Raw genomic sequence first — 55,867 nt, forward strand, 5'->3', positions numbered from 1 at the left:
ACACCTAATTGGAAACAGGTGAGTGTCATGATTGGGTATAAAAGGAGCATCCAAAAAGGCTCAGCCGTTCACAAGCCACGATGGGGCGAGGATCACCACTTTGTGAACAACTGCATGAACAAATAGTCCAACAGTTTAACAACAATGTTTCTCAATGTTCAATTGCAAGGAACTTAGGGATTCCATCATCTACAGTCCATAATATAATCAGAAGATTCAGAGAATCTGGAGAAGTTTCTGCACGTAAGCGCCAAAGCCGAAACCAACATTGAATGCCCGTGACTTTTGATTCCTCAGGCGGCACTGCATTAAAATCCGACATTGTGTAAAGCTCAGGAACACTTCAGAAAACCAGTCAGTTAATACAGTTTGTCACTACATCTACAAGTGCAAGTTAAAACTCGACCATGCAAAGTGAAAGCCATACATCAACATCCAGAAACACCGCTGCCTTCTCTGGGTCCAAGCTCATTTGAAATGGACAGATGCAAAGTGGAAAAGTGTGCTGTGGTCTGATGAGTCCACATTTAAAATTGTTTTTGGAAATCCAGGGATGAGATTTTTCCGCAGATTTCCGCGGATTTGACAGTCCCGGGGGTCGATTTTGTGAAAATGCTGCAGCATTTTGAACCAACTGGAGACTCCTTATGCTGGACTGCGGTAAACCAGAAAATAGAACATTGCAGTAGTCCAATCTAGAAGAGATAAATGCATGGATCAGGGTCTCAGCATCAGCCATAGACAGGATGGGACGAATCTTCGCTATATTTCGCAGGTGGAAGAAAGCAGTCCTAGTAATATTTCTAATGTGGAGGCTAAAGGACAACGAAGGATCAAAAATTACCCCAAGGTTCCTCACTTTGTCAGTGTGATGTATGACACACGAGCTGAGGCTGAGCGTTAACTGGTCAAATTGATGCCGATGTCTCACTGGACCAAGAACCATCATTTCAGTCTTATCAGAGTTTAAAAGTAGGAAGTTTCTAGACATCCAACTTCTCACTGCTGCAAGGCAATCGTCTAAGGATTTTATATGAACGAGATTACCAGCAGTTATTGGCATATATAACTGAGTATCATCTGCATAGCAGTGAAAGGTAATCCCAAAATGCCGCAATATGTGCCCAAGGGAGAAAAGCAGGGGGCCTAAGACAGACCCCTGTGGAACCCCAAATTTCATGTCACTAAGGTTAGAGGTAGTGTTACTGTAAAAAACACAGTGAGAACGACTGGTCAAGTACGACGTCAGCCAAGCAAGGGCACTCCCAGTAATCCCAAAATGATTTTCCAGCCTATCAAGTAGAATATGATGATCCACTGTATCAAATGCAGCACTGAGATCTAACAGCAACAGAACTGTAGTGGCGTCCGAATCCATTGTAAGCAGAAGATCATTCACCACTTTAGTGAGAGCCGTCTCTGTGGAATGATATTTTCTAAAAGCAGACTGCAACCTACTATGATTATCCAAGTCTTGTCACTGAGTTGTAAAATGGCTGCATTAATGATGTTATGAGGGACTGATCCATATGTATTGGTCAAGTTAAGCCAGACTACTGTTAGGTTACTTTTATGGGATAAAATATTTTCAGGATCTCCATTTTAATATATGGGAAGTTCACAGTGTTGGTGATTTAGTAAATAAGTTTATACCAGCTTGATTTATGTGCCAAATAAATACATGGCCAGATGGTGGTAGCATTGTTAAACTACATGCTGTTTCCTGTCCACTGTTCTGTATCTGCAGCATAAACCAGCAAACTACACCAATTCTAGCTGAATATACTTTATTTCATCTTTTTTATTATTATTAACTTAGGTGAAGTTGTTGATAGGACTACTCTAGTCGGTTTAATTAGACCCCCCTCCCACCTGCCACATTAACTCATTAATTTTCTATACCTTCTTACTACAATCAAAGGTAACAGGGGAGACTTTAGCCTATCCCAGCAGTCATGAGGACCCCATCACACCCTTTCCTAATTATAACTTTGATCACTATATCATTCTCTTTGCATTTTTGCATACACAGCAAATATCACCAGTATTAAATTAACACGGTCAGTGAACATATGGTCCTACACTGACCCAGTGTGCGACCATATGTACATTTAACCCTGGTGGGTTTGCTGTGTATTTCCCATTCACAAATATGGAAACAATCAATTAATAGTTCATTCCTGGACTCTGGTGTCTAGCCAGGGTCATGGTGACTGCTAAAATAATGGAAAAACGAGCTTGCGGGTCAGGGGATGATGCGGGGGTTGGGTGTGGGGGGGGGGGGGGTGTGCATGCAGGATTTACTGCTGTGATAGTGGTTTTATAGTAACACTGTTGGACTCGCATCTGGAATACAGGATGCTACGAGCATGAGAAGGTATTATGAGATGTGAATCTCCACCCACAGTCCCTGCCCTAGCAGGAAAAAATCTGCTCCTCTACAGAGGAGCAGATGACCATCCTGAGATAAAACCACAGAGAATTCTCACATGTAAGAACGGGAAGCTGTTTTATTTTTCACAATGGGGAAAGAGGCATTTCCTGAAGGTTAATTCATTTCAACATGTTACACCTTCTATGAAAACAGTCAACTTTGTGAAGCAGAAATGTGTGGAGACAATTACTGGATTGAAACCTGCAGTTCACTGTAATCGCACGATGGAATAATTTTTGTGTGGCTGTTTGTTTGCGGCGCCTTCTGACCTACCATGCCTTACCATGATGCGGAGTATCCAGGTCAGCCTCTGTGGCAGTCTGTGCTGCTCTTCTGCTGTAAGGGGATGATCGAGGGCATCATGGTCATACTGTTCTTCTGGCTTCTGGTGCAGGTCCTTTTCACCAAACAGTTAGAAGGTATAGTCTCAAGTGGTATAGAATTGCACTTTGTTTTTAAAACTGCTCTCTGAATGGTCCAATTAATTTTTCTTTCTGCTTCCAGTTCACCTCCAAATTCTACTGTTGGTGGGGCTGATCATTTTTTGCCTGAGTTTGGTCCTGGGGTGTGTCTTCTGTTGGTGGAAGATTCATTACACGAAGGACACTGAGCCTGTGATGTCGACACCAGGTCATGCTGGACCCGTGACCCTTGCTCAGAAGCCTCCTCCCTCAGTATCGACGATGGTCTTGAGACAGCAGTATGAGGAGCTAGATGGAGATATTCTGACCAACCCGTCCATGTGCACCAGTTCTGCCTCTTCAAAGGGTGAATTTGCCTCTCGGTCACTCACTTCTAATTCTGGCACTGCTTCTGAGATGAAGGAGCACCGGCTCAGCATGCCGCTGTTTGCTTTGCCACTTTATAAACCAACAGATCCCAGCCAAGATGCCTTGCCTACACGTCCCAAATTGGGAGCGGTGTCCAAAACATGCAAAGGTCTGCAGAGGCGCTGCACTGTGACTGGTGATGGCGTGTCTTACGATAAACATAGCAGGGCTGCCAGCCTAACTGCTGCTTCTCCTTTGCCTGAGGAACTAATCCCTCTGGCTCCTCTGTGCAAGCAGCCAGCATTACCAAAACCCTGTCTCCATTTCACGATGGCCTTCTCTTTGGAGCAGCAAACCCTGACTCTCATTGTTCTCAGTCTCACAGAGACCTCCCTCACCCTGGAGGAAGTGTCTGTATTTTGCAGCCTGCCTCCTCTGCATCCATGTCCCAGACAAGCTTCTGTCCCAAGCAGCCTCAGATCTGAACTTCACAACCTGCTGCTGGATTTGAAGGTCAGCTCTGTGAAAGAGCTCCAAAGGTGCATTCTCAGATTAGCTGTCCACATGCGGGAACCTACCACCCTGAGAGGCTCCTTAGTGGGAGAACTGGAGATGGAGTGTGGTGGAAGAGACTGGAAAAGAGAGCAGACACTTCACTTCTGTAAAGAGCTCAACCCAAGCAAGTGCAGGCTAAATATGGTACAAATTAATGCCATGTAAGAGTCTCATACTACTTTTTCTCCTTGCTGCAGTGTAACCTTTGCACTTTGTCTGCAGAGTCTTATCCCCCAGGAGGAACTGGTGTGTAAGGGGCCTAGGTGTCATCCTCAGATCTTCATTTTGCTTCAGTATCAGACTCTAGCACATCGCATCAAAGTCACGATCCTCAGAGCTGATAACTTAGATCACCTCACTCACACGTTGGCGAAATCAGGGAAAACGGACAGCATTATCGGTAAATGTTTGAATTGTTTACAATCTTCAGGGATCCATAAAGGACATGCACCAAGGGGTTACGTAACCTCAGTTACACTAACCTTTGTTTTTCAGGGGCAGAGGTAAAGTAATTCCCTATGTTGCTTTTACTGTGTAAAGGATTAAAAGGTGTCTTGCAGGATGTGAATGGGGAAGATCATCCTTTTTTTTTAGATGACATTGTGATTTAATCCTTCCATATTCACAGTCCTCTGCCAAATGTTCCATTCTCCCACATATCTGATCTGACAGATCTCATCTTTGTTTGCATTCTGCTGTCTAGGCCAGATGTGCTACACAGTAATCTGCATAAACGTCACCTAGACATGAAATTCATTCTCATTTTGTTTCAGATTTAAATAGGTGATATGGAATGGATATACAGTACAGTGCATCCAGAAATTATTAACAGTGCTTCACTTTTTCCACATTTTTTTATGTTGCAGCCTTATTCCAAAATGGATGATATTCTTTTTTTTTTTCATCAAAATTCTACACACAATACCCCATAATGACGATGTGAAAAAAATTTATTAAAAATATAAAACTAAGTAATCACGTACATATTTACAGCCTTGGCCATGAAGCTCAAAATTGAGCTTCCCAGACTCAGCCATCAGAAGCGCATTATTATGTGGTGAAAGTGTTGAACTTGTAGAGATATTCACATATCTTGGCAGTGACATTCATGTCTGTGGGTCCTCAGCCTTTGAGATGGAGAGGCACCTGGGAAAAACTTATGGCGTCAAGTGGTCACTGGACAGAGGTGTTTTATGATGCCCATATCGTTGGAGAAGAAGGACAGTCCAAGTTGTAGGATCCTGATGCTTCCAGTCTTGCTGTATGGTTGATACTGAAGACCTGGAAACTATCCAGTGACCTAATGTGACGACTGGATGTCTTTGGTACTAGGTCTTTTCAGAGAATCCTTGAGTACTGCTTGAATGACCTTGTATCAAACAAACTGTTACTTAGTGAGACTAAGATAAAGAGTATTACTTGCATTGTGAGGTAGCGCCAGCTTTGACATTTTGGCCATGTAGCACATTTCTTTATGCATAAAGAAATGTGCTACATGGCCAGCTTTGACATTTTGGCCATGTAGCACATTTCTTTATGCATAATCCAGCACATAGGTGCCTAAGTGTTAAGGACACCAGGGGAGGGAGAAGGGCAGCGGGATGCCCACGCTTCACCTGTGGCAGATAGATGGTTACTTCTGATGGTGGAGATGGACCTTTTTTTAATTATTATTTTTGCCTTAGAGGTTGCCATCTAGGATCAAAGGCTGTCTGGGGGCTATCCTAGATACGGCAAAGTGTGACACCAGTGCATGCTCCCAGACATGACTTGACTTAATCGTAATGTTGTCAAAGGTCAGTGTTCAGAATCAAAATCAGTGTTCAGGTTCAAGGGTCATTGAGCAAAAAGAAAACTCAGCTGTTAGGGTACTCTCTCACTGGGCCGTGACTGTTGGAGAGTAGTTGGAGATGCAAATTTGTGACAAAACATGCGAATCAGTGACAACTTTTCAGTTGGCATCTCATTGAATTATCACTAACACATCAACACATATCATCAGGATGTGGGCAAAATGTTGCATGGTCTTGTGCTGAAAATGGCTGCATACATATCGCATGAGTGCCGCTCAAATGCCAAGTGGCACTCCCACAAATGTTGAATGCAGCCTTCGCAGGTGCAAGGATCTGCTGATTTGCGTGCAAATGCCACATGGCGTTCTCACAGATTTCAAATACCACTCCCGGCTGAAATAATGACACGTTTGTGAACAAAGTGCTCACGACATATGTGGGTTGGTATTATCTTGCTGTTATCCTGCTATTATGTGAAAAGAGGCTGTGGAAATTCCCCTGACTGTAGCCAGTAAGGCACAGCTGTGTAAATAATAATAAAATAAAATAAATAATTACATAATAATAAATAAATAATAAATATTAATTTAAGAAAAGCCTAGCATGGCTCCACGGAGGAGAAAAAATAGGAACAAAAGTGTGATCAGCGCATTCACCCACTTGCAGAATGATGTCCCCACAGGATCAACACAGGTCCTTGTCTCCTGGGGATCCAATCAAAGCTCTCATGGATGCGTTGGAACAGCCTGTTCTCCATGATGTGGTGATGTCCAATTCAGCGAAACCACAGGAAAGACAACTGCATCTAAAAAATATTATTGTCCACACGGGATGCTTTTCTCCTCAGTTTGAGATCCACGCTCAGCGCTCCTTCACATGCTGGAACAACCTCTTCTCCATGATGTGGTGTGCTGATTAGACACCATGATTAGTGCACAGGTGTGCCTTAGACTGCCCACAATAAAAGGCACCTCTGAAAGGTGCAGTTTTGTTTTATTTGGTGGGGGTGGGGTGGGGGGGGTTCCAGTCAGTATCTGGTGTGACCACCATTTGCCTCATGCAGTGCAACACATCTCCTTCGCATAGAGTTGATCAGGTTGTCAATTGTGGCCTGTGGAATGTTGGTCCACTCCTCTTCAATGGCTGTGCGAAGTTGCTGGATATTGGCAGGAACTGGTACACGCTGTCGTATACGCCGGTCCAGAGCATCCCAAACATGCTCAATGGGTGACATGTCCGGTGAGTATGCCGGCCATGCAAGAACTGGGACATTTTCAGCTTCCAAGAACTGTGTACAGATCCTTGCAACATGGGGCCGTGCATTATCCTGCTGCAACATGAGGTGATGTTCTTGGATGTATGGCACAACAATGGGCCTCAGGATCTTGTCACGGTATCTCTGTGCATTCAAAATGCCATCAATAAAATACACCTGTGTTCTTCGTCCATAACAGATGCCTGCCCATACCATAACCCCACCGCCACCATTGGCCACTCGATCCACAACACTGACATCAGAAAACCGCTCACCCACATGACGCCACACACGCTGTCTGCCATCTGCCCTGAACAGTGTGAACCGGGATTCATCCGTGAAGAGAACACCTCTCCAACGTGCCAAACGCCAGCGAATGTGAGCATTTGCCCACTCAAGTCGGTTACGACGACGAACTGGAGTCAGGTCGAGACCCCGATGAGGACGACGAGCATGCAGATGAGCTTCCCTGAGAAGGTTTCTGACAGTTTGTGCAGAAATTCTTTGGTTATGCAAACTGATTGTTTCAGCAGCTGTCTGAGTGGCTGGTCTCAGACGATCTTGGAGGTGAACATGCTGGATGTGGAGGTCCTGGGCTGGTGTGGTTACACGTGGTCTGCGGTTGTGAGGCTGGTTGGATGTACTGCCAAATTCTCTGAAACGCCTTTGGAGACGGCTTATGGCAGAGAAATGAACATTCAATACACGAGCAACAGCTCTGGTTGACATTCCTGCTGTCAGCATGCCAATTGCACGCTCCCTCAAATCTTGCGACATCTGTGGCATTGTGCTGTGTGATAAAACTGCACCTTTCAGAGTGGCCTTTTATTGTGGGCAGTCTAAGGCACACCTGTGCACTAATCATGGTGTCTAATCAGCATCTTGATATGGCACACCTGTGAGGTGGGATGGATTATCTCAGCAAAGGAGAAGTGCTCACTCTTACAGATTTAGACTGGTTTGTGAACAATATATGAGGGAAATGGTGATATTGTGTATGTGGAAAAAGTTTTAGATTTTTGAGTTCATCTCATACAAAATGGGAGCAAAACCAAAAGTGTTGCGTTTATATTTTTGTTGAGTGTACTTTCATCCACTGTCAACCCCTCACAAAGTTCTCTCATGATTCTTGCACATTATAAGTCATGGAGACTACATTCAGAGGGCTTTGTGACACTTTTGACCACTCTGTGAGTATGTGGCAAGGACCTATGTCTCCTTGCCAACTTTGAATTGTTCAAAATTCAGGCGTGACGTGTGTGACGCCCTGTGACTCAAGCAAGGGGATAGTAACACTCAGCAAATGTTGCGCAAAGGCTCATGAATTCCCTCACAAATACTATTCGCAAGCTGTCACAGCCCACTAAGATGGTACCCTCAGGATCTAAATTCAAAAACTGGGATCAAACGTGACTGATCAGGAACACAGATCAGGATCAGGCTTAGAAGTAAAGTAGAGTAATTAGGTTCAACATCATGATCAGGATCAAAATCGAGTGTCTGGGAAGCCATGATGTTCTGTCCATAGGTGTAATTTGGTCCATGTCCAAATAATGATTCAGATCTGATGAACAAAAATGTGTTTTTAGACAGAAGGGACTCACTACTGTTGTAATTTGATTTGGAGCTTAATTTAAATTAAAAGGAACTGAAAGGTCTTGGTGGAGAGATGTATTCTCAGAGTATCCATCTAGCTATACCTGTGGTGAGTGTGTCGCAGTGTAAAATTCATATCATTAGTATGACATGTGGTCAACAAGAGTGTTGATACATTTGTGTAAATTTGCAAATCATGATGCAAATCTTGGCAGGACTTTATGCATCCCAGGCGTCTCTTGTTACAGAACTTTCTATTCTTAGTCCTGTGTGATTTTCCACATTTTATATTTGTGTTTTAGATTGATATAACACGTTTATAGTCACTGGCAAATTAAAAAGTGTATTTGAATGTTATGGTGGCACAGGAAGCACAGGAAATTGGTGCCTTTTATGATTTGTCAGCTTCTTTTGCATTTTGTAATATTGGGACAGTTAAGTTCCCCTGTCACTTTTCACATGTGACAGGTACTCATGCAAAAGACTTCCCAGAGTGATAAATATGTAATGTGCACCTACGTACAGATTACCAGCTGGTGATCAATCTGCATCATGATGGAGCTGTGATCAGCAGCAGTGAAACAGGAGGGGCAAATAATACGTGGAGTACTCCTTTCCTTTTCGACTTGCCTCCAGGAAACATCAGTCAGCTGCCTGTCATGCTGGAATTCATAATCATGCAGGTGAGACATTTGGTAAATAGACCTGAAGTAATATGTGATGTAAATTGGGTCAGATTTCACATTCGTGCCTCTTTCTTTCTTTGTTTTTAATGATAGAATCAGGTGTTTTCAAAAAGCAGAGTTCTTGGGCGAGTCCTAATTGGTGCAGAGGCTCCAGATACGGGACGTGCTCATTGGAGGGACATGTGCAGCCTGCAGGTGAAGCAGGCTCGTTGGCATCGTGTACAACTAGAGCCACTATAGAGCTCTGCTCGAGGCAGATGCAGGTATTTTGTACCCATCTGACTAGACACGCTTTATGAGCAAATTCAATTGCATCTGGAAATAGGCTTTTAGTGGTGACATGTACTGTGAAGTACACACAATATACTTCCTGGAAACTATGACAGTTAATGTTCTGGTGCTGTGCTTTACCACATCCACACTACAGTATTGCCCTGTGTTCTGATTGCCAATCAATCAGGCAGACTACTGGTCCAACCTCATCTCCTGATAGTCATCTGTATGCTTCAGAAATATGGACGATCCCATGACCTTTTCCAGTTGCTGGAGCCCTCATCGACTATGGAGTGGGTTGTGCTCAGGGAAGCACACCACATGGTCACAGTGTCGCAGCTGACAATTCCCTCACAATGCAAGTAGTACACCTCAGCTGGGTCTCCCTAAGTAACTACTCATTTGATATAAAATCATTCCAGTGGTACCCAAGGAGAGGGAGACCTAGGAATAAAGAGAACCAATCATTGCCTTAGGCCACTGGTTAGATTCCAGATGTCTCAACCATACAGTAAGACTGGATCCTGGACCTTTGTTCTCCTAAAGAGATATCAACATCATCATATACCCCTGTCCAGAACCCTCATAAATCCATTAGTTCTTCTCAGATATCTTAACATTATGGGCTAAACTCCAAGACAAATGAATGTTATTACTGAGATAAGTGAGTCTCTCAAACACATTCAATACTTTAATTGCATATACACAACCTGCTGATGGCTGAGCCCATGAACTCATTAAAAACCTGGATCTTAGTCTTGATCCAGGACAGTCATAAACCCAGGCACTCTGGCTCCTCACTCAGCTTCACATGTCCTGCAATCAGGAAATCCATTGATTGAAGAAAGGTAACAACATCATCTGCAAAGTCTACATCAGTAGACTTTATCTCATCCACAAAGGCAACCAAGTCACTTGACTCAGTGACTTTACCCTGTAACCAATCCATGTAAGCATTGAACAGACAAGGGGCAAGAACACATTCCTGACAAATGCGAGAATTCACTGGGTAAAGTTAATGACTCTCCATTCTGCACAGCACATATGTATTGGTCAGCTATGATGTCCACCAACTTAGTAGTAGAAGTCTCAGGATGTTAGACAGGGTCACCTAGTCAACTTAAACAATACTCTGACTAAATTAATTAAATTAAGGTTGCAAAGAAGCCCCATTGATATTCAAGCTTGCAATCATTGAGTACTTGCAGAGTTGGAATTCGCTGATGTCTAACTTATTGGTTATGAAACCAGATTGCTCCGGCCTTACACTGAGCACCAAGTAGCTGGTGCTGAATCCTTTTGAGAATGAATCGTGCAAGTAACTTGCCCCATACAGAGATCACATGGGTGAAATCCCCATGTGATCACCTTTTCCTTTCAGGTAAGGGACAAGTGGAGGTAAAAATCATTTGCAATGGCAATGCAATTAGTTGGACCAGAAGGACAGTCAACAGAATCATTTGCCAGGACTATACCATAACTTGTCAAGGCTACATTTGTGAGGTTTGGAGGAATGCAGTGCTTCAATTCCTCTGTGTGTTGAAGATTACTAGACCACAAATGGCGCATTGCCTGCTCAGATTCCTCAAACAAATGCTACCTTGTGTATGCTCAATGCCACTGCAGCCTGCTTTCTCAGTATATAGCCTGTTGTAACAGCTCAAGATATACCCCCTTACCCAGGCAGTACATGTAGTTAAAATGGTCTAGCCTGTTTTATGTACTGGGTATGTTCTGGGCTCTAAACCAAAGCATTATTGCCCAAAGTGAGTACAACTCCTCTGGATAAGATTCAATGTTCCATTTCAGATGAAACATATATTTTCTTTTGTGAACACTGGCAAAACCAATGCAATCCCCAGCAGGTGTCAGGGTCTTGTAGCCGAACTGTGCTATGTTGTATTTGGGCCATTTGTTGTGTCCATCCTTGCAAGTCCTCTATCCAGATTGCAAAGCAAACGTCTGCTAAACAGTCTGATCCTGAAGTGTAGCCAGACCAAATCCCAGACCCCAAGTAAATGCTGCATAATTTCATCTGATTCCTTAGAGAAGCTACAAAACATCTGTGGTCAGAGTTCACAAACTGGATATAAACAAACACTTTAAAATGTTCCCCCACCCCGTGTATGTTAATTTTAACTGCCCTGGAAGGTACTGTTCATGCTTAAAATTTATTTATTAAATAAATAAATTCATTCATTCATTCATTCAAAATATTTTAAAAAAATATAAGTAATTGGTGAAATCTGGATGTGAACTTGTTTGAGGATCCACGCTGAAATGTAATGATTTCTTTTCAAGTACAGTCTCAACATTTTCAGAGGTTTTGAAAAAAAATGTCAAAATTGGTCCATTTTTCATTTTCCTATGTTTGTCTGGGATTGATGTACCCAAAGACTGAAAACTTTTGGTGTTGTGTGTCTTGTCCAGTGTCAGCCGCCAACCCATCTGTTAATCAGTAAACCACCCCACCAACCGAGATCCTGTGCAGCTGACATCATTAGATCTCATGATTACTGCTTGTCATCATCTTGATTAGAAATGTTGGCTCTGGATAGGACTGTTTCATGTCATGCTGTTCCTTGTACTTTAAATATGCACTTTGATTGGATAGGAACTATACCGGTCAATTTCAGCTCAGTTCCAAACTTTGATTTGTCATCACGTGTTGACAAGTGGAATCAGTTTTACTTGATCAGTGCAGTTTGTGAAAGAAAAGCCAACCATTGTGACTGTGGAGGCAATGATGGTCACATATGGGGTTTCTTTAGCTGCCCTGTCTGATGCATCAAAAAATTTAGAGTTCAGCACAATATTCTTCTGTGTCCTGTTTTGTCATGCACGTGGTGTGTATTTCATGTAATACGCAAATGTACTTCATACTCATGTATGTGTGTAATTTAACATTTCTTTCAAAAGATAATATGGAATTATTTTACTGGAAGTCTTTCTGAAGAAGGTTGTGAAGAACTGTGGTATGTCATGACAAATAAACAGACTTTTGACTGAGGTAACACTTTATTTAACATGGTTAGTTGAATTGTTTAAACTGTTGTTGTTGTATTTTACTTCAGTCACTGTGATTTTTGTATGGTGTATCTATGTAGGTGAGAATATAAAACGGCTGTCCTGTTTGGTGATCGCTGAGAATTAGTTCTAAATGCTCATTGGAGTTTTGAAAAATTCTGCAAAAAGCCATTAGCTGCCTGTGAATATATTTAAGTGAAGAAGAGGCCACCATTATTCTGATGAGTTCTAAGTCTTTGATGAATTCATCATTTATCCTCTTCATCATCTTTACCAGGGCTGCAGATATCAACTACCTATCTGATACTTTGTTTTCATCACTTGAAAGTCCTGGATTGGGCGTTTGAACATTCACATGACTGAAAGGAAGTGTATGATTAGGAGTACACCTTTTAATTTGTGATCTAGGCAAATTAAACATGCCTAAAATTATACATGTATAATTAAATTATATATATATATATATATATATATATATATATATATATATATATATATATATATATATATATACACTCAATAAAAATATAAACGCAACACTTTTGGTTTTGCTCCCATTTTGTATGAGATGAACTCAAAGATCTAAAACTTTTTCCACATACACAATATCACCATTTCCCTCAAATATTGTTCACAAACCAGTCTAAATCTGTGATAGTGAGCACTTCTCCTTTGCTGAGATAATCCATCCCACCTCACAGGTGTGCCATATCAAGATGCTGATTAGACACCATGATTAGTGCACAGGTGTGCCTTAGACTGTCCACAATAAAAGGCCACTCTGAAAGGTGCAGTTTTATCACACAGCACAATGCCACAGATGTCGCAAGATTTGAGGGAGCGTGCAATTGGCATGCTGACAGCAGGAATGTCAACCAGAGCTGTTGCTCGTGTATTGAATGTTCATTTCTCTACCATAAGCCGTCTCCAAAGGCGTTTCAGAGAATTTGGCAGTACATCCAACCAGCCTCACAACCGCAGACCACGTGTAACCACACCAGCCCAGGACCTCAACATCCAGCATGTTCACCTCCAAGATCGTCTGAGACCAGCCACTCGGACAGCTGCTGAAACAATCGGTTTGCATAACCAAAGAATTTCTGCACAAACTGTCAGAAACCATCTCAGGGAAGCTCATCTGCATGCTCGTCGTCCTCATCGGGGTCTCGACCTGACTCCAGTTCGTCGTCGTAACCGACTTGAGTGGGCAAATGCTCACATTCGCTGGCGTTTGGCACGTTGGAGAGGTGTTCTCTTCACGGATGAATCCCGGTTTACACTGTTCAGGGCAGATGGCAGACAGCGTGTGTGGCGTCGTGTGGGTGAGCGGTTTTCTGATGTCAATGTTGTGGATCGAGTAGCCCATGGTGGCGGTGGGGTTATGGTATGGGCAGGCGTCTGTTATGGACGAAGAACACAGGTGCATTTTATTGATGGCATTTTGAATGCACAGAGATACTGTGACGAGATCCTGAGGCCCATTGTTGTGCCATACATCCAAGAACATCACCTCATGTTGCAGCAGGATAATGCACGGCCCCATGTTGCAAGGATCTGTACACAATTCTTGGAAGCTGAAAATGTCCCAGTTCTTGCAATGGCCGGCATACTCACCGGACATGTCACCCATTGAGCATGTTTGGGATGCTCTGGACCGGCGTATACGACAGTGTGTACCAGTTCTTGCCAAAATCCAGCAACTTCGCACAGCCATTGAAGAGGAGTGGACCAACATTCCACAGGCCACAATTGACAACCTGATCAACTCTATGCGAAGGAGATGTCTTGCACTGCATGAGGCAAATGGTGGTCACACCAGATACTGACTGGTATCCCCCCCAATAAAACAAAACTCCACCTTTCAGAGTGGCCTTTTATTGTGGGCAGTCTAAGGCACACCTGTGCACTAATCATGGTGTCTAATCAGCATCTTGATATCGCACACCTGTGAGGTGGGATGGATTATCTCAGCAAAGGAGAAGTGCTCACTATCACAGATTTAGACTGGTTTGTGAACAATATTTGAGGGAAATGTTGATATTGTGTATGTGGAAAAAGTTTTAGATCTTTGAGTTCATCTCATACAAAATGGGAGCAAAACCAAAAGTGTTGCATTTATATTTTTGTTGAGTGTATATATATATATATACACACAACCCCTGGCAAAAATTATGGAATCACCGGCCTCTGAGGATGTTCATTCAGTTGTTTAATTTTGTAGAAAAAAAGCAGATCACAGACATGACACAAAACTAAAGTCGTTTCAAATGGCAACTTTCTGGCTTTAAGAAACACTATAAGAAATCAAGAAAAAAAGATTGTGGCAGTCAGTAACGGTTACTTTTTTAGACCAAGCAGAGGAAAAAATATGGAATCACTCAATTCTGAGGAAAAAATTATGGAATCACCCTGTAAATTTTCATCCCCAAAACTAACACCTGCATCATATCAGATCTGCTCATTAGTCTGCATCTAAAAAGGAGTGAACACACCTTGGAGAGCTGTTGCACCAAGTGGACTGACATGAATCATGGCTCCAACACGAGAGATGTCAATTGAAACAAAGGAGAGGATTATCAAACTCTTAAAAGAGAGTAAATCATCACGCAATGTTGCAAAAGATGTTGGTTGTTCACAGTCAGCTGTGTCTAAACTCTGGACCAAATACAAACAACATGGGAAGGTTGTTAAAGGCAAACATACTGGTAGACCAAGGAAGACAAAGCGTCAAGACAGAAAACTTAAAGCAATATGTCTCAAAAATCGAAAAATGTACAACAAAACAAATGAGGAATGAATGGGAGGAAACTGGAGTCAACGTCTGTGACCGAACTGTAAGAAACCGCCTAAAGGAAATGGGATTTACATACAGAAAAGCTAAACGAAAGGCATCATTAACACCTAAACAGAAAAAAACAAGGTTACAATGGGCTAAGGAAAAACAATTGTGGACTGTGGATGACTGGATGAAAGTCATATTCAGTGATGAATCTCGAATCTGCATTGGGCAAGGTGATGATGCTGGAACTTTTGTTTGGTGCCTTTCCAATGAGATTGATAAAGATGACTGCCTGAAGAGAACATGTAAATTTCCACAGTCATTGATGATATGGGGCTGCATGTCAGGTAAAGGCACTGGGGAGATGGCTGTCATTACATCATCAATAAATGCACAAGTTTATGTTGATATTTTGGACAATTGAAAGGATGTTTGGGGATGATGAAATCATTTTTCAAGATGATAATGCATCTTGCCATAGAGCAAAAACTGCAAAAACATTCCTTGCAAAAAGACACATAGGGTCAATGTCATGGCATAGGGTCAATGTCAATGAGCAGATCTGATTTGATGCAGGTGTTAATTTGGGGGATGAAAATTTACAGGGTGATTCCATAATTTTTTCCTCAGAATTGAGTGATTCCATATTTTTTCCTCTGCTTGGTCTAAAAAAGTAACCGTTACTGACTGCCACAATCTTTTTTTTCTTGATTTCTTATAGTGTTTCTTAAAGCCAGAAAGTTGCCATTTGAAATGACTTTAGTTTTGTGTCATGTCTGTGATCTGCTTTTTTTCTACAAAATTAAACAACTGAATGAACATCCTCTGAGGCCGGTGATTCCATAATTTTTGCCAGGGGTTGTATATATATATATATATATATGTGTGTGTGTGTGTGTGTGAATACTAAATTATAGGTGCATCACCTGCGCCTATCACCTGCAATTTATAATGAAACTGAATTGAATTAGTTTTCATTTCATCACTGAATGAGCCACATCCATCTTTATGTTATTACCTCCGCCAAGGAGGTTATGTTTTCGGTCGCGTTTGTTTGTTTGTTTGTCTGTCTGTCAGCAGGATAACTCAAAAAGTTTTGAATGGATTTTGATGAAATTTTGTGGAGTGGTTGGAAATGACAAGAGGAACAAGTGATTAAATTTTAGTGGTGATCCGGATTACGATCTGGATCTGGATGCTAACGCGTTAGCATGTCTATGGCATTTTCAATGTTAAAAGTTAGCATTAAGCAGTTGCAGCTGTCATCACGTTCGGGTGCATTAGTTTTCAAATTGTAATATTTCTTAAATTTATTTTTGTTTATATATTAATAATCTAATGATTATTATATAAAATTTTAGAGAAAGAGACAAAAAGAAATAGATCACTGTGCCAAGGAGGGAATCTCTTTAGGGTCAGTGACCCTATGGCCTTGTTTAGAGAAGTGTTTCATAAATGTTAAAAAATTAATATATTTGCAGTTTAGTTGAATAATAAATTGAATTTTGTCTCTTATTTGTTTTTGTCTATAAGCACATGCAATATCAATATCAGTGCTCAGATGACAGTAGCTTCTGGGAAAGGTGCAAGTTGCAGTAAACTGTGATGCCAAGCGCTAAGGATACATGCTATCAGTCACAGCAGATGAAACGTTTTTTACTACTGAGCAAACATCATTGTTAGACTTTTTTAGGTTCAATGATTCCACGGCGTGTAGATGTTATGGCGTCAGTGACCCCATGGCCTTGGCGGAGGTTTGCATTCTCTGAGTGCTTCTAGTTATACAGTGCATCCAGAAAGTATTCACAGTGCTGCACTTTTTCCACATTTTTTAATGTTACAGCCTTATTCCAAAAATGGATGAAATTCATTTTTCCCTAAATATTCTGCACACAATATCCCACAATGACAAGGTAAAAAAAAAAAATATATATATATATAGAGAGAGAGAGAGAGAGAGAGAGAGAGAGAGAGAGAGAGAGAGAGAGAGAGAGAGAGAGATTTTTGCAAATTTATGAAAAATAAGAAATCATATGTACGTACATACAGTAAGTATACACAGCCTTTGCCATGAAGCTCAGACTTGAGCTCAGGTGCATCCTGTTTCCACTGATCATCCTTGAGATGTTTCTACAGCTTAACTGGAGTCCACCTGGGGTAAATTCAGTTGGACATGATTTAGAAAAGCACATACCTGTCTACATTTAAGGTCCCACCGTTGACAGTGCATGTCAGAGCACAAACCAAGTGTGAAGTCAAAGGAATTGTCTGTAGACCTCCGAGGCAGGATTGTCTCGAGGCACAAATCTGGGAAGGGTACAGAAACATTTCTGCTTCTTTGAAGGTCCCAATGCGCACAGTGGCCTCCATCATCCTTAAACGGAAGAAGTTCGGATCTACTGGGACTCTTCCTAGAGATGGATGCCCTGTTGTGTGGGCCGCTGAAGAGGAGGTACTGCTGGCCCACCACCACTAGAGGGCGCCCTGCCTGGAGTGCGGGCTCCAGGCACCAGAGGGCGCTGCCGCCTCACAGGAGCAGCCAGGACGACAGCTGTCATCCATCACTAGAGACAGCTGATCCCAATCAAGACGGAGGTATATCAGCAGGACGGCATCTCCACCTCATTTGCCGAGATATCGCCATACCTAAGAGGTAACGACTCTCAGCCGTTCGTGAGTATTGTTCTGTACGTGTTTTTGCAGGAGTACCTGGTTAATCTCTGGACCGCAGGAGCTGGTGACTGGGAGCTAGGACTGCACTCCTTTTCCCCCTGAGAGATAACTGTTTACTCTGCACATTCTTGATTGTTGTTGACGAGAGGTGGAGGTGGACTCTCCACCCTCCGTGTTGCTGGGTGCAGCCGCATCCACGCCTGACTGTTTCTGTTTCCTGCCAGCAGTACCGGATCCGGCGAGCGGAGGCAGTGGCCACCTGGGAATTCGGGACTTGGCGGCTCCAGTATCCCCGGGGTCCGGTGGCGGCGGAGATCGGGTTGGTTCCGGTTCGACTTGGACAGACGTCTCCTATCGTCGAGCCTGCCCACACGACACCTTTGAATTAGACTTAATCTCTCTATTGTTATCAGTTGTATTTGTTGTGCCCTTTTTTCACAACAGTAAAAACAGTGTATTTGATTCCTCCATTGTCCGTTCATTGTCGCCCCCTGTTGTGGGTCCGTGTTCCTACACTTTCACAACATGCCCGTCTAAACTGAGTGATCGGGGAAGAAGGGTCAGAAGTGACCAAGAACCTGATGGTCAATCTGTCAGAGCTCCAGCATTCCTCTGTGGAGAGAGGAGAACCTTCTAGAAGGAGAACCATCTCTGCAGCAATCCACCAATTAGGCCTGTATGGTAGTGTGGCCAGACTGAAGCCACTCCTTAGTAAAAGGCACATGGCAGCCCACCTGGAGTTTACCAAAAGGCACCTGAAGGACTCTCAGACCATGAGAAAAAAAAAATTCTCTGGTCTGATGAGACAAAGATTAAACTATTTGGTGTGAATGCCAGGTGTGTTTGGAGGAAACCAGGCACCATCCCTACACTGAAGCATGGTGGTGGCAGCATTATGCTGTGGGGATGTTTTTCAGCAGCAGGAACTGGGAGACTAGTCAGGATTGAGGGAAAGATGAACAGAGCCATCCTGGATGAAAACCTGCTCCAGAGCACTCTTGACTTCAGACTGGGGTGACTGTTCATCTTTCAGCAGCACAATGACCCTAAGCACACAGCCAAGGTATCAAAGGAGTGGCTTCAGGACAACTCTGTGAATGTCCTTGAGTGAGCCAGCCAGAGACCAGGCCTGAATCTGATTGAGAGATCAGAAAATGGCTGTGCACCGACGGTCTCCATCCAACCTGATGGAGCTTGAGAGGTGCTGCAAAGAGAAATTGGCAAAACTGCCCAAACAGAGTTGCACCAAGCTTCTGGCATCATATTCAAAAAGACTTGAGGCTGTAATTGTTGCCAAAGATGCATCAACAAAGTACTGAGCAAAAGGTGTGAATACTTATGTACATGTGATTTCTTAGTTTTTATTTTTAATAAATTTGCAAAAAAAAAAAAAAAAAAAACTCATGTTGTCATTATAGGGTGTTGTGAGTAGAATTTTGAGGGGGGAGGGAATGAATTTACTCCATTTTAGAATAAGGTTGCAACATAAAATGTGGGAAAAGTGAAGCGCAGTGAATGCTTTCTGGATGCACCGTATATGGGGCAGTATGCCAACCAAATTTTCTGTAGTAACTTAATAATGAATGCCTTTAATTTAAATAAGATATGACGGGAAAAAATCACCTGAACAGGTGCACCCCCCCAATTGTTGTGGTGCTGTGATACCAGTCTATCACAGGACCACATATATACACACAAACACATTCACACTCCTACGGTCAATTTAGAGTTTCCGTTTTATCTAACCTGCATGTTTTTGGAAGTGGGGGGAGCCAGAGTACCGAAAGGGATTCCATGCAAACTTCACACAAAAAGGACCAGGTGGGAAGCGATCCCACAACCTTCTTGCTGTAAGGCAACAGTGCTAACCATTAAACCATACACTGCCCAAAAAATTTTAAATGTAATTTTGAGATTGATTTTAGTGTTGTCTGGCTGCTTGTTAGATTTGGTGATGTGACAGATCTGTAGCTGGAGGCAGTGATGTCTAACTCTTGCTATCCTCCATAAGGTGATTTACATGTTCCAGACTAATAGTTCACTCCTCTCCATCAGATCCATTTTAATTTCAGAATGAGAGTCATATGTGAGATTAGAGCTGGGTGCACCCCCCCCACCCTCCCGTATGCACTTTAATTAAAGTAAAGGCTGGGATCAGTGCCGGCTTCACATATGCGGGTGTATCCAGTTCTAATGAACGTCAGGTGGAGTTCTGTTAATGTCATGATATAATCTGTCTGATAAGATTATGTCATTAACAAAATTAGGTGCAGCTGCTAATATATCCGTTATTAGATATTTTAGTATCAACTCAGACATGCAGAGGACCTTTTTGGTGTTTTATTTCTGTTTTAATCATTTAGCTCTTTTTCTGACAGTGAGGTGAAAACATGTTTTTAAAGGATGACAGACCTATTAGATCTCCACCAACTGTAAATGAAATATTGACAACTTGTGAACGGGCTTTTAGACACCATGCCCCATGTCTTCTGATACTTTAGTGCCCTCGTCGTCTTCCTCCTCATCCTCTTCAAAGACTGGCATCAGACCTGATCCCTGCCACCAGCATCTCCTTTCCAGTGCATTCTGGGGAGCACAAAGTGTGAATGGCGATGCAAAATACAAAACTTACACTATGCACAACTTCTCCAATCGCAGCCACAGAACCCATTAACTTTGTCAGTGTTGTGATGGGTGTCTTGGTATCTTCTACCGTTAGTCACCTTCTTGCAGAGTCCTCCTCCAGACAGATTTACTGTAGAGTACCATACTGTTTGCATTTCTTAATAATTGATATAAATGAAGTCCACCACACATTCAGTGACTTGGGAATGTTCATGTTTCCATCCCCTGACTTATCTGAAGAAAAGTGGTTGTAAAAGTAATGAGTTCCATGCCTTACAGTAAAGGGTATAATTACTTATGCCACCCAACATTTTAGCTTTTGTATTTTTATATAATTTGTCATGTTGTATGTGATTAGTTTTCACTGTGTCTTTAAAGGGCATCATTTCAAAAAATTTCAGAGACAGAAGCCTGATTTTTATTTATTTTAATTTGAAGTCATTCTAACATTTAAATATGTAATAGCTCAAGGGTTCACATACTTTTTCTTTCCACTGTATATAGTTATTGTAATAATAAATGGATGGAAATAATTGTTGTATGGCTGGGGGGGCCTGGCTGCCTTTTTGTTTCTGTCTTTTGTCCTGTCTTTTGTTTTTCCTTCCAGGTGGCTTGCATTTGGGACTGAGTGGCTGTGTAGCTGAGTTTATCAGGACCTCACCCTGATCACCTGAGGCTGATCACCTGCAGCTCGTCAGGACTCACAGCTGTGGTGCATCTACATGGATTGGAACATGGTGGCATTTAAGACTGGAGTACACAGTGTGTATTTGCCAGAGACTTGACCTTGTGACCAGACGGGTGAGATCGTCGTCTCGGGAGCCATCTCATCATCAGTGGATGCAGAGAACGTCCAGGTTTGATGCATGGTCTGTGAAAGAGGAGGGGGTGAGGTCTCACGCTCGTCAGCACACTTCCTGAGGTACGTTAGATTTTGTGACTAACATTTATACAGTCAGTAATGTGGTGTCCCTCACACCTTATTATATTGAGCTGTATGTTGGTCGTGTAATCAGCTTCCACTGCAGTGGAGTTTTGTGAACTGGGTGTTCCATGCTTGCAGGGTGGGAAGCTGATTAGTAATTAAGCCAGGAAGTGTTTGCTGTTTGTGCACCTTTGAGCGTTCTCTCTGTGTGTTGAGTGTGGACTCACATAATGATTCCTTCTTTCACAGACTCGATTTGTCGCGGCCACCTGGGGGGTGTCGGCGGGGTCCTTGGGGTTAGCGCTGCTGGGAGCGCACCGCAAAACCACCACGCCAGACCGCGCACTTTTTTCACAGCACTGTTATGTTCATTAAACTCTGTTATCTTTTGTACCGTGCTCTGCTTATTTTATACTGGGTCCTTCAAACGCTGGTCGGTTCTCCGGGCTGCGTCCGACACATAACAGTAGTCTCTGGCCAAACATCGCGGACCCAGCGGTAGCAGAGACGGTAATGCGCCGGGAAGGCGGCAGCAGACGTTCAGAAGTTATCCGGATCAGTTGCGGGTGCTCTCCGCCCGGATGGTGCGCGTTGGAGAACCCATTACTGAATACTGATTTGAGCGCTCATGCAGCCGTGTTCCTGTGTTTGTGCCTTATCCGTGGGTCATGGTGGAGTGTGACTGGCGACGGCTTCGCGTCACACTTCGACCGGATAAGAGGCTTAAACGGGAGCTGCAGGAGTGGGTCTGTAATGGGTGAACGCGCACGGCGGAGCTCTGTGGCACGGGTTGCGGTGCTTCCTGTGTTACAGTCGTAGCCCCGTTTCCCTGGGTAATGATAGCTACTGCGTCTGTTGTGTCAGCTCCGGTGTTATTTAGTTGAATCACATTTTTGGTTGTGTGTTGCACACAGCTGCGCACAGAAAAGCAGCTCGTTTGTTTTCTGTCACCAAAGGGGGTTTTTCATTTTTAGCACTCTGGCTCCCTCTGTTGGTGACTGAGTCACATTACCGTCAAGCTCTTAAGTTGGAACAGGTGTGTTCCATTTGTTTGAGCTTGACGGTATAAATCACTTATTTGTTTTGTGTTAGTTCATTTTGTGTGGGTGCTTTTTGAGTTGGTTTTTGTGGGGGATTTTTTTTTTCCACTATTAGTGTCTGGGGTTGTGACCCTGCAGCCTGTTTGGAGCAACGAAACAGGACCCAAGCAACTTTATGTTAGTCTGTTAGTCTTTCTTTTTATTATTTTTAGTTTCACCTCCCCAGGGTTTGATGGGACGGTCCCCTGGGGGGTGATGGGGTGGTAATTGGGTTGTTTTTTGTTATGCCCTCTCTCCTCCTCTGATTCCAGCCGGGTGTGCCGTACATGTCGGCGTCGCTGGAGTGGTGCAGTTTGGTTATGCTGGGCGTTTCCCAGGTAACCTCTGCACCTGGGGGGTTCGGGGTGTTGTTGTTGTTTTTTTTGTTTGTTTGTTGATTCCCTGTTCCACCTCCGGCTTCAGCGCGCCTTTGAGCCGTCTGCCATCGGCGTGGCTGAGGTTTGGGGCAGTGGGATATACCCGCAGCTGGTGGCTGGTTTAGAAGTCGGAGGAGTGGCGCCGTTTTGTGCCGTCTGCCATAACCGCTGATCCACTCCTCCCGGTTGGCTTCTGGGGTATAGTCACGGTTGGTGACACTGGACGTGCTTCCAGTTTCCACTGCGCCAAGGGGGTGGGGTTGGGGTTGTTTTGTTTGTATGTTTTTTTTCTCCTTTTGTTTTTCCGCCCTCAGGGTTTGACTGTGGTGTCCTCTGGGGGGGAAAGGGCTGTGGGTCCATCTAGCCATAGACGGCCGGGGCTGGGTCCGTTGGTCATGAGGGGAGGCATCTCCTGGGGTTGATGGAATGGTCCTCTGGGAGGCGCTGGGAGTCCCCGTGGGTGACATTGGATCCCAGAGGGACCTCGGCTGTGGTTATTACTCCTGGAGCTGGCGGGATGTCCTCTGGGGGGTGTTGGTCCCTACATGTCGTTAGGGGGGGGGGGGGGGTGTTAGTGTTTTTATTTGTTAGCTTAAGTTTGGGTTGTTTTTCTTTTCTCCCCTTCCCCGGGGTTTGATGGAACAGTCCTCTGGGGAGGTGGAGGGGGGGGGTGTTAGCATTTTTATTTGCAAGCTTAAGTTTGGGTTGTTTTTCTTTTCTCCCCTTCCCCGGGGTTTGATGGAACGGTCCTCCGGGGAGGGGGGGGGGGTGTTAGCATTGTTATTTGCAAGCTTAAGTTTGGGTTGTTTTTCTTTTCTCCCCTTCCCGGGGTTTGATGGGACGGTCCTCTGGGAGGGGGGGGTGGTTTGGTTGTTTGTGTTTGTCTTTTTTGTTTTATGACTAATCAGACTGAACATGGTTGGACAAAGGCTGACCGCACAGGTTCAAGAACTCCTGGCCACACCTGTGCTAATTGACTGATAGAAACAAGGGCAAAGATGCAGCCAGAGGAGAAGACATCAACCGTTCTGTTAGATGAAGATTCTGTTGGAAGATGAATGCGGATACGGTTTCCAGCCATGGTCCCTGGAGGGGGGTGTTTCTCCTGGGCCAGGTTTGTGTGGTCGCCGGGAGGCTTCCCGTGAGGGTGGGGTACTGTTGTATGGCTGGGGGGGCCTGGCTGCCTTTTTGTTTCTGTCTTTTGTCCTGTCTTTTGTTTTTCCTTCCAGGTGGCTTGCATTTGGGACTGAGTGGCTGTGTAGCTGAGTTTATCAGGACCTCACCCTGATCACCTGAGGCTGATCACCTGTGGCTCGTCAGGACTCACAGCTGTGGTGCATCTACATGGATTGGAACATGGTGGCATTTAAGACTGGAGTACACAGTGTGTATTTGCCAGAGACTCGACCTTGTGACCAGACGGGTGAGATCGTCGTCTCAAGAGCCATCTCATCATCAGTGGATGCAGAGAACGTCCAGGTTTGATGCATGGTCTGTGAAAGAGGAGGGGGTGAGGTCTCACGCTCGTCAGCACACTTCCTGAGGTACGTTAGATTTTGTGACTAACATTTATACAGTCAGTAAATGTGGTGTCCCTCACACCTTATTATATTGAGCTGTATGTTGGTCGTGTAATCAGCTTCCACTGCAGTGGAGTTTTGTGAACTGGGTGTTCCATGCCTGCAGGGTGGGAAGCTGATTAGTAATTAAGCCAGGAAGTGTTTGCTGTTTGTGCACCTTTGAGCGTTCTCTCTGTGTGTTGAGTGTGGACTCACATAATGATTCCTTCTTTCACAGACTCGGTTTGTCGCGGCCACCTGGGGGGTGTCGGCGGGGTCCGAATTGGTTCTGGCTCCGGACCGTTAGCGCTGCTGGGAGCGCACCGCAAAACCACCACGCCAGACCGAGCACTGTTATGTTCATTAAACTCTGTTATCCTTTGTACCGTGCTCTGCTTATTTTATACTGGGTCCTTCAAACGCTGGTCGGTTCTCCGGGCTGCGTCCGACACATAACAATAATAATAATAATAATAATAATAATAATAATACCATGCACACTTTTTCTTTCTTTATATTAAGTAGTTTTGGCAAAATAAGCCCAAATTTTGGTTAAAGTGAGAGGAAGAGGACGGTTACCTGCGGAGTTTTATTTGAAGCTGTGGAGTCTGATGGTCGTTCCCAAAAAGAAGACAAACCCATCTGTGATGACGTTCTGAAGCTGAGCAGATAACGGTTAATATGAAAAGTGGGCAAACTTTATAAGACAAAATCACAAACAACTTACTCTGTTTGTTGGTCTTCTTGGGTTTGTGTAGCTTCACCACCTACAAATACAAGGTTACATGAATTTGATGCCCCCTTCTGCTTCAATATGAGAACAACGTTGCCTTGCAAGTGCTGACAGAGAACAAAGATCGAAGTGCTGTGCATTCACCTTCATCTTCATTGTTAAATTTGTGGAGCAGCACCAGACTCCTGCTCTTCTCCAGGTCTTCTCTGCATGCATCAGTGTCACTCATCAGCAGAGAGTCTCTTGTCTGTGTAGAAACATGTGTAGTTATCACGTTTGCATCTGTGCCTTCCTCAAACCTTAGATCATCTCAGGACTCTGATCCGGAACGATGTGTTCAAACATCTTTCACAGATATCCTCTCAGGACTAACACAAAGGGAATGGTGGATCATCTTACTTTACTCCCAGACTTGTCCTGTTTGAGGTCTTCCAGCTCCTTTTGTGTGGACTGTAGGTCATAGCCACTTTTTGCCTTTTCTTCATCCAGTGTGAGGCTAGAGCTTTTAATTCTTCAATTCTCTGGACTCTTGATGCATCCCGTTTCTGATACTCTTCCACCTGCAGCTTCGCCTCCTGCTCTTGAACCTTAGATTCCAAACACTTGGAATGATCCTGCAGCTTTTGTTTTTCTAAATCTAAATCTAGACTTTCCCTGGAAAACCAACTGGATGATTCCAAAAAAGGGAGATTATAGTTTGCTGATATCAGATAATCTCATTCTCACAGAAGAATATTTTTTTTCACAATATTACCTGAAGTCTTGGAATGTTCCCTTCATTTCTGTTTGCTTTTCATTTGCACCTTCCTTGATTTTATCCAGCAGCTCCTGTTTTTCCCGGATCAGCTGGTTGCGCTCTGCCTCCAGACGTGTGATGTGATTGGAATTGATAACCTTGTCTGTTGTTGGTTTGTGTAGCTGAGATTGTGATACTTCCTGTTTGTGGTTGATCATTTCAAGATCACATGTGTGCTTTTCATGTACCTGGATAACAGACACAACAGGCATGATTAGATGAAGAAAACTGCGATACTGACACTTTGCTTGTGCACAACTCAAAATCAGAAAAAGTTGGGACTATATGGAAAATAAAAAAATAAAGAGCAGTAATTCTTAGATTTAATTTGACTTCTGTTTCATTCCAGATAGTAGGAACCTAAGAGAGTTCATGTTTTGTGTGGTCAACTTCATTTCATTTGTTAATATACATCAATTCCTGTATTGAAAACCTGCAACTTCTTTTGTCGGCTGCTCCTGTTAGGGGTCGCCACAGCAGATCAATCCTTTCTATCTCACACTGTCCTCTTTCACTGCCTCTGGCACACCAACCAGCTGCATGTCCTCCCTCAGCACATCCATAAACCTCCTCTTGTCCTCCCTGTTCTCCTCCTACCTGGTGGCTCCATCTTCAGCATCCTTCTCCCTATATACCCTGGGTCCCTCCTCTGCACATGTTCAAATAATCTTAATCTCGCCTCTCTGACTTTGTCTCCAAACCGTCCCACCTGGGCTGTCCCTCTGATATGTCCCTCTTATTTGCCTTACTGTAAATGCAGTCCATCCCACCTCCACCTTGAATGAATCTGTCATTCCTACTGCACATCACACTGTTTTTGTACATGTCCTGCACCACCCTCACATTTTTCTCTACCACTACAGACTTCTTCATACAATACCACAACTCTTCTCTTGGCACCCTGTCATAAACTTTCTCCAAATCCAAAAACACACAATGTAACTCCTTCTGGCCTGGTCTGTACTTCTCTATCATTACTTTCATAGCAAACATTGCATCTGTAGTGCCCTTTCTTGGCATGAAACCATATTGCTGCTCACAGATCTTCACCTGTTTAGCTTCTACTACTCTTTCCCATAACTTCATGCTGTGGCTGATCAACTTTATGCCTCTGTATTTACTGCAGCTCTGCACATCACTCTTGTTCTTAAAAATAGGAACCATCACACTTCATCTCATTCCTCAGGTATCCTCTCACTTTCCAAAATTTTATTAAACATTCTGGTTAGAAACTCCACTGCCATCTCTCCGAGACATTTCCATGCCTCCACTGGAATGTCATCTGGATCAACTGCCTTTCCACTCTTCATCCTCTTCATAGTAGCCCCAACTTCATCCTTCATCTCTTGGACTTCCTGATTTACTCTCTCCACATCATACAACCTTTTCTCTCTCCCATTTTCTTCATTCATCAGCTCCTCAAAATATACCCTGCACCTTCTCAACACGCTCTCCTCGATTGTCAGCACATTACCATCTACATCTTTTACCACCCTAACCTGCTGCACATGCTTTCCAGCTCTGTCCCTTTGTCTGGCCAATTGATATAAGTCCTTTTCCTTAGCTTTTACCAATTATCTTTGCCTTATGTCATATTTCCTTGTACTCCTGTCTACTTTCTTCATCTCTCCATCTATCCCAATTCCTTTTCACCAACCTCTTCCTCCTTATGCTTTCCTGGACATCATCGTTCCACCACCAAGTCTCTGTCTTTGTTCCACTGTCCAGATGTCACACCCAGTACCTTTCTGTCTCCCTCACCACATCTGCAGTACTTTTCCAACTGTCCAAAACTACTTCCCCTCTATCCAGTGCCTCTCTTACCTGTTCACTGAATTTCTCACAACACTCTTCCTTCTTCATCTGCCACCATCTGATACTTTGTTGAGATCTCACTCTCTTCTTCTTCACCTCTAAAGTCATCCGACAAACCACCATCCGATGCTGTCTGGCTACACTCTCTCCTGCCAACACCTTACAGTCTCCAATTTCTTTTAGCTTGCTTCTCCTAGAAAGAATGTAATCCACCTGTGTGCACCTTCCTCTGCTCTTATAGGTCACTCTGTGCTCCTCCCTTTTCTTAAAGTACAACCCCTGGCAAAAATTATGGAATCACCGACCTCAGAGGATGTTCATTCAGTTGTTTAATTTTGTAGAAAAAAAGCATATCACAGACATGACACAAAACTAAAGTCATTTCAAATGGCAACTTTCTGGCTTTAAGAAACACTATACGAAATCAAGAAAAAAAGATTGTGGCAGTCAGTAACGGTTACTTTTTTAGACCAAGCAGAGGAAAAAAATATGGAATCACTCAATTCTGAGGAAAAAATTATGGAATCACCCTATAAATTTTCATCCCCCAAATTAACACCTGCATCAAATCAGATCTGCTCATTGACATTGACCCTATGCCATGACATTGACCCTATGTGTCTTTTTGCAAGGAATGTTTTTGCAGTTTTTGCTCTATGGCTAGATGCATTATCATCTTGAAAAATGATTTCATCATCCCCAAACATCCTTTCAATTGTCCAAAATATCAACATAAACTTGTGCATTTATTGATGATGTAATGACAGCCATCTCCCCAGTGCCTTTACCTGACATGCAGCCCCATATCATCAATGACTGTGGAAATTTACATGTTCTCTTCAGGCAGTCATCTTTATAAATCTCATTGGAAAGGCACCAAACAAAAGTTCCAGCATCATCACCTTGCCCAATGCAGATTCGAGATTCATCACTGAATATGACTTTCATCCAGTCATCCACAGTCCACAATTGTTTTTCCTTAGCCCATTGTAACCTTGTTTTTTTATGTTTAGGTGTTAATGATGCCTTTTGTTTAGCTTTTCTGTATGTAAATCCCATTTCCTTTAGGCGGTTTCTTACAGTTCAGTCACAGACGTTGACTCCAATTTCCTCCCATTCGTTCCTCAATTGTTTTGTTGTACATTTTTCGATTTTTGAGACATATTGCTTTAAGTTTTCTGTCTTGACGCTTTGATGTCTTCCTTGGTCTACCAGTATGTTAGCCTTTAACAACCTTCCTATGTTGTTTGTATTTGGTCCAGAGTTTAGACACAGCTGACTGTGAACAACCAACATCTTTTGCAACATTGTGTGATGATTTACTCTCTTTTAAGAGTTTGATAATCCTCTCCTTTGTTTCAATTGACATCTCTCGTGTTGGAGCCATGATTCATGTCAGTCCACTTGGTGCAACAGCTCTCCAAGGTGTGTTCACTCCTTTTTAGATGCAGACTAACGAGCAGATCTGATATGATGCAGGTGTTAGTTTTGGGGATGAAAATTTACAGGGTGATTCCATAATTTTTTCCTCAGAATTGAGTGATTCCATATTTTTTTCCTGTGCTTGGTCTAAAAAAGTAACTGTTACTGACTGCCACAATCTTTTTTTCTTGATTTCTTATAGTGTTTCTTAAAGCCAGAAAGTTGCCATTTGAAATGACTTTAGTTTTGTGTCATGTCTGTGATCTGCTTTTTTCTACAAAATTAAACAACTGAATGAACATCCTCCGAGGCCGGTGATTCCATAATTTTTGCCAGGGGTTGTAGGTATTCACCACAGCCATTTCCATCCTTTTTGCAAAATCGATTACCATCTGCCCTTCGACACTCGTGTCCTTGATACCATATCTACCCATTACTTCCTCATCACCTCTGTTCCTTTCGCCAACATGCCCATTGAAGTCCTTTCATGCTTGGACACATGCTCCACCACCTCATCTAACTCACTCCAGAAATGTTCTCTCTCATTTGTCTCACAACCTACCTGTGGGCCATATGCACTGATGATATTCATCATCACTCCTTCAATTTCCAACTTCACACTCATCACCCTGTCAGACACTCACTGAACCTCCAACCTGTCTTCACCTTACATCCACCAAGGATGTAATAAAATCATCAGCGTTTGTTTATTTATTTATTTGTCAGTCTGTTAGCAGGATTATGTTAAGACTACTGGATGAATTTTGATGAAGGTTTCATCAAAGATAGATATTAGGCCATGGAAGACTCTGTTAAATTTTGGAGGTGATCCAGATGCAGTTTCTGGATCAAGATTCACTTTATATAGGCTTTGAAGGATTACGTCAAAACTACTTGATGGATTCTCACCAAATTTGATGAAAGTTTCATCAAAGATAGATATTAGGCCATGGAAGACTCCACTGAATTTTGGAGTTGATTAAGATCTGGATTCTGGATCAAGATTTCACTTTATATAGGCTTTGAACTTTGCGACCAACTGAGAGCCTACACAGAAACATTACATCAAAAGTACTTGATGGATTCTCTAGAAATTTGTACCACAGATAGATATTAGGCTATGGAAGACTCCACTGAATTTTGGAGGTGATCCAAATCCAGATTCTGGATCAACATTTCACTTTATATAGGCTTTGAAGGATTATGTCAAAACTACTTCACAGATTCTCAACAAATTTGCACCACAGATAGATATTAGGGCAGCAGGGGTGGTGGCCAAGTGGTTAATGCACTTGGTTTCAGTACGGAAGGTTCCCAGTTCAAGTCCCACACCTGCCACATTTCTCCATGTAATATGGAGTTGCGTCAGGAAGGGTATCCGGTGTAAAACCTGTGCCAATTCAACATGCAGATCCACCTTGGATTTGCTGTGTGACCCTGAGTGCACACAAGGAGCAGCCGAAGGGACTTACTGGATAGATATTAGGGCATGGAAGACTCCACTGAATTTTGAAGATGATCCTTTGCTTTTTCCATCCCATCCCAACTTTTTCTGATTTGCAGTTGTAAATAAAACTAACAAAGGCACCAACGGCAGAGATTCCCACCTCTCTCAAAGATGTTTCTTCCATCATTTGGACAGTTTTGTGGTTGTCTTTACACTCATGCATTGGAGGGGTACGGTTCGCGCTCCCCAACTGCAGCGTCAACATATCAACCTTCTGGTGCAAAGCTGCCTTCTCCTGTGTAAACATACAAAAATAATTTAATGATTGCTCTTTATTTTCAGTGTTCCAGTCATTGCAGTTGAGCTCATCTTCAAAATAAGACCTGGATCAGCTGTTCTCTGTCAGACAAAGTCATGAACAGTTTTGCCTTCAATTCTTTCACGTTGTTCTCCAGCTGAACCACTTGAGTCGACAATGAGGTGGCTTTTTCCTAAGAATTGTGAACAATTTTCCCAAATGAAACAAACAGTTTCCTTTTTTATATCCTAATGAAATACTGAGTCGGAGATAAGAAACTGACCAGGCAGTTTTGACTCATCTTCTTGGTCTCCAGTAGCTGTTCTTGCACCACAGAGTGATTTTGTAAAGTTTGGCTAAATCTCTGGTTGATTTCCTCTACTTGATTCAACTTGTTCCTCTTCCCCTATATGGAAACACACAATATGGAAAAAATGAAACAGACACTGCAATGAAAGTTTGATGTTCTAATAAAAAGAATTCACTTCAGACTGAGCTTTTTGCCCAGCATCTGAGGATGTTTGGAGTCGCCTGCTTTTTCTCTCTTCTTGTGTTTTGGCACATGTCTCGATTTCTGTCAGAGCTTCTCTCAGCTTGGACAAGTCTGTGTCAGCCTTCAGATTCTAACGAGTCAAAAATATGCAAAATTCAGAATCGGTCAGAACACATCTCCATTTGCTCATGATCCACAAAGATGTATACCTGTCTTTTAAAGTTTTCTCCACTCTCTGGTGATGTTCTGCACAGCGGATTTGGAGAACTTTCAGTCAGAACAGGTTGGACATCACTTCCTCCCAAAGTTGACTTCATGTCTATCATGTCTTTCTCCAGCTGACGGACCCTTGTTGGTAAATTTCACATGACAAACTTCAGTCTGTTTTAATAACATCCAGATTTTGTTTTTATGAGCCGTATCTTCAACCTTGTTGTGTGGGCCGCTGAAGAGGAGGTACTGCTGGCCCATCACCACCAGATGGCGCCCTGCTTGGAGTGCGGGCTTCAAGCACGAGAGGGCGCTGGAGCCACTGGGAGTGACAGCTGTCACTCTTCATCAGCACCAGCTGTCACTCAGTCAACTCATCACCATCTCCATAAGTGCCGGACTGTGACTCCACCTCCTCGCTGAGAAATCAGCTACCATTCAGGTAATTTTCTCTGCTGACTTAAAACATTGAGTAATAATCTGAACTTCTTTGCAGCCATTTTCCTGTGGTTTCCTTATCTGTGGGATTGGTGTTTGGTGTGATCAGCGACGGCTTCGCTTCACACTCCAACCAGATAAGTGGTTAGACAGGAGCTGCACGAGTGTGTGATTGGAGGTGGAGGTTCTCCCTCCTCATTGTGTACAGACTGTGGGATTACTGAGTGTGCGACCTCACACTCATCAGGACTGTCTCTGTTCTCTGCCAGCAGTACCGGGTCTGACTGCTGAAGACAGCGGCCACCTGGGGCGCAGGGCTTGGCGGCTCCGGTGTTCTTCAGCTCCGGTGTTCTTCAGCTCCGTTGGCGGTGGAAGCTGTGTGGGATCCGGCTCTTCTCTCGCCAGGCGTCTTCTATCGTCGAGCCTGCCCACACGTCACCTGGTGTATGATTGACAGTCACCATATTGTTATTGTCTGTACGTCGTTGTGCGATTCACAACATTAAATTGTTACTTTTGGCTTATCCATTGTCCGTTCATTAACGCCCCCTGTTGTGGGTCCGTGTCACAACACTTTCACAACAAACCTGGCACAAAGCGGTGCACAGCTCAGATGTCTTTGGTGGTGTACAATCAATGCACTTGTTATTTTTTATGCCCAGCATCCACGTTGTGTAAACAAGTATAATTGCACTTATTCATGTACCATGGGTGTGTTTGGTCTGAAAATGAGGTGTAGTTGGCATGGCATCCATGCTTTAATAGTGGGGTAGCAGAAAACATTTGGGCTGTAGACTATCAAAAACCTGGTGTAAAGTGGAACACAGAGTTTTTCTGTTATTAACACAGCAAATTATTTAGATATGCTATGCAGCGTCACAGGTAGAACTGTGGGATAGGAGTTGGACTACCAATACTTTATATAGACCAGGGTTTGAGTCCAGGTGTGTCCTCCAGCCTGCCTTCTGTGCTATTCCTTGGACAGTCCACTCTGCTGTAAAAGGGTGTTGCCCTTGGCTGGAGAAGTAACCTATTCCAAGACTGTCATCCATTTCACACTATGGTATCCAAGGACAAGCATTGGTACCAATGGACCTCAGGGCCTCTATATGACTTACTTCTTCTTACACAGGTAGGTTCACAACACTTGCACACTCTGCTTGTACACAAAGGGTTTCAAATTAGCAAATTGTATTACAACAAAACTGAAGTGAAAACAAAATCAAATAAATGAATGGAAAGCTTTAATAACTCTAGTTTACACAACATTTTTATTGTGTTTTATTCTTCTCTGCATTGGCATGAAGAGAGTATAAAGATGTGCCACAGTGTCCAGGTGCAGCAAAGATGGGGAGACTAACTGTTTGGAGGACAAGGAAGAGGTGTTCCAGGAATGAGGTTGTGAAATGTTTTACTGCAAGTAACTGGTGGATGACTACTGTCCCTGTATGCATACTGAAGCTTTGCTTGCAGAATCATTTCTTTGCCAGAACACCACTCACTTCCAAATTTACTTTACACAGTATATAGCAATGCACTAACACCTGACACATACTCCAAAAATGCCCATGACTAATTTAGTGACTAAATATATTCCCTTTGTGCCATAATTTGTGGTCAGATTATGCACTGTATAAATAGCAAGATGTAGTTAGACATGCCCCAAATGCATTGCACAATGTGCTTTGTGCTGTACACCATAGATTGTCAAGATAGGGCCCTATGTGTGTCTGACTTACTTCTCACAGAGGTCTTCATGTTGCTGATTCTCTTTACATTCAGCTGCAGCCTTGTCCCATGAAAATGTGTTCTGTGCAACACAGAGTGCAAGGTAAGATCTTAATGTGTGCTACAAAACAAGCAAACATGCCTCCAAGACACCCAGAAAATCAGAAAATTCAACAATATTAATTGTCACAGACATTTATTTTTACCCTCTACACTCACTCACTGTGTGTTTGGTGTCCAGCAGCAGTACAGGGGTGCTGCTGCAGTGTAGAAGTGTGTTTCTGGACTTCAGTTGATCCATTTGACTGTCTAGACATGCGTGAGCCTCCTGCGGCCATAGCACCAGCTTAGCTGGTCTAGTTCTGCTGTTCTCCAAAGTAATCCAGAATTCAGTTTCATGGGATGTTGGGAAGGATGGTGGAGAACCTTCAGGGGTGAAATGAGACAGGGACTGCCATCTCCACATGCCTGGACCATTCTGTCTGTCACAGATTGAGCTGCCAGATGAGCTGAGAAACATATAGCTTTTAAATCTGGGATTTATCTCTAACTCACTTACAAGACCAAATAAAAGCAACAATGTGTCTAAAACTGCTTTCTCCTCTCACCTTGTACTGATTTTGGAAATATGTCCCAATCCAGACATAGTTGCTGTGCGACACCATGCTGAGGACTGAGAAGGAAGGAAAAATACAAAATATAAAAATAATAGCACTTTGAAAGTCTTGATTTAAAAGGAAGAACTTACTGAGTTTTACCTGAGCTGTAAAGCAGGATTGGTGTCCCACATGTCCACAGGATTTGTCTGTAAACTTCTGTGTGAAGGTCTAAAAGTGTTGGATTGTTTCTCTGCTTCCACAGCGTCACTTCCTTTTGTTGGCAGTCTTCATCTCCTCACATTTCTTCCATCGTGACAGAGGTGGATTTTTTGCACAAAGGTGACAGCTCAGTGCATGAGGCTATTGTTGGATCCTTGACATCTCCAGCGCATGCTTGATGAGTTTTAACATGCCTCAGATATTAATGACAGAGTGCTCCAGGCATTTGTTTGTATCCACTTTGATATAACTTTAGAACTCAGACCAAGACATAATGTCTTAACATTTGTCTGACAGTTAAGAATCCCATTTCCATTTTTATATTTACCAGTGAGTTCATGTTTTAATCTCAATTTGTCCCTCTGTCTTTTAGTGGAATATCTACTGTTAAAAAACAAAAAACACAAAACAAAATGCGTGAACAGATTTCATTAATATTTGGTGTCGATATAAATTGGGTCAAGGTCGTGTTTTTGACCACGTGTGGTTACAAACAATTTCAAATGAATATTTTTATATTCTGTCCCACTGATTTCCAAGTTCTGGATTTGCATAAACAGAGCAGGTCAGTCAGTGGCATAAGGTGCTGGGCTACGGGGACTTGGGTTGTACTGGAAAGTAACCTGCATCCAAGTGCCGTCCAGACCAGGAAGAGTCATAAACTCACATCTGCTTCATGCTCCGGAATCCGGGGATATGTTCTGACACCAAATCACCTCAGGGCCTATAGGGAAGGGTGTTATTCCAAAAAATTTGGAAATCTATAAATGTTTGCATGGAATATGTAAATATACAAAGAAATAAACCACAGCAGGATCAATTTTGGGTCATTTGGTTCCAAAAACCCATATGGACGGAGTCAGTGAAGACATCGGGTTCAAAAATCACCAAAAATATAGACGAAAATGTCATATCTTGAAAACCGCTGCACCTAGAGACTTGAAATTTGGCTCCAAATGTTGCTTGACCCCACGTTTATATTCAACTTCTATAGTAACAATAAGCCTATCTGGTGTTTTTTAAGAGTAATTGACAAAAAAAAAACTAATTTCAGTACATACACTCTACAAAGAGATTGGTTGGATTGGACACATTTCAACCAATCTTTGGTTGTTTCAACCAATCTGTTTTTAGGTTGTACGTTATGATCAATTGTAACAAACAAAATCTATGTAGTTTTTATTTCAGGAACATCAGTTGAGTATAATCATCACATGTAAAGAATGACATGGCCACAATGAACTAATTATAAGCAACAAAGTGGTTTTCTACGTCAACAGCACATATATGACACATGCGTTACTTGAAAATTTCAAACGCTCCGTCCATATGAGTTTTTGGAACCAAATGACCTAAAATTTATCCTGTTATGGTTTATTCCGTGTATATTTCCATATTCCATGCAAACATTTATAGATTTCCAAATTTTTTGAAATAACACCCCTCCCTACTATATAGGACTTATTTCTTGTACTTTGGCAAAACAGCACTCACACAAATAAGGGCAGACTACACAGAGGACTGATGGACATTAGGAGGTATACACTCTCTGAGGGTCCTCAGATTGATTCAACTGTTGGTTATTTTTAATTAATCTATTTATCATTTACTGATTAACATATTAATATAAATTTGAAAGGCATTTTCACTTAATAAATGATTTAACTGTGTAACTGATTATCAAAACAGTAGTCAATAAATTTTCTGTTCATCAACAAAATGGTCAGTTTAACATTATTAATTATGATCCCAAAACTGCACACAGCCAGATGCAGAAGTAGAGCAGCAATGACAGGAGACCTGTTGGTGGTTAAAGCCTGTAATAAAGTTTGTCACGGCTTCCTTTGGCTATGTTCAAACAACGTCTGTGACACAGTTACATCAGAGATATAGTTAGTCAGGGGATACAGTCATTGTCAAGGCAGGAAAGCATGCTCCTGATCTTCAGCTTGGTGTGACATACTGCATGCTACTACCCAAAGCTTTGTGGCTACAAAAGCCAGTAATATACTATGCATTACTTCTGAAAGTTACGATCCATTACTTCTGAAAGTAAGTAAATGATTTGTTCACTTTTTTAATTTAAATTGAACATAAAACAAAAGTGAACATACCTAATTTGATAAATGGTTTGACTGATTTATTTTTTGTATCCACATTCTTACAATAATTAAGGCACATGGTGGCTCAATATGATATTCCTACATCTTTTTATCAAAGGTTTTCTCTGTTTCATGACTGGTGAACCAACATGCCAAAGTTGTGATGCTTCTGTCTCCTTGTATTTCATGTACAATCACTCATTACTTGCTGTAGATTTAACATACTGAAACTCACAAATGAAGAAAAGCAACACTAACTCTATACTTTAACTATTAATTTTTAATAACTTTATATGAAAATAAATTACACATTCTAACTGTCTTATAGTTTATTTTATTTTATTTTATAAAATGGAATATGTGCAGGATAGGAAAATTGAGTTTGAGAGTTTTTGGCAGGGGTGTATGTAAACATATTTCTCCAACTGTGTCTTTGCATCACTGAATAAAATATTAATATTTATTAAAATTATTTATGGAAGCAAAAAAATCTGTACAAATTCTATATAAGCATCATATTTCATGCTCAGTTTCTTATGACATTAACCTTTCCAGTTGGGAAAGGGGCGGCCAGTAATTTAAGCAGTAATTTAACCACCTGGCTACCCACTGGGTGTACCAATAACATATAAAAATACAATATTCATACACTGCAGTGCGTGAGACCTCTTATTTTGAAATCCCGCCAGGAACTTAAATGTTCCCCGATCAGTAGTTGTTTGTAACGTGAATCTGGTTGTTGGAGAGTGCCACTTTACTTTTTAACTTGGCTGCTGATTCATTGGTGTGCTTGGGCGTTTTCATTCCGAACACGTAAGCGAACGCAGTTTAATTATTTCAATGAGTAGGTATATTTGGAATTATCAGTAGAAGGTAACTTGAACAATAGGCCGGAGCTAACGCTAACTAGTTAGCATACTTTGAACTCTTAGCGCGTGGATGGGTTCACAAACATTATACCGTTAACGGATTATAAAACCAAGACGGGCGTTTTCTGTTCTTTTTTTCTGCTCAGACATGGCTGCTGACTGGTTAGGTAGTTTAGTGTCAATTAACTGTGGGCCGACACTGGGGGTGTACCAGGGAGAGGTATCATCTGTGGACCAGAAGAGCCAAACCATCTCCCTCAGACAGCCCTTCCACAACGGGGTCAAATGCCCTGTTCCAGAGGTCACCTTCAGGTAAAGCCTAATTGCTTTGTATGGTGGATTTCCCCAACAGTGGGTTGAAAGGTTGATGTTTCTACGACTTTTTTTTTTTTTTGAACCAGTGCCATGGACATAAAGGATCTAAAGATTTTGGAAATTCGAAATGACATCATTAGGAACAGCTCTTCTACATGTGCAAAAGCAAACAGCACTCCAATTGCTGTCCCAAAGGGAGACCCAAGGTCTGTGGAGAAACTCAGCTCTCCTCAACACTGTTCTAAAAGTTATGGAGAGCGCCATCTGGATATTCCCGGTCAACCCAAGGCGTTCCGCCGAAGACACAATTCATGTAAGTGGCAATAGAATGTGCCATGGCTGCAACAAATAATTATTTCCTGTGATTGGCAAGGTAAGTAAAGGATATGCAGCCTGTGGGTCTGCAAAATTTCGATATCTCTGTAAAGTCTACAAAATTTGGGTTGTGATGCACACAAGTGAGTGAACATCTTATTTTGAGCCACGTTGGCATCTTTGAACATGCAAAGTGGATACACCATAAAACAGACATGCTTACCAGGTTTCTTGTGAAGCCTTGCTGCTATTTGTAGGGGCCTCTTGGCCACTAACGCTAGAAGAAAGGGCCTTTAATGTCAGCAGGACTTCATTGCAGGAATGCATGCAATGAAGTTTGTCCTCTGCATCAATCAATCAATCAATCAATTTTTTTTATATAGCGCCAAATCACAACAAACAGTTGCCCCAAGGCGCTTTATATTGTAAGGCAAGGCCATACAATAATTATGTAAAACCCCAACGGTCAAAACGACCCCCTGTGAGCAAGCACTTGGCTACAGTGGGAAGGAAAAACTCCCTTTTAACAGGAAGAAACCTCCAGCAGAACCAGGCTCAGGGAGGGGCAGTCTTCTGCTGGGACTGGTTGGGGCTGAGGGAGAGAACCAGGAAAAAGACATGCTGTGGAGGGGAGCAGAGATCGATCACTAATGATTAAATGCAGAGTGGTGCATACAGAGCAAAAAGAGAAAGAAACAGTGCATCATGGGAACCCCCCAGCAGTCTACGTCTATAGCAGCATAACTAAGGGATGGTTCAGGGTCATCTTGTGCCAATTCAACATGCAGATCCACCTTGGATTTGCTGTGGCGACCCCAAGTGCAAACAAGGGAGCAGCCGAAGGGACTTACAATAGCTAAACTTGATTCAGTTAAAGTGTGCTTCCTTTCGTTTAATCTGTGAGGTGGAGGGCAGCCAGTGGGCCAACACACAGCGCCTTGTGTTTTTTAAAAATACACAAATACACTATTTCACTTTAAATATGCAATAAGTCTCTTTAGCATCTGTCTCACTGTGTGATAGCATGGAGTCGATAAGAACAGCCAACTCTTTTTCTTAAAGTGTGTATCACTAGTAAATAAAATGTTAAATGAGTTGACTATTCTAAATAAATAATTATGAAAATATTGATTTCATTTTATTTTTGGTACCATATACCCAAAGACATGAAGTCATAAACCTGGGGAAGTTAGCTTGATTTCACCTGCCTCTGATAAATGCTCAGAAACCTCAAACAGTGAGGATTATGAATTTTGGTGACATCTCAGGTCACACCCCAATATTTTTTTGTGGGGGGGCATAATTTTTTACAGTGTGAAATCAGTATTTTTTTGTGTACTTTGGCAGTGAATGTCAGAATTGTTCAAATGTGTTTTGCAAGGATGGAGTCGCACAGCTCTTGTAGCTTTATTAGGTGAACAGATTTTCCAACGATAATATTTTGAGGAAGAAAGTGAGGGGTTTTTTTTTTTAACTTGCCGCTTCCAGCGAAGAAAACATCTGATCCAAATTACAGATTTTGTGGACATTTACATTTACATTGAAAACCCCATTTAATGTATATTTTACATTCTATCTTAATCAGATGTGCCCCAGTCACTCTCATATTTTGAAAGTGAGGTGCAGATTGGCTATCACTTGACAGTTTGATCCAGATGTGAGCCACATTGTGGATTTTGTGAACGTTTAAATTAAATATTGAAAGGCCATTTGGCGTATATTTTGCATTACATCTCAAACAAAAGGGCCTCAATCACTCTCATTTGTGACAATGAGGTGCAAATTGGCAAATTGGCACTCTCAAAAAATAGACTAAGTTTGATCCACATCTGATCTGTATTGTAGATTAAGGGGATATTTGATTTTCACATTGAAAGCCCCTTTTATCTATATTTTGTATTATATTTTAGCTTATGAAAAGCCACTTCTAACTGAACTTTGCCCTTAAATTTTTCCAAGGTAAAAATGAGTGGATTTGCAAACTAGTGATGGCGGATGTTTGTGCGCTATGAGTGCGGTGCTCTAGTTTTTTGCTGTGTTTTTTTTTAAAGGAGTCCCTCTGGGACAGAGCAGAAGTGAAGCTGACCACAGCGTGAGAATGATTTTCAAAAAACAGATATAACCATGGATTTTAACCTTTCCCTCTGTGAACTGTAACAAAGCATGTTGCCTTTCTTGAAAGATTGGAATCGGTTGTGTTTGTAGTTTGTGCAGTGTAGGTTTTATCTATCGATGCCATTATCGATTCTGCTTATCGATCCGATTCCTTATTGATTCCCTTATCGATACCTTGTGAATTTTGTACTAAAAGTAGGCTTTACAGGTTTTCTTTGTATTTCCTTGAGTCTTAAAGTAAATATGAGATTAGTCACTGTATCCTTGATCTCTGGACATAAATAAAAATAAACAAAACTGTGTTTCGCTTTGAAATTATTAATTCAGACTGAATTCTATCGTTCTATCTTGACTTGTCAGAGAGCCGCTCAACGTTTGGAGCTGTGTGAACAGAACAGAGGATGATTCTCGTTTCTTTCTCGCAATGAGACAGGAGTCCCAGTTAGTAACTTTAATCCGCACAAAAGTGAATCACAACTCATTCAGGGATGAAAGTGGTGAAAAACAAAAAAGCTGAAACCCAAAATTACCCCCCAACACCACCTGCACGAAAATGTTTGAATTCTAGAAGCTCTGAAATGCAATCTGAGACTATTCCAGACAATAAACTGGAGTGAGTGCAGCATCCATTTAGGTGAGAAAAAAAAATACAACTTATTCAAATTCATTCCAGTAGTATTCTGCTCTTACTAGGATGCAGCAGTTTTCTAGTTTGGCAGATAGTTCTGGAGGAAATCACTGAAGAAATTAACACATTGAAAATATGGTTTGACCGAAACAAACTGTCATTAAACTTAAATAAGACAGGGATGAAATGGAGGTGTGAGAGTCACTAGGTGTTCACAGGAAACATTTATTTCTGTATGTATTTATTTATTTTCATTGTTAATTGCTATTATATATTTTCTGTTGTGTTCAGGTTATTTTTGACTCTTTCTCTAAAATTGTATATAATCATTAGATTATTAATATATAAGCAAAAATAAATTTAAGGAATATCACAATTTGAAAACAAATGCACCCGAACGTGATGATGGCTGCAATTGCTAAATGCTAACTTTTAACATTGAAAATGCCATAGACATGCTAACGCGTTAGCGTCGCTCCCGTTTTTAAGTTATAAAATACATCTATCAACTGTTTCAGAAGACCATAACAGGTCGGTTTAACATAGAAAAGGTAAATAATACTCACAGACGTATGCTCTTTAGGGTTTTAGCGGGGGAAAATTAATTGAAAGAAAGAAATAAATGAAGCAATCGACCGAAGCATTGCTTCAATCTGCGAACCACGCTTCGATTGGTTCAAGGTTCAAAGCAAAGCCGCGCTGCAGAAAAGTTGATTAAGGACCCGCTGCAGGGTCTGTAATCAGTGTAGAGAAATGATCATTTTCCTGACAAACACCCGCCAAAACAACGGCCACTCTGAAGGACCGATAACAGAATCGTTAAGCACAAAGCTTATTGATGTCGGTGGATCGAATCATTTCTTAACTATACCCGAAAGGAACCGGTTCTCGATACCCATCCCTAGTGCAGTGGCATTGCGCTATGCTAAGATGGTCACTGATGAACCTGCTTCTGTGATCACGTCATTTTCATTCATTTTATTTATTTATATAGTGCCAAATCACAACAGAGTTGCCTCAAAGCTCTTCACACAGGTAAGGTCTAACCTTACCAACCCCCAGAGCAACACTGGTAAGGAAAAACTCCCTCTGAGGAAGAAACCTCAAACAGACCAGACTCAAAGGGGTGACCCTCTGCTCGGGCCATGCTACAAACATAAATTACAGAACAATTCACAGACAAATATACAAGAAATGCTATTGGTGCACAGGACAGGAGGATCGTAAACATGAATACAATGCCACGTTAACGTGTGCATGTAGGTGCACGTTTTGGCATGGGTTTGGTCCAAACCTCCAGTCCTCCCAGACCTGGTCCCTTTAAGTGTGGGTTTTCAATTCACAGCATCCATTCAAGATGTTGTCACATTTTTTAAACTTAGTCCGAAAACGCTCCAGTACAGTCCGGCGGGTGTGCGCCATGCGCCAGGCTGCTGTTCACCTGTGTTCCAGAGTCATTAAATCCACCAGACCAGCTACAACCGAACCACGGGTTCCTGGACAGTCACCTCAGTGATTCCTCTCACTGGATCTATTTCTTCCGTGGATTAACAGGCATTTTGACACCGTGATCCAACTTTTAACTTTGTCTTCGTCCGTTAATGTCTGCGAAATTGCTCTTTTGCGCGTTAGTTAAAATAGTTACCTTTTAAGCTATTCCAAAATACGTTCTCCACTTCATGGAGCAGGAGAGAGAGGGGACAAAGGGGGTCCAGATGAAACAGTCTTCTGTGATTCCAGAAGTGATTACAGGTGTTTTCAACTCCAAGCTCTGACAGAAAATGATTAATCTGCTACAAAATAATTTTATATACAGCATCCGCTGCACAAAGCAGGTGGGATTGTGCACAAGATGGCTGAGCCTGTCCAAAAGGGTCCTCGTAGCTGCCAGGCACTCGGATGATGAGCTTTTAGCAGCCTCATCCTCACCACAGACATGCCTCTACAACCCCTGGCAAAAATTATGGAATCACTGGCCTCGGAAGATGTTCATTCAGTTGTTTAATTTTGTAGAAAAAAAGCAGATCACAGACATGACAGAAAACTAAAGTCATTTCAAATGGCAACTTTCTGGCTTTAAGAAACACTATAAAAAATCTGAATCTCAAACATCCTTTCAATTGATGGGATAAGAAAAGTGTCCAAAATATTAACGTAAACTTGTGCATTTTGATTGATGATTTAATGACAGCCATCTCCCCAGTGCCTTTACCTGACATGCAGCCCCATATCACCAATGACTGTGGAAATTTACATGTTCTCTTCAGGCAGTCATCTTTATAAATCTCATTGGAACGGCACCAAACAAAAGTTCCAGCATCATCACCTTGCCCAATGCAGATTCGAGATTCATCACTGAATATGACTTTCATCCAGTCATTCACAGTCCACGATTGCTTTTCCTTAGCCCATTGTAACCTTGTTTTTTTTTCTGTTTAGGTCTTAATGATGGGTTTCGTTTAGCTTTTCTGTATGTAAATCCCATTTCCTTTAGGCGGTTTCTTACAGTTCGGTCACAGACGTTGACTCCAGTTTCCTCCCATTCGTTCCTCATTTGTTTTGTTGTGCATTTTCGATTTTTGAGACATATTGTTTTAAGTTTTCTGTCTTGACGCTTTGATGTCTTCCTTGGTCTACCAGTATGTTTGCCTTTTAACAACTTTCCCATGTTGTTTGTATTTGATCCAGAGTTTAGACACAGCTGACTGTGAACAACCAACATCTTTTGCAACATTGCGTGATGATTTACCCTCTTTTAAGAGTTTGATAATCCTCTCCTTTGTTTCAATTAACATCTCTCGTGTTGGAGCCATGATTCATGTCAGTCCACTTGGTGCAACAGCGCTCCAAGGTGTGATCACTCCTTTTTAGATGCAGACTAACGAGCAGATCTGATTTGATGCAGGTGTTAGTTTTGGGGATGAAAATTTACAGGGTGATTCCATCATTTTTTCCTCAGAATTGAGTGATTCCATATTTTTTTCCGTCTGCTTGTCTTAAAAAGTAACCGTTACTGACTGCCACAATTTTTTTTTTTTCCTTATTTCTTAGTGTTTCTTAAAGCCAGAAAGTTGCCATTTGAAATGACTTTAGTTTTGTGTCATGTCTGTGATCTGCTTTTTTTTCTACAAAATTAAACAACTGAATGAACATCCTCCGAGGCCGTTGATTCCATAATTTTTGCCAGGGGTTGTAGTAGCAGAACCTTAAAATCTGATCTCACTGGGACAGGAAGCCAGTGAAGGGATGCCAAAATGGGTGTAATGTGGTTGTACTTGCTGCTTCGTGTCAAAAGTCTGGCTGCAACATTTTGAACCAACTGGAGACCCCTAATGCTAGACTGCAGTAAACCAGAAAATAGAACATTGCAGTAGTCCAATCTAGAAGAGATAAATGCATGGATCAGGGTCTCAGCATCAGCCATAGACAGGATGGGACAAGTCTTCGCTATATTTCGCAGGTGGAAGAAAGCAGTCCTAGTAATATTTCTAATGTGGAGGCTAAAGGACAACGAAGGATCAAAAATTACCCCAAGGTTCCTCACTTTGTCAGTGTGATGTATGACACACGAGCCGAGGCTGAGCGTTAACTGGTCAAATTGATTCCGTTGTCTCACTGGACCAAATACCATCATTTCAGTCTTATCAGAGTTTAAAAGTAGGAAGTTTCTAGACATACAACTTCTCACTGCTGCAAGGTAATCTAAGGATTTTATGTGAACGAGATTACCAGCAGTTATCGGCATGTATAACTGAGTATCATCTGCATAGCAGTGAAAGGTAATCCCGGTTTTAACACAGGTGGAGTGTAGTTGTACAAGTCAGACAGTGAGTGATACTGTTAGTAGGCGAACCGTGACGTGCATCAGCTTCCAGATCTTTTGTGTTATTGGCTAAACTGAGCTAAACCGATAGCTAAGCAAAGTTGCCAAGAGACGTCCAAAGAAGGCTGTAAAGGAACACCATTTTCCTGTGGAGAAAACACAGTGCCACATGGTGGAGTTCTGCATGACTCTGTGTGTGAACACAGTGGGTGTGAAATCAGACACAGCTTTCAAGTTGTGTAATCATTCTTATTCAGTCTTATTGAGATGTATGCAATGTTTGTTTTTTGTTTTTTTCCTGACTAGACTGTGGGTTTACAAAGAGGTGGAGATGGACAAATTTTGATTGCAAAATACAAGAATTTGATTTGAAAATCATATTAAAGCTGTATTACATTTGGAGACAAAACAATCCACACTGACTGTATGTACTAGAGTAAGTCATGAAGTGGACTGTAGCTGGACGAGTGACCTTCAGGAAGGTAATAGTTAGCACCTTAGGTTATGGCCTGGTCACACAGCATACAAGGATAGCTAAACGAAGGGAAAAAAGCCATAAAGTCACAAATCGTTGAGAAAAGGTGGACAAATGAGCTTTCGCTTTTCCCATCACCAAATAGCCTGCAAATCAAGAGCTCAAAAGGATTGAAATGAAACCGAAGCTAGCGTCGACCTTGGAGCATTAAACGAAACGCACCTGGAGCCACTGCTGTGCGTCTGCATCCTGCTCTGTGTTCCAGGACTCGACGCTGGGACGGAGCTCTGTAGCGCCTAAGTCCTAGAGACATGCGTGATCCGATCCACTGTGGAGATCTGTGTGCACGTCAGTGGATCCACCTGCTCTGGTTGCTCATCTAGAGCAACTGGAGCTCCTGCAAACCCCCCCCGCTGTGAACAAATACACAGCCATCAAGGATCACCTACTCAAAACTTTTAAACTGTCAGATGCTGAAAGGGCCAGCAGGCTCTTCTCTCTGCAGGGGCTGGAGGACAGCAAGCCCTCAGAGCTCATGGACAGAATGCTGCAGCTCCTAAGAGGACACCGGCCAGACTCTTTGTGCAGCACCTCCCTCCTCAGGTGTGTGTAGTGCTGGCCCACACCATGATCACGGACTGCCGTGCGCTGGCAGAGGAGGCTGACAAATTCTTCCTGGCCGGCCAGCACCACGGCATGACATCAGCCACACTCGCCCCATCACACACAGCGGCAGAAGCCCCACACCAGCACCGCCCGCGGAGGAAGCAGCTGCATCTCTCCCTCCACAGCAGTGCTCACAAACCAGCTTCTGTACTGTATGAAAACGTTCAGCTGGTCGAATGAAACGCTAACGTTACAAATCTAAGCAAATGATAAGAAACAGTCATAAACAGCAAAAAGAAATAGGGATGAATTGAGGTTTTCGGCGGCATTCGTTCAAATTTTTGTACAGTTTAAAAAGCCTGACGAAGTACCAGCTGTGGGAATGAAGCTGCATGAAGGTTAAACGATGCCAACAAAGTCCAACTTTCTTGTTTCGTTTGGGCTTTGTTGTCCTTCGCTAGTGCCGTGTGACCGGGCCATTACGTCACTTTTATGGCAAAAAAAAAATAGCTCTAAATCTGTGTGCATTTTTCAGATGCTGTACAGTGCATCTGGAAAGTATTCACAGTGCTTCACTTTTTCCACATTTTGTTAATGTTATAGCCTTATTCCACACTGTAGGACCATCTGTTCTTGCAGTTATTAATAGCAGTCTGTCCTTGGGTGTGGTCCCTGAAAATTTTAACCAAGCAGTAGTGCGACCTCTGATTTTATTTAAAAAAAAAAAAAAAAAAAAAGGGCCAGGTCCTGCAGTTCTTGCCCAATTCAGGCCTATTTCCAATCTGCCTTTTTTTTTTTTTTTTTTTTTTCTTTTTCAAAAATCCCCGAACGTAGTTTATAGGCAGTTAATGGCCTTTCTGGAAGAACACAATATTCTTGAGTTGTTCCAATCTGGTTTTAAAATCCTGCACAGCACAGATGGCTCTTTTAAGAGTTTTCAGTGATATTTTTATAGTTTCTGTCTCCGGTGACTGTTTTTCTCGTGCCCTTAGATTTAACTGCTGTATTTGACACAGTGAACTATGAAATCCTGATCTCCTGCTTGGGGCAGTGGGTGGGCATCAGGGGCATAGCACTGAAGTGGTTCAGGTCGTACTTGGCAGACCGAACTTTCTGTCAGCCTTGGCGAATTTGTCCTACTCTCCCCCTCTGTCATGTGGGGTCCCACAAGACTCAGTTCTAGGCCCTCCCCTTTTCTTCTATACTTAGGGAGAATGGTATTCCTTTCCACTGTTATGCAGATGACTGTCAAATGTACGTGCCTCTTAAAAGAATGATACACACTGTTGTTGCATTCGTCAAGTGTCTTGATGACATAAAAGCCTGGATGGCTCTGAACCGTTTAAAATGTAATGACTAAAGTGATAGTTTTTTGGTAGCACCAGTGGGGACCCCCCCCCCAGCAGGAATGTTGTTAAATTTTTGCTTTTTTCATTTGAGGCAGCAGGCCAAAATAAAGACAATTCTTTCAAGGCAGCAATTTGAGACGGTAATCCATGCCTTTACTACTCGGCTGGATTACTGTAATGCACCATATGTGTGGGGGGGGGGGGGGTTAGTGCGTCCTCCATCGCCCATCTTTGGATGGTACAGAACGCTGCTGCACGTCTTTTATCCGGCAACTGTAAATATGAACATATTTCCCCCATTTTTGCCTCACTGCACTGGCTGCCCATTCATTTTAAAATTCTTTTTTGTTAAACCCCTGAAAGCTCTTGCCCCACCCTACCTCTCTGAGCTTCTACACCCTTATAAACCCACCCACTCTCTCATGTTAGCTGATCAGTCGCTTTTGAGTGTGCCTAAAACTGAGTGGAAGCTCAGAGGGGACCACGAATTCGCTGTTTAGCTCTAACGTTATGGAACAACCTGCCTCAGCAAATTAGACAGGCCTCATCTCTGTCTGCTTTTAAATCTCTTCTGAAAACCCATCTCTTCACCTTGGCCTTTGACACCTAGTAAGACATTGACTTCATTCATTTATTAGATTTTTATCTTACCGATTTTACTGTACGGTTGTTATTTTTACCCATTTTATGGCTTTTAATTATTTTAGTTGTATTTTGTTTACAATTTTGGATTTTACGTGAATTATGTCTTAAGATGATTTTTATTCATTCTTCTGTACAGCACTTTGATCCACTGTGGTTGTTTTTAAATTGCTTATAATAAAGGTGGTTGGTTGGTTGGTTATTCCAAAACTAGAACGTTTACCTGTGGGGAACCACGGGTTCTAGATGTGGTCTTTTGTAGTATATACGGAGGACATCAGACTTTTGGGGAACCTCACAGGCTTTTATTTTGAAACCCAGGCTCTTACTATGGCAGTGCATATTGGTCCGATCACCTTGCTGTTTTCACGACTTGTATTGAAAAAATAAATCAGTAGGCCAAAAGATGAAAGTCACCGCTTTCTGGGTTTCAGTTGATGCTCCAGATACCCAAACACACAGGGGCCACTTCCATTTTATTATATGGAATGAAAAATTAAATTGCTTCATGTTATGTCATTATGGGGTGTTGTGAGTAGAATTTTGAGGGGAAACAATGAAATTACTCTGTTTTGGCATGAGGCTGTAACATAAAGTGTGGAAAAAGTGAAGTGCTGTGAATACTTTCTGGATGCACGGTGTGGCTAATTTTATTTTTATTAACTACATCAAGGCTTGTTCAAGTTAGAGTTGGAAGTAATGATTGATAATATGGTACATATACACACACACACACACACACACACTCTTCAAATGCTTATCCAAGATAGGCCATGGCATGGGCCAGCATGGTCCCACGTGCACCCCCCCCAACCACACACACACAACCCTGTAAATGTGGTATCATTACAAGGCTTAGGATGTCTACATTACAAAAACAACTGGTAACGGTAAAAATACTGGGCCTCACTGTGACAACATTGGATTACTACCTTGTCATTAACCACCCAATTACAGAATACAAAACTGTCAAAGAATGCCTGCGAGTAGCAGAAGAGACATGAAGTAGGTCAAGAGTATGTCATTACAACCTTCAACACAGAGGTTTGTTTGAAGGCATACCCTCTGATTTGAACAAGAAAGCAGTACACAATTCAAAATGTAGTAGATTCTATGTAAAGACAACTTTCATTTGTTCTCTTGTATGTACCATTTGCTTAAAAGATGATGATTTGGTAACTATTTGTTATGCGGAAAACAATATCAGATGTCATAATTGGACATTTTCTTTTGGTTCGGGTAGGTCATTAAAAGTGCTCTTATGTCATAATGAGGCCAAGTATTTTTACTGTAATCCAGACATCCTAAGCATTCTAATAATAACAAATTTATAGAGTTGTTGGGAGCGGTGCTTGCGGGACCATCCTGGCCCATGGCCTAAGATCAGGTCGTGGAGGGGCTGGAGCCTATCCAAGCAGTCATAAAGCATGAGGCAGGGTACACCTTGGACAGGATGCCAGTATGTCACAGGGCCACATATAAACAAACACATTCACGCCTACGGATGACTTAATGTTTCCAATTCACCTAACCTGCATGTCTTTGGATGTGGGAGGAAGCCGGAGCACCCAGAGGGAACCCACGCAAACATGTAAATACAACCCCTGGCAAAAATGATGGAATCACCGGCCTCGGAAGATGTTCATTCAGTTGTTTAATTTTGTAGAAAAAAAGCAGATCACAGACATGACACAAAACTAAAGTCATTTCAAATGGCAACTTTCTGGCTTTAAGAAACACTATAAGAAATCAGGAAAAAAAAAATTGTGGCAGTCAGTAACGGTCACATTTTTAGACCAAGCAGAGGGAAAAAAATATGGAATCACTCAATTCTGAGGAATAAAATATGGAATCACCCTGTAAATTGTCATCCCCAAAACTAACACCTGCATCAAATCAGATCTGCTCGTTAGTCTGCATCTAAAAAGGAGTGATCACATCTTGGAGAGCTGTTGCACCAAGTGGACTGACATGAATCATGGCTCCAACACAAGAGATGTCAATTGAAACAAAGGAGAGGATTATCAAACTCTTGAGGGTAAATCATCACGCAATGTTGCAAAAGATGTTGGTTGTTCACAGTCAGCTGTGTCTAAACTCTGGACCAAATACAAACAACATGGGAAGGTTGTTAAAGGCAAACATACTGGTAGACCAAGGAAGACATCAAAGTAAGACAGAAAACTTAAAGCAATATGTCTCAAAAATCGAAAATGCACAACAAAACAAATGAGGAACGAATGGGAGGAAACTGGAGTCAACGTCTGTGACCGAACTGTAAGAAACCGCCTAAAGGAAATGGGATTTACATACAGAAAAGCTAAACGAAAGCCATCATTAACACCTAAACAGAAAAAAACAAGGTTACAATGGGCTAAAGAAAAGCAATCTTTGACTGTGGATGACTGGATGAAAGTCATATTCAGTGATGAATCTCGAATCTGCATTGGGCAAGGCAATGATGCTGGAACTTTTGTTTGGTGCAGTTCCAATGAGATTTATAAAGATGACTGCCTGAAGAGAACATGTAAATTTCCACAGTCATTGATGATATGGGGCTGCATGTCAGGTAAAGGCACTGGGGAGATGGCTGTCATTACATCATCAATAAATGCACAAGTTTATGTTAATATTTTGGACACTTTTCTTATCCCATCAATTGAAAGGATGTTTGGGGATGATGAAATCATTTTTCAAGATGATAATGCATCTTGCCATAAAGCAAAAACTGTGAAAACATTCCTTGCAAAAAAACACATAGGGTCAATGTCATGGCCTGCAAATAGTCCGGATCTCAATCCAATTGAAAATCTTTGGAAGTTGAAGAAAATGGTCCATGACAAGGCTCCAACCTGCAAAGCTGATCTGGCAACAGCAATCAGAGAAAGTTGGAGCCAGATTGAAGAGTACTGTTTGTCACTCATTAAGTCCATGCCTCAGAGACTGCAAGCTGTTATAAAAACCAGAGGTGGTGCAACAAAATACTAGTGATGTGTTGGAGCGTTCTTTTGTTTTTCATGATTCCATAATTTTTTCCTCAGAATTGAGTGATTCCACATTTTTTCCCTCTGCTTGGTCTAAAAAAGTAACTTACTGACTGCCACAATTTTTTTTTTTTTTTTTTTTACTGATTTCTTAATAGTGTTTCTTAAAGCCAAAAAGTTGCCATTTGAAATGACTTTAGTTTTGTGTCATGTCTGTGATCTGCTTTTTTTCTACAAAATTAAACACCTGAATGAACATTCTCCGAGGCCGGTGATTCCATAATTTTTCCACAGGGTGCAACAGATGATTTTTTTCAATCATCCAGTGTTACAACCCCTGGCAAAAATTATGGAATCACCGGCCTCGGAGGATGTTCATTCTAAACCAAAACTGATTGATTGTTCCGGTTTGTTTGTTGTCTTTTGTTGTCCCATCAGGGTCATCCAGTAGTCGGGCAAACCAGGTCACCCCGAAAAAAAATGGTATGAAGAATGGCAGTAGCCAAATGAAGAACAGAGATGATGAGTGTTTTGGAGATGGAGTGGATGATGGGCTGGATACAGACTTTGATTTTGAAGGAAACCTGGCTCTTTTTGACAAAGCAGCAGTTTTCTCAGAGATTGACATATCAGAGCGTCGTAATGGTGCAAGGTCACGTGGGACACCACAGGAGCAGACGCCCTCTCGCTACCGTCATGATGAAAACATCCTGGAAGCCAAACCGATTGTCTACAGACAAATAACAGTTCCTCAGCCTGGGCCTAAAGAATATTGCACAGGTTGTACATTTTAAACAATAGCAAAATGCTACTTTGGACAGATGACCTGAAGTAAATGATTATACATACACTCAACAAAAATATAAACGCAACACTTTGTTTTGCTCCCATTTTGTATGAGATGAACTCAAAGATCTATAACTTTTTCCACATACACAATATCACCCTTTCCCTCAAATATTGTTCACAAACCAGTCTAAATCTGTGATAGTGAGCACTTCTCCTTTGCTGAGATAATCCATCCCACCTCACAGGTGTGCCATACCAAGATGCTGGTTAATCACCAAGATTAGTGCACAGGTGTGCCTTAGACTGCCCACAGTAAAAGGCCACTCTGAAAGGTGCAGTTTTATCACACAGCACAATGCCACAGATGTCGCAAGATTTGAGGGAGCGTACAATTGGCATGCTGACAGCAGGAATGTCAACCAGAGCTGTTGGTCGTGTATTGAATGTTCATTTCTCTACCATAAGCCGTCTCCAAAGGCGTTTCAGAGAATTTGGCAGTACATCCAACCAGCCTCACAACCGCAGACCACGTGTAACCGCACCAGCCCAGGACCTCCACATCCAGCATGTTCACCTCCAAGATCGTCTGAGACCAGCCACTCGGACAGCTGCTGAAACAATTGGTTTGCATAACCAAAGAATTTCTGCACAAACTGTCAGAAACCGTCTCAGGGAAGCTCATCTGCATGCTCGTCGTCCTCATTGGGGTCTCGACCTGACTCCAGTTCGTCGTCGTAACCGACTTGAGTGGGCAAATGCTCACATTCGCTGGTGTTTGGCACGTTGGAGAGGTGTTCTCTTCACGGATGAATCCCGGTTCACACTGTCCAAGGCAGATGGCAGACAGCGTGTGTAGCGTCGTGTAGGTGAGCGGTTCTCTGATGTCAATGTTGTGGATCGAGTGGCCCATGGCGGCGGTGGGGTTATGGTATGGGCAGGCATCTGTTATGGACGAAGAACACAAGTGCATTTTATTGATGGCATTTTGAATGCACAGAGATACCGTGACGAGATCCTGAGGCCCATTGTTGTGCCATACATCCAAGAACATCACCTCATGTTGCAGCAGGATAATGCACAGCCCCATGTTGCAAGGATCTGTACACAATTCTTGGAAGCTGAAAATGTCCCAGTTCTTGCATGGCCGGTATACTCACCGGACATGTCACCCATTGAGCATGTTTGGGATGCTCTGGACCGGCGTATACGACAGCGTGTACCAGTTCCTGCCAATATCCAGCAACTTTACACAGCCATTGAAGAGGAGTGGACCAACATTCCACAGGCCACAATTGACAACCTGATCAACTCTATGCGAAGGAGATGTGTTGCACTGCATGAGGCAAATGGTGGTCACACCAGATACTGACTGGTATCCCCCCCCAATAAAACAAAACTGCACCTTTCAGAGTGGCCTTTTATTGTGGACAGTCTAAGGCACACCTGTGCACTAATCATGGTGTCTAATCAGCATCTTGATATGGCACACCTGTGAGGTGGGATGGATTATCTCAGCAAAGGAGAAGTGCTCACTATCACAGATTTAGACTGGTTTGTGAACAGTATTTGAGGGAAATGGTGATATTGTGTATGTGGAAAAAGTTTTAGATCTTTGAGTTCATCTCATACAAAAAGGAAGCAAAACCAAAAGTGTTGCGTTTATATTTTTGAGTATATCTTCTCTTCACTCAATACAGACTCTGGACTTGTTGTACCCAGCATAACCTATGAACTACACAAGCGCCTATTGACAGTTGCAGAACGTCATGGCCTCTCATTGGAGCGAAGACTTGAGATGACCGGTGTGTGCGCCAGTCAGATGGCACTAACGTTGCTGGGTGGCCCAAATAGGTAAGAAAATCAAAGTGTCAAATAGACATTAACTAAAATACAGTCCCCCAAGATTGTTGGCCTAGTTTACTGGTGCTCTGGTGCTGAATCGATCAGTGGATTGGTAGAAAATGGTTGTAAACTGTTTTGATAAAGAATGTCTTTTGACAACCGATTATTTTAATGGGTTGTCTGATCTCAGATATAATGCTGTGTTTACACATAACGACAAGTCACGAATGCCACAAAGTCTACAGTAGTGTTCAGAATAATAGCAGTGCAATATGACTAAAAAGATTAATCCAGGTTTTGAGTATATTTCTTATTGTTACATGGGAAACAAGGTACCAGTAGATTCTCACAAATCCAACAAGACCAAGCATTCATGATATGCACACTCTTAAGGCTATGAAATTGGGCTATTAGTAAAAAAAAAAAAAGTAGAAAAGGGGGTGTTCACAATAATAGTAGTGTGGCATTCAGTCAGTGAGTTTGTCAATTTTTGTGGAACAAACAGGTGTGAATCAGGTGTCCCCTAGTTAAGGATGAAGCCAGCGCCTGTTGAACATGCTTTTCTCTTTGAAAGCCTGAGGAAAATGGGACGTTCAAGACATTGTTCAGAAGAACAGCGTAGTTTGATTAAAAAGTTGATTGGAGAGGGGAAAACTTATATGCAGGTGCAAAAAAATGTAGGCTGTTCATCTACAATGATCTCCAATGCTTTAAAATGGACAAAAAAAAACCAGAGACATGTGGAAGAAAACAACCATCAAAATGGATAGAAGAATAACCAGAATGGCAAAGGCTCACCCATTGATTAGCTCCTGGATGATCAAAGACAGTCTGGAGTTACCTGTAAGTGCTGTGACAGTTAGAAGATGCCTGTGTGAGGCTGATTTATGTGCAAGAATCCCCCACAAAGTCCCTCAGTTAAATAAAAGACGTGCAGAAGAGGTTACAATTTGCCAAAGAACACATCAACTGGCCTAAAGAGAAATGGAGGAATATTAGATTTTTTTTTTTTTTTTGATGTCATAAAAGTGCATGCCACTGTGCACATGAAGTACCTTGTATGGAACCTTTATTCTTGAGTATGGAATGTGAGTGTCTCTACAGGGTGAGTGCTGATATCACAAAATATAAGCGTTTACTGTTCTTTCCAGATTTACCCCCAAAAATCTACACCAGTGTCCCACAGTGGCTCTGCTTTGTGGCCCTCATGTTCAGGGTGCACAGGGCATCAGCTGTGGACGTCACCTGGCCAATCATGAAGTAGAGGTCATCTTGTTTCTGCCAAATTTTGTGAAGATGCTTGACTCGGTCACCAGCGAGCTCACGCTCTTCAACAAGACTGGTGGGAAACAGGTGTCAAGTATCAAAGGTGCGTGTGTTCGATTCTGAGTATCAGCTGCAAATTGTCATCCTTTGTTTCCTCCTGACATGTTGATTTGTGGTAGTTGTCTTGTAGTTTGCCAAGAAATGCTTTGAATCACGTTATGAATTCTCTCTGGCTCCACAGACCTCCCGGACACTCCCGTGGACCTAATCATTAACTGCCTGGACTGCCATGAGAACACATTCCTGATGGATCAGCCGTGGTACAGAGCAGCTGCAGACTGGGCTAACCACAACAGAGCTCCAGTTCTCAGCATAGACCCTCCTGTGAGTGGACAGGGGCAGGCGGTCGAGGCCAAGTGGTCCCTTTCTCTTTGCCTCCCCCTTCCGACAGCCGAAGGTGCTGGCAGAGTTTACCTGTGTGACATAGGCATTCCTCGTCAGGTGTTCCAGGAAGTGGGAATCACGTACCATTCTCCTTTTGGGTGCAAATTTGTCATCCCCTTACATTCTGCGTGAAAGGACTCCTGCTCAGTGTGATGAACAACATCATTCACCATCCTGGACCCTCTGGGTTTTGGCGCCTTGTATTCCAGAACTTCAGCTGCTTCAAAATCCATCAATTTCAAATTCGGCTCCATGCTAACTTGACTTCTCTGTCTTGCTGAGGGGTTGTTTGGGATGCAACAACTTTGATTGAGAAGAGCATTGAAAACTTAACATATTGTCTTTAGAGGCTGTGACAAATGTGTAGAAGTAATCATTGTTACACATTTAGGTGGGTTATTTAAAGTCACAACATGATTGTTAGCATTACACAGCATTGTGTTCATATTCCATACAGTATGTGTAGGTGGATAATTCCAGAAGTGGACAGAACCATTGGAATTTTGCTGCTGTGCAAGACTTCAGGTACACAAAGCCGCTGCACGAATGTGGAGGTGGTTGTTCACATTTCCATACTATTTATGCATGACAGGGGAATTTAACTCTTAACCGAACCCCAACCCTAAACCATTTGAGAGACAGTAATTTGCAAAGTTGCTGGGCAGCTGAGACATTATCTTAAAACCTTGTTCACATCTG

General features: G+C 42.3%; 3 protein-coding genes across 3 annotated transcripts; 1 reads left to right on the forward strand and 2 right to left on the reverse strand.

The window, feature by feature from the left end:
- Positions 1-20,307: 20,307 nt before the first annotated feature.
- LOC117514900 lies at positions 20,308-26,498 on the reverse strand. Its single transcript, XM_034175471.1, has 7 exons — positions 26,436-26,498; positions 25,894-26,123; positions 25,544-25,793; positions 25,284-25,386; positions 25,134-25,173; positions 24,986-25,061; positions 20,308-20,427 (listed from the first exon to the last, which is right to left on the reverse strand). The coding sequence occupies exons 1-7, from the start codon at positions 26,496-26,498 to the stop codon at positions 20,308-20,310; spliced, it is 882 nt and encodes a 293-aa protein (XP_034031362.1).
- Positions 26,499-31,158: 4,660 nt separating this feature from the next.
- On the reverse strand, positions 31,159-34,289 carry LOC117514901. The gene is made up of 5 exons (XM_034175472.1): positions 34,010-34,289; positions 33,798-33,868; positions 31,620-31,758; positions 31,403-31,540; positions 31,159-31,323 (listed from the first exon to the last, which is right to left on the reverse strand). The coding sequence occupies exons 1-5, from the start codon at positions 34,250-34,252 to the stop codon at positions 31,159-31,161; spliced, it is 756 nt and encodes a 251-aa protein (XP_034031363.1). The 5' UTR covers positions 34,253-34,289.
- Positions 34,290-37,407: 3,118 nt separating this feature from the next.
- edc3 (enhancer of mRNA decapping 3 homolog (S. cerevisiae)) lies at positions 37,408-55,499 on the forward strand. The gene is made up of 7 exons (XM_034176249.1): positions 37,408-37,519; positions 37,722-37,887; positions 37,977-38,203; positions 51,266-51,607; positions 53,314-53,467; positions 54,610-54,827; positions 54,966-55,499. Exons 2-7 carry the CDS (start codon positions 37,724-37,726, stop codon positions 55,298-55,300), a joined length of 1,440 nt encoding a protein of 479 aa, XP_034032140.1. The 5' UTR covers positions 37,408-37,519; positions 37,722-37,723; the 3' UTR covers positions 55,301-55,499.
- Positions 55,500-55,867: the final 368 nt, after the last annotated feature.

Source organism: Thalassophryne amazonica, chromosome 8 (genome assembly GCF_902500255.1).
Source record: "Thalassophryne amazonica chromosome 8, fThaAma1.1, whole genome shotgun sequence".
Classification (NCBI taxonomy): Eukaryota; Metazoa; Chordata; class Actinopteri; order Batrachoidiformes; family Batrachoididae; genus Thalassophryne; species Thalassophryne amazonica.

Coding starts and splice junctions, on each gene's coding strand:
- LOC117514900 (XM_034175471.1), bottom strand. CDS start 26,498: ATGGATGTGCTGAGGGAGGACATGCAGCTGGTTGGTGTGCCAGAGGCA. Junction 25,794..25,893: donor GGAACATTCCAAGACTTCAG/GTAATATTGTGA, acceptor TTGGTTTTCCAG/GGAAAGTCTAGATTTAGATT. Junction 25,062..25,133: donor CAAGAAGACCAACAAACAGA/GTAAGTTGTTTG, acceptor GCTCAGCTTCAG/AACGTCATCACAGATGGGTT.
- LOC117514901 (XM_034175472.1), bottom strand. CDS start 34,252: ATGTGGAGATGGCAGTCCCTGTCTCATTTCACCCCTGAAGGTTCTCCA. Junction 33,869..34,009: donor TGCTGGACACCAAACACACA/GTGAGTGAGTGT, acceptor TGTGTTGCACAG/AACACATTTTCATGGGACAA. Junction 31,541..31,619: donor GAGAAAACTTTAAAAGACAG/GTATACATCTTT, acceptor TTGACTCGTTAG/AATCTGAAGGCTGACACAGA.
- edc3 (XM_034176249.1), top strand. CDS start 37,724: ATGGCTGCTGACTGGTTAGGTAGTTTAGTGTCAATTAACTGTGGGCCG. Junction 51,608..53,313: donor GCCTAAAGAATATTGCACAG/GTTGTACATTTT, acceptor CACTCAATACAG/ACTCTGGACTTGTTGTACCC. Junction 54,828..54,965: donor ACAGGTGTCAAGTATCAAAG/GTGCGTGTGTTC, acceptor CTGGCTCCACAG/ACCTCCCGGACACTCCCGTG.